This window comes from Neolamprologus multifasciatus, chromosome 3 (assembly GCF_963576455.1).
Source record: "Neolamprologus multifasciatus chromosome 3, fNeoMul1.2, whole genome shotgun sequence".
Lineage (NCBI taxonomy): Eukaryota > Metazoa > Chordata > Actinopteri > Cichliformes > Cichlidae > Neolamprologus > Neolamprologus multifasciatus.
Genome location: NC_140441.1, coordinates 32,046,233 through 32,107,180, shown reverse-complemented (window position 1 = coordinate 32,107,180; position 60,948 = coordinate 32,046,233). Strand labels below are relative to the sequence as shown.

Sequence of the window (60,948 nt, the reverse complement as noted above, 5' to 3'; positions counted from 1 at the left end):
GTTCTGTAAATAAAGTCAGCATAAATCAGATCCACGCTGTTTACATCAGTTCTGTTTGACACTAAAACACTCGAGAGCTCGGTGATTCAAGTTTTGACATGCGCAACAGAAAGAAAAGAAGCTCGCTCCAGACAGCCTGTGCGTAAAGACGCGTCTCAGAGTAAACACGCAGCTGAGAATCACGTTTTCAAACAAACGCGACAGGATCTGTTAACAGTTTGGACTCTATCGCTTCTGTAGAAACACAAAGAGGTCTCATCAGTCCTGATGCAGGTGACTCGTACTATAGTGCGCACGTCCTGCACGGAGACACAAGTCAGAACTGCGAGCCTTGTTCCCCCCTCTCTCACTGTTCCTCCCGTTGGCACCCCGCCAGGTCCAGCACGCTCCGAGCCTCTTCTCCTCTTGCGCCGCTTGCTGCTCACTTTACACCACCCCTTCTCCTGAGAGGGGAGAGAGAGAGAGTGGGAGGGAGGATGGAGAAGGGGGTGCCCCCGAAAGAGGTGGAGCCGAGCGGAGGGAGGGAGCAGGGGAGTCTCTCTGCCGACGCTGGAGTGAGGTAGAGTTGGGTTGGAGGGGGGCGACGGGAGCCCTTGGCCGCCTATTCGCCTTCCAGTTGCCTCCACGCTATATAAACACTCATTGGTGCCTCTGGCTTGACGCACACACACTCCTTGCGCACGCATGCACAATACACACACTGAGGGTGACTTGTATAGGCAGCCAGAGAGCGAGAGAGAGAGGAGAGAGAGCGCTCTAAGAAACAGAAAGGTACACAGAGAGGAGAGTGGACGTCAGAAAGTAAGAGAAGGAGAAGGAGGACGGCAGCTCCTGAGCATCTCCTGCGCACCCACGCATCCCTGTACGCTCACGGATCTTAAACATTTCTACTCCTCGTGTTTGCGCCACAGAGACGTGACTTTTTAATGCAAAGACGCTTTTTGATTTTCTCTTTAAAAATTATTTGAAGGAGACGCGATTCCTGGAAGAGTTTTCGTTTATTTTTTTTCCTCTCTCACCTTAAACCAACTCTTTCCATCCCTCGAGAAGTTTTAAAAAGTAAAAAGCCCTCGTCAGTTCCAGGGCTCGGCTTCACTTTTTCCACGTGTCCCTGGGAGTCCCGGCGTTTGAAATAAACGTGTCACCTTAGAGATCATTTTTTTCTTTTTCTTTCTTCAGCAATTTTTTCCATGTCCCTTTTTTCTTTTTAGTCAGTAATTCACAAACGAGACTAAAAATGATATTTCAAATATCAGGACAGACCCCAGCCAAGAGAATTCCGTGTCCTCAATGTTTCAATCATTAAAACAAAACGAGTTTTAATAGTTTCACTTTCCCCCCCCCACACTTCATAAGCTGAGGCGTGATCCTGAAGACTCGAGGAGCTCACCTGTAGCGTCTCTGCCCAGTTCAGCCGAGCCTGATTCGCACCTCTGAGGCACAGAGACGCCACTTTGTGACTGTTTTAAAACACAGACCCACGAAATCAGAAAGGAACTTTACACACTTCATTCATTCTCACAGCAGAGCAGCCGCTGCCTCCTGATACCTCCAGTGCGCGTAAAAAGAGCGCTGCGCTATTTTACGCAAAAAAGAACTTTGAAAGTTTGACGAAGATTTACTTTGCCCCCTTTTTGGAGCACAAAAACAAAGTTTCAGCGCATCTTTGTCCAAAGTTTCTGAAAGTCGACCCCAGTTCCGCAGAGATAACCGGGCTCTCCATCACCATGCTGTTCGACACTTTCGACATCGTCTCCGCTCTGGCCACTCTGGCCGCTTGCCTGGTGTCCATGGCCCTGCTCCTCGCCGTGTCCCAGCAACTGTGGCAGCTCCGGTGGACGGCCACGCGGGATAAAAACTGCAAGCTGCCCATGCCGAAAGGATCCATGGGCTTCCCCTTCATCGGCGAGACCTGCCACTGGCTCCTGCAGGTAAGAGCGCACTCTGGGCAGGGAGCGAGGGAGGGAGAGGGGATGAGTTTGGTGGAGGGAGACAGAATCTGGGTCAGCGCCGGTCTCCGTGTCTGTGAGGTGATATCAGTCTCATCTAATTATTTATTCCTCCCCAAAGATCGTTTTGCGCTTTTTTTATTGACATCTTTAGTAATTTGTGCAAACATCTGCGCCTTTTTTTTTTACCAACCACATTTTTGTTGTTTGCAAAGGGAGAAAACTCATTTAAAAAACACCAGAGCGCAACTTTTTTTTTAAGCCTCACACTCGTTCTTTTATAGCCTTTGTTAATTGGACTCCATATCCCATAATGCACAATGTTACATTAACTCAGAAACTCATAAATATCGAGATTCTAAAACAAAAACCCCCAAAACTGATCTGCTGCTTCATCTCCATCCTGCGCGAATGGGATGCACAGTGAACACGCACACACAGAGGAGAATCAAAGAGTTTCGCTTCATCTTTTATTAGTTTACAGCCCTGAAATATCTCTCCCCGCACTCCAGCAGTGGCTCCGCACAGACTCTTCTTTCCCCTCATTATCTCACACAGGAGCGCATCAGCCAGTCGCGGCGCGACGTCACAGTCTATTGATCACATCTGATACGGTGGCGAGTCCAGGCTGAGTCGTGGGGACTCATGTCTCTGACAGAGAAGGAGGACACTCGTGTCCACAAAGAGATTCTGTTTTGTGCTGATTGTTCTGAGAAGGAATGAAAAAAGGGAAGTTCTGTGTAAAAGGGTTAAATCGAGGGTAAAGTGCAGTCTCTGGACACGCTCTCCTCCTCCTCCTCCTTTTCTTCTTCTTTTTTAAAATCTTGGTTGCATTCCGAAAGGTTCCCGAGATTGGTTCAGTAGATTGGTCAGAGATTCCTGCAGAAAAAAGAAAAAAGGAAAGCCCTGCACCATGCGTAGTATTGATCCAGCTTACCAAAACTCAATCGGTAAGATGCGTCACTGTCTAACCCCCCCCCCCCCCCCCCCCAGCATCCACCCATATCAATAAAATTTGCAGATAATTGTAATGTTTGAGGCTAAAAATGAGACACTTGGACCAGTGAGTGATAGGAGATCAGGGTGCACGTGAGTGCCGCTACTGAGGACTCCCGGGAGCGCGCCAGCTGAGGGGACAGCTAATAAAACAGACAGAAGAAAAAGAGAGACAGGAGGGAAAGGGAAGCCAGGCTCGACGAGCGGAGGCACGTTGGCCGCGTGCGGGGCTTGAACTCGCGGTGCTCCTCTGCGTTACATCTGACACCGAGCGAGACGCGTTCCCGGAATGCAAGCGGGAACCACGGCCAAGTTTATGGTGAGGGGAGGGGGGAGGCATGTCAGTTAGAAGGAGGAATAAGAGGCTGTCTGTACTTATGAGGACCCCGCGTCCCCACAAGCAGGGCTCAGACCTGATTTATAACCTTAAAGTGAAGTTTTAGAACAGCGCATCAGGAGAGGTGGGCGGGTCGATCCTAATATCAATCGTATGCTGGTATTGGTTTAGGATCATTCTTGTGTTGCCTGTCATGCCCGTTTCATTTATAGCTTATAGCACATTTAAAGAACAGAAGTTGAGCCAGAGCGCTTCATAGGCAGGCACATCTACATTCAAGAAACACCAAATGCTGAAAGTTGTGTTTTGTTGTGTTAACTAATTATTGTGGAGAGTAAGAATCAGGGTGATTTTTTGGTTGGTAACAACTGTTCGGAATTTGCAAATTTTTTACTATTCATCTCATAAATCATGACTCGCTGCTCTCCTCTACGTGAGCTGCCTTCATCAAGTAGTAGTTTCGGCACTGGTATCAGTAATACTTGTCCTGTGTTTACAGTAGCAGCCAGTGTACCAGGAGCCATTACAGACATCTTTTTGATTATAAGAAAAAGAAAGAAGGTGCATGCACTACACTCTGTGTGTGTCCGGTGTCCAGTCCAAAGACTGTAGATAGAAGATGGATGTCTGTGACATCACTCACTGGCTGGTGAAATCCTGTCTGGAAGCCTCAGGTTGAGTACTTTGCCCGTCTCCAAGCCACAGGAGACTACACCACACCCATGCGCTAAGGAAGCCACGGCCCCAGGCATATTTTTCTCTAAATGGGAGCATAACCGACACAACAAAGGCTGCACTGATGATGATTTGAAGCGAACAATGAGGTCATAAACTGCCCAGGAAAGCGCTTAGCGAGGTCCCGGCCTGAAGAAGCACTAGCACTGTTTTCCTATAGGTTTTATTAAAACTGACTTTTCCCCCTGCTGGGCATCAGACATAAAGCTGGCTTGCGGAGGTTGACTTGGTGCTACCCAGAACATTTTTGGGGGACTGCGTTACTGCGATGTAGGTTTTTTTTTTGCTCTTCTTCTTCCTAGAGATCAACCATACTTGTTGTGGTCATCTTCTTTCTACCAATCAAAGTCTGAGCTATGTGCGGCGTCATCACCCAGAACTTCCTTCCTGTTTGAATGTTTGGTTTCTTCTTAAAGACTCAATTTTCTTTCTTTTTTGATCACTTGGGATCGTAAAAACCAACTCACGCAGAGCAGAAGCAGCATTTGGAGGTTCTGAGCATTCTGTGTTAGCTCTGTCGTCGGTCGCTGCCCACTCCTCACACTTTAGCTACACACACAGTCACCATTTGGTAAATCTGCCTGTCTGCTGCTGAATTTTTTTTCTCACTATGAGAGCGTAAAAACAGTGAAGTTATGCGCATACGCACATATACACATGGTATATTTTTACCCTGCACACACGCAGCAGCACATTTCTGTGACGGATCCATTTTAAAGCAATCTGCAGTTAGAAATAGTTCTGTGGTCACTCTGCCAGAGCCCTGTCTGCTCTCATTAGGAGCCTGAGCTTTCTGGAGCTATGGTGCCAAGCAGGAGCGCTACTGAGGCTTCACACACACACACACACACACACACACACACACACACACACACACACACACACACACACACACAGAAATAATGTACTAATCTTTTTGCACATAGACATAAATGTTTTCCTGTGCACACACATATATGAAGAGAAAATATGGTACAAAAACCACAAGTGCATGTTGATTCTGAGTTACCTTTAAACATATAATTTATAACAAACTTTTATTTTTGAGTGAAGCTGTACGGCCGTAGACTTGTAGCGTTTTTTAAAGTCATTTTTGTCTCACGTTAGATGATCTGGACACTTTGTTTTAATCACTCCACTCCTCACAATTTTAGCTGGATGCAAATGATCCCATTTCATCTTTAAACTTCTTTTAAAGTTTTTTCTGAAATATTGTACGCATGTTGCTGGGTTTCTACTTCGTTGAAGTTCGTTAACAGTTACCTTCCACAACCACTAGGGGTCACCACACCCCAAGGATCCCAGGAATATGTTTTGGTAGCTAAGACGTGAATTCAAAAACATCGGAAACACTGATAAGTCGAACCAATGAAGTTTTTAAATACATTTTTATCCTCCTTTGACAAAACAAATCTACTGTTGCTAGGTAACCAGGTAAACCTTTCTTCTGTTTTTCATGCAGTTTCTTTGGGTCGGAGCCTCATAACTTTCTTACACACACACAAACAAACCACACAAACATGTATGTGGAGCAGCCTCGCTGGACTGAATCTGGGTCAGATGAGAAGAAATGAACATGAGGCTCACACACACAGAGTAGAAGGTCCAAATGTTTTGTGTCGTCATTTTTGGCTTGCATAATTGGTCAAAAATAGCGACCAGCAGCTCAGATGGAGCTACATCAACTCACACGCACGCACGCACACACACACACACACACACACACACACACACACACACACACACACACACACACTAATGAGGTACCCTCTGCTTGCCTTCTTCTGTCTGTTCGGCTGTAATGAAGTGTCAATGACGGTGGCCAGAGTAATAACAATCCTGCAGCCCAAACACTCTCTCGCGGCTCACAGTGACGACAGCCTCCCTCCGTTTACAGCTTGCTCCTTCTTCTTCTTCTGCACCTGCACCGTTGTCTTCTTCTATGGTGGTACGGCTACAGATCCTCTGCAGGTGATGGCTGTTTCTGTTGATGGTATTTGGTGTCATCAGGTGTTTGTGTTCTTTGATGACTTGAACCCAACCTTTTCATATAGTCAACTTTTACAACATCCCAAGCAGCCTTTAAAGGCAACTTTTAATTCTTGTTTGCAGATAAATGCAGGCAAAAGCCACCAAAAGTGAGAAGTGTTCATCAGCCGTGCAGAGTTGGCAGGTTTGACTAACAAGGCTACTTCAGTTTCTTCCTCACAGCCCAAACACGTGCACGTTTGGGTTTACCGGTCATTCCTAAATGTCGTCTGGCAATCCTCACCTGGATAAGCGCTTAAGAAGCTACATGGATGACACCGATGCTCGGTGAGGACAAATAAGTAAATACAGAAGTCTGAAGTAGGAGGTGGATGTGGAGGAAAACCTTCAACATGACGAAGCATCACTGGGCAAGATACTGAGTTTCCACTGATGCATTCATCAGAATGTGAGTGTGAAAGGATGAATGAAGGCTGTAGTAAGAAAGCGCTTTGGTAAATGGACTGATTCATATGCAGTGCTTCTCTGTTCTACCTGAGCACTCAAAGCCCTTTGTACAACATGCCTCATTCACCAATTCGTACAAGCAATTTTTTCATTTTTTTCTAGAGCAACCTGTTACCTTACTCAAGGGTGTTTCAGCATATCTAGACAGGGATCAAACCGCCAACCTTCCAATTAGCAGATGACCTGGTTTTACCTCCTGAGCTGCAGCCAATCCCAAACAGAGCAGAAAAGGACTATATAAATACGGCTCCTTTTGTTGCTTTGTCGCTGGCGTTAGGGAAAAGGGCAGTGTTTGGGTTTAGACGCCTCTTTTCTCAGCGTTGAACAAAACTTACGTATCTCCTCTTCAATAAGCTTATTCTTCATTTGCCTAATCAGCATGGTGGTCATTTCACGGTGTCCTGTACCAGCAACCATGCTATCTATTCACGGCTGTGCCAGGCATGTGGGGGGACGTGTCATGTTGTCTGCTGGAGCAATATGTGAAGCTTCTGGCTCCTGACCGAACGTCAGCATGTGAGGAGCTGGAAGTGAGGACGGACAACATGCAAAAAAAACCACTGGATTTAAAAAGAATCAAATGCAATGAAACTTAAAAAAAGATTGTTGTTAAAAAACAATGTTTCCTACACTTTTTTAAAATTGGGAACAATTGTACAAATTTTAACAGAGATTCACAGATTCGTTCTGCAAAATCAGGAGCTTGCAATTCACGATCTCGACAAATTGTCATCATAAAACTCAAAATTCAGTCGTATACGACGCAAGATTCTCTCATGCTGACGGCAGACGACCACCTCGAAGCTCCTCTGCCTCGTAGCGCATGTGAGGCCTTTTGTTTTTTAGCCGAATTGCTCCTTTAAGCAGCTCAGACAGAGGGGGGATTGTGAGGACTGGTGGCTTCATCTATAGTAGGTTCCATTACTGCGGTCCAGCCCGCTGTGTGCTGCATAGCTGTGGTTACACAGTCCTGAGGCGCACACACACACACACACACACACACACACACACACACACTCAGAGTCTTTCCATTTGCTGTGTTGGTCTGTGTGTGCATAAAGTCATATAACATGCAGCAGGCGCACATATAGAGTACGATGATGTAGAGCACATGCAAAGACACAATTAATTGGCCACACATGCACAGCAGTGTGTGAGCACACACAGATCATAAACCCACTTTTTCTCTCTGTCTTTCTTGTGTGGCGTGGCAGGGAGCTGGCAAGTGCATGTTCACTGGGTAAGAGATACATAGTTCACTGAGCGGACACAGGGGGTAAAAGTGTTAACATTCAAGGCAGGACCCTTGAACCGCCGAGGACGCTTCTTCTTCTCACACCCCGCTAAACTGTGTTCAAGCTCCTCTCTGTTTTTCGTTTTTTCGTTGTATTTTTTCCCCGTTTTTTCAATTTTCTTAAATTTAACAATGAAAAAAAAACACCCTCCTGTCACCGTCTTGTGTAAATATAGTCGACTTTACATTTTGAGTGCATTTAATGATCGTCTGCGTGATTCGTGATATAATTCCCCCCCCAACTTTTCAGTCCCGTAGTGCTGCTTCCCTGCAGCCTTCTGTTTTTTATCTTCTTCAAATATCTGAGGCATTTCTAACTGTCTGGATTTCAGTTTTTCAAAAATAGCCTCACCTAATTTTTTCCCCCACTCTTTCTCTGCTGCCTCCTCGAGCCTTTGCTTCTCTACGTCTTGCCATTTTCTTGTTTTCCCCCAATCAATAATGACATTTTTCATCACTATTTTTCTTCTTCCTTTTCCCCCCTCACTCTTACATCCATCCTTCCATCCATGCCTCCCTCCTCCCTCCTCTTGTACAGATTAGCAGGAGGTACTGGCAGCAGGTCCCTTGCCCCTTCTTTCACCCCGAGAACACACTGCTCCCTCCTTCAACACTCTTGTCCTGGGCCGAGTATAGAGGCCAGTGTTAATCTCCCTTTCTCAATGAGTGTGCGTGTGTGTGTCACTATTTTCAGCAGCGGCTTGATCTACAGTTGGTGCTATAATGAGTATTTGGTGCTTGTAAATGGGACCAAGTCAAGCAGATCTTTCCAGAAGAAGATAGAGAAGCAGTGCAAACGAGATCCTGTTTGGGTTCCAGTCGCGAAGTCAAGTTCAGGCTCAGAGGTCGCAGGAGAAAAGTGGCGTGATGCCTCTTGTAAAAAGCTTCCATCACTCAGCGAAATGAGAGTTAACTCTCTGGACAACAATGGAGGAACAGGACGTGTCAGATGGCAGCTGCTAGGAGGATCAAGTCCTTGTTGGTTTTGGTCATTTAGAAGGAAAAAGAGGGAATATCAGCTGAAGGATATTGGTGGACTTTCACACGGTGTCTGTGTTGGCTTGTAGTTGGGGTGCGTCTGTGTGTCAGGGTATTAGCTCGGGTCCCCGGGGTTAGCGCTCAGAGAGTTTTAAACAACCATAATCTCCCTTTCTATAATGTCCCCGGGTCAGGGGCCAAGCCTCTCCCTCTCTCTCCCACCCGCTCCCTCTCTCTCCTGCTCGCTCGCTCTATTCTCCTCGTTTTTTGGCTGAACTATCCGTAGCCCTTTTTCCCTTAATCCGTCCTTTCTGAAACGAGCACCCATCCCGATCTCCCCACCTCCTCCGCCACGCTCAGTCCCCTTTCACACTTTCTCCCCCCTTCTTTAACCCCCCACCTTCATTCTTTATCTTTCCTCCTCTCCTCTTACCTTAGTTTCCTTCCTTCTCTTCTTTCTTCCACCCCACTCCCCTCATTCCTAACCCTTCTTCTTCTCCTCCTCCTCTCGGTGTCTCTCTCTGATGTGGTGGCGTGACTGCAAAGGGACGGGGGTTCATTGTCAAGTTGAGGACCTATCGCACCATTCAAACGCACAAACCCCCCCTCGCACACACACACACTGGCTCCTTGGTATCTCTGGCACCAGCTGAATGATTGACAGTTGAAAAGAGAGAAGGAATTCCCTTGCAGCCTTTGACCTCGTTTCCTCTGCCTCGCACTTCCACAGTTATTCTCGCAGCATTTTCACTTTTCATTTTTTAACCTTTGATTTAGATAAAAGTGGGTTTTTTGTATGTGTCTGTGCGTTTCCAGACTATATATTCTCCCCTTCCTATCAGTCAAGCATCATACGGACAGAGATCTTGTGAATGTTTTTGCTTCTTCGCCTGTGACATTTGTGGGTTTTAAATTCTCTTTTTCTCACTTCTAGTAACGTTAGCGCATCAAGCTAACCGTGAGCTACCTCACATCGCTTCACGTCGCCGTTTGCGTCTTAAAGTTTGCCTTTTAACAAACTGCAAAGACTTGAAGAGGAGGGTCAAGGCCGGCACTCAGTACCTGTCATTTCTTCAGTTAGAGAGAATTAACAGTCAGTAAACTCGTTGTTTCCTCGTACATTTGTTTCGCTTGCTTCCCCTTTAGCACCGATGTCCAACCGTACTGCAGTTTCACGGTACCTGTGTACAAATATGTCTGTGCAAAGACAATAAAGAGTTAAAGTCTGATGGATATCCATTCCTCTCAGAAATTCCCGGTGTATCAGATACAGCACAGATAAATGCAAGTGCAACGCTTAAGACAATCACACATTTACATTTTAACAAGAAACGCCACCGACAGAGTCCAACACAATGACAGCAGCACGCACGCACCTCAGAAAGCGTGACCCGACCGTCCCCAGCCCTACACCACCGAGGCAATGTCCTACATTTTGATTGGCTCCATTTTAGCAAAGTGAACACACATGCACGTTTCACAGGGATTTTGGGGTTACAAAAAAAAGCTACAAGGACAGAAAACGGTAATTCGTGAATGCACGAAGACAATGAGAACAATCGTAGCTCTGTCCATCACACGATCGATACTGTGACAAACCTAACATGTACAGTTTGCTTTCATTTTTAAAAAATATCGATACTGAAATTTCTGACTATATTATTACTGACGTGTCTCACGTCCCATACAAACATACTCTTTGTTGGAAACCAGCCGCCTCAAATGTGTTGAAAGGAGCCGTGATTAAAAGCGTCAATAAAACAAAACAACCGAGCAACCGCAAACCCCGAATACGGTAAAAAGGAGGCGAGGCTGAAGCCGGATGTGGTCAACAAGTTCAATCTGAGCTTTCTTAAGTTTGTTAGATGTAAGGTTAATATTCAAGTTATTATATTTAACTTACATTTTTAAATTAAAAACAAAAGGCAAACAGCTTCTTTTGATAAGTATTTAAAATAACGACTCGCGTTGGTAAATGTACTGCTTTACTACAAATTGTTTTTTCCAAAGTAAAACGTTTACTGTCAATGTCACTGTGTAAAATATATTTTGGGGCTCATACTCGGCTTTCTTGTAAAATGTTAGTGCACGCAGCTCGATTAAAGAAAACGTTTAAAGCATTTTAAAGTGTGAGCCTGCTAACAAAGCTGTAAAGTGACTGGAGTTTGATGTGAAAAAACGACTTTTTAACCATTAATTTAGAAACTATAAAGATTTTTTTTAAAACACGGATGCGTTTAAATCACAGAAAATAAATGCAAAGCAAGAATTTAGACCAAAGTCTTCAGGATGCACTCTTTCTTCCTGGTAATTTAGCAGAAAATGTCACAAAACAACACTCTTATGAGAACGTCTAAATCGGAGTATAGCGTCTGTGTATGTCGACTGCATCGTGTGCACTTTACACCGAGTTAATAAGTCAAACATTTTCATTCAAGGAAACCTTCAACTGCTCTGGCAATGCCTTGAAAAAGATAGATGTAATTTATATATTTAATAGATCCCCCAAAACATCAAGTTTGGGTTCACTCCCTGAAGTTAATTTGAAATATTTGCTCTTGCTATATCAGCTGCTTTATCTCTTTACACAGTAAAGCTTTCATCTCCCTCATTTTTCTCTGCAGCTGGTAAAAAATCTTCCCCCGGTTTGTTGGTGAATTTCCTACAACTGTCTGTTTCTCTACTCCGTCTAACCATCACCCCAATATTTGTATTTCATAGACTCTCTAAATATACACACTTATACACAGACACACTTACTCTCACTGTCTCTGGTCAGCGAGCCAGTGTGTGTGTGTGTGCGTGGATTGATCTGAGTAAACATAATTAGCTGTGTTTTTTTGTCTTGCCCTAATAAAAGACTCATTTGTTGGACATTTCCACTGCACTACAAAGAGGACATTTATAAGCCCGGGCCCAGGTTCGCCCCCAGGCCAACCCCAACAGAACAGACGGGGGTATTTTTAGCACGGCCGGCGAGCTAGCAGGGTTTGCCGGGACAGTGTGTGTGAGTGTGTGTGTGTAAGAGAGAGAGAAAAGAAGAGAAACTGAGATTTTATGACATCTTTTGTGATTGCGCTGGTTTTTGTGAGAAATTCTGTTGAAATGTGAGTGTGTAGCTCTCCTTTATTGAGAAAAAAATCTGATAAAAGCACTCTAGAGAAGCGGACACTGGCGGCTACGAGAACGCTGTCCAGACTGTAGTCACGCACAGACAATCTTTCAAGGCCATTCCTTTAGTCTGTCCCCTACCCATTGTGTGTATAAAACCTTTAACCCTCCTATTCTAACCCTCCTTTAACCACACCTCAGGGTCCAGCTTGAAGCTGTGTTCGCTTGTCTAAACCCAATGACAGCGTTTTTGTTCTTATCTTAAAGTGAATGGGGAGTTTATGGGTGAGACCGATGGAAAAAAGTGTGTGGAAAAAAGCATCAATTTTTAAATGTATTTAAGTCGAGAAAAGTTTTGTTTTTGAAGGAAACCCGCTTCTTCCTTTCAAATCCAGAACAGGGAGAATGGCTGAAAATGTTGGTGTACAGGTTGTTACAACGAGAAGATTGACGGGAATTTCACTGACCACACACACAGACTAGTGTGCATAAAATTTTGTTGATTATTATGATAAAAACACCTCCGCCAGATTCCCTTCTTTTTAGAAAAGATGTTCCACTTAAATAATCGATCCACATGATAAATGTCTGTAACAAAATGCAATCAGCCTGCTGCCACCAAACCGCAAAAGTCACGAAACCTTCATATCGAGAGTTTTGGATTCAAACAGCTTGTCAAGGTCTAGAAATATTTTAAACTGCTTGCATCGCCACGGCAACAGTAATAAATTGGAATTATTAATGACACTGTGAACCAGTTTGGGTTCAGGCCTCACCGCTGCAGTTTATTCCACGTAACATGCAAACAACGAACAACAGCAAAAGCGCCGTTATTTTGTTCTTAAGGGTCAGAGTAGAATGCACTTCAGACATTTTGCAGAATTAAGTGAAGCCACACACACACACGCACCTTTATTTGTTGTCCATTTGCTAAATGCATGGAGCTAATATGCAGTAAAGTTCAAACAGGAATTAATTTAAACCAAGAGAAACAAATTTAACCCACTTAAAATGATATAAAATAAAGGACCTGAATTTATTTTAAACACCTAAAAAAAAGAAAAAATATATATACTTTATACTTGTTAAAATCAACTGTGAATGTTTTCGAGGCCATGCTCGCTGGTATTAGCTATGTTATCTAATCACAGCAGGCTACTTATAGCAGATCCAAAATAAAATCTACATGTCGTCAGTTTTGTTGCTTTTCATAAAGCATTCAACTGGCGTACTGCGCTGCAGGTAATTGCAGGAATTTCTTTCAGCTTGTGCTGGAAAACCTTCACAAAGTCGGCCGCGGTTCAACAGTGAAGCGGCGGCAGGGGTGTGATTGCACCCTGAGCTCTCTGGCTTGATTCCAGTGTTATTCACAGCTTCTGACTGCACGGTGCTGGAAAATAAAAATAAAATTAAATAAAACCCGAGGTGCGTTCCTCGTGATGTTTTCGGCTCCCATAGCCAGCTTGTACTTCCCCCAGTTGCTATGTAACAAGAAAAAAAAACTTTATCCCCACCGTCATTAAGAGAAACCTCTTTATGGTTTTCAGCTCACATCAGAGTTTGTTGCCTGTGACCTCGATGGTAAAATCAGCCGTTATGTTGTGGGACCAATTTTGGTTTGGGGTTTTTTGTGTGTGTGAGTGTTTACAGTGACGGCTGCTTCGCCTCGCCAGAATTTGGAGGGAAAGTGTGTTTGAACCAACCAGGGTGATTGCAGACGCGACGGCTACGTTTACAAATCTGTGTGTGCGTGTGCACAGTTATGTACGTGTTCTCCTGCAGAAGAACTGTGGCGTCATTACATCACAACTTTCCATGCTTGCTCCCTGTGTGTGTGTGTTGGGCCAGTTTTGAGAGCGGCGGGGAGGTTGTGGGGTTAGGGAGGGATGGGGTGGGGGTATGGGGGCTGTACACTTCTCACCTTTTAAGCTAAATGTCACCCAGACCACACCCCTGGCGCATGCCCACACTCAAACACACACTTTTTTTCTTGCAGAGAATCTGACAGAAGAAAACCTTCAGCATTTGCCAAAATGTGTGTGAGTTTCTAAAAAGAAAACACAGAGAAATGGAAAGAGAAGTCGTAACGCACAGAACTCACAAAAAAAGTACACAATTGTCCCAATCTGATGCTGTATCTCGGAGGGTGAAAGGGAGCCTTGTCTGGCTGCCTGAGGAACTCCCTTTGAATTGGACTGTGTGTGTGTGTGTGTGTGTCAGCAGGCCTGCCAGGCAGACATACTAAACCACTCTACATCCATGTGGCAGCAAAATGTAGCTTGGAAAACAACCCTGCTCTAACACACACATTTACGCACTCAAACACACACACACACCCTGAGGGCTCTAGAGGCCAGCCGGTCGACCTGGTGTGTGTGTTTGTTAATGTGTGTGTGCTGCAGTGAAAACAGGAAGTGTACAGGAGCTGTGAAAACAGCTCGGGCCAACAGTTTGTACCCAGACACATCGACAGAGAGAAAAAGAAACCCCCAAAATTTGCAAAGGTGCATGAATGAATGAATGGATGTGGCTTCAAAAATAGACTCTTTAAAGACAACTCAGTCCCAGCTACACTGAAACTGGACGGTTTCTACAGTTTTAAGCTGACTATCAGGTGGACGACATCGACCAGGAATCAGGCAGCTGTCGGAGAGCTTTGCAGGAAAAAACCCAGTGTGAATAAAATAACGCCAGCACCTCAAATTCGAGTGAACACTCTGAAACACGGCAGGGCGGGACAGTAGGGCGTGAGGAGCTTTAATGCTAATTAACAGCATTTTTCATCTATAAAAGCAGTCTGGCAATCAGAGTTTTCAAAGCAGCACGAAAACAGCAGCCAGACGTACAGAGAGGGCAAAAGCATCTGTGCTCAATTTAGGTCAACTTCACACAGAGAAACCTTAGCATGTCAGCTATGTTGCGATGAAGAGAGAAAGAAATGAATGACTGATATTAATAAGCAGTCATGAAGGAAGAAGGAAGCTTCAATCACCTCTTGATTGTCATTGGTTGCTGTTCAGCAGGTGCTTTGCGTCGCATCTTTATCCTCTGCCACAGAAACTGTTTGAGTCTTGTTTGTCTTTCTGATGTCAAAAAACGATTTAATTACAACTCTTATTTCCAGCTTATATTTGGTGATATGGTAATGGAAAGCAGCAGCAGGAACCAATTACACAACAGAGATGTAAGAGGTGGTATGAAAAGGAGGTGCTGGGGGTGGAGGTGGGTTGAAATGTGGCTTGCAGAAGGAGCATTGATACATAGCACGCCTTACATGAGTTTTGCTGCCTGGATGTGTACAAGGACATCATGTAAAAGGCTCAGCTTAGCTTCTTGGCCTGCCTGAACTAACGCTGTGCTGAGTTGTAGGAATCAAAATGACATGGCTGTTAGTTTTTGCAAAAATGACTCAGTTTTACTACAGCAACTTCATCGTGGGTGGAAACTTGGATTGAAACTGGTCTGTTACCAGTCTTTAGGAGTAGGAGCTTCACCTGTGTGTCTGCTGTGTTCGTTTAGGGTCGTGGGTTTTCCTGCACAGTACAGTACAACATAGATGTAAATCCAAGGAGTACTGGTAAAGGCATGCTGAATACAGCATACTATGGAATAGAGCAGCATAACAGAGCAGCTGACAGTAGCTGCTTTTTTCAAAGGGGCACCATACACAAAGTGCATCACTTTGGTGCTGATGGTTGGTAGCCAGGAGACATTCTACCTTCTGGTTGCCTAGGTAACTCTCTAATATTTTTACAAACCCTGCCACATGGCTATCGACGGCATACTTCACTTGAATTCTATTCCATCAATTGACCCACTTCATGTCACCAGTGGTTATTTTACCCACCTTCGTTTCAAGCTGTTTAATATGATTTGGTGTCTCCGCCTTCAAGATATATTTCATTTGTGCTTGAAGGTGGAGTCCACCAGTTTTTTGCTAGTTGTGAGAGGTAATACAAAAGAACTTAGATATTGTTATCCTCAAGATGATAGCACCAGGTAATTAAAAACCGATATCCCTCTTATTAGTTGATGGTAATTTTGGAGGGGTTCAGTTTTATCCAGCTCATTCTTCTAAATACGTGAAAGACCATATAAAGTTTTGAGATTGCATTTATTCCATTGCTTCTTTTAGCCCCCTTCAAAGTCTTTATCTATTCCCATGGTTGTCCCCCGCACGCTGCTCAAACACAAGTGAGCAATATGTCTCTAATAATTAGACATGTCTTTAACATTTACCAGTGTGTTTGGAGCTGAACCTTTCATAGGGACTAAAAGCAGGAATACCTCAGCCTCTGGTAATTTATTCTCTTAAAATGTGTGACTATATAAACATGCACTACTAATTCCTCTGAGTTCCCCTTTACAAACATCTATGCACCAAATGTAAAACACTTATTCACACCCAACCAGAGACACACACACTTTTTTTATACTATACAAAGTCACTCCTAATTTAGACCATAAGCACCTCCTCAGCTTTAAAACCTCTTGGCCAAGCGGGGTGTTTTTGATTGGGAGTTTAGTAAATCTATTGAGGCTTCACTGTAGGACTGTGAGCCAGTAATCACACCGCTGACCGGAATCAGTGAGCGGACACATTTTGAGCCCTCGCACACAAACAAAAAGCACCGCCGCCACTGCCAGAGGTGTGCCCTCGACCAGGAAACAAACTACTTGCTAAAATTAGTTTCTGAGCTCTGCATTCAAACACAAACATGCTGCCTATAACTGCACTCATACACATGCCGACTGTTTTGTAGTGTCGGGGGTTACAGCTTATCTTAATGTTGGCTCGTGTCAGGAAGGTTTGAAGTTATTCTGATTATTTTTAAACAAAAATCACAATAAAAATGCTCTCCTTGTCTGTTTTGTGTTGATGTGTGAATAAAATGCCTTACAAGCTGTCCTTTTGCCTTCATGTTTACACACACACAAATATATATGTGTACATATATATTTGTGTGTGTGTGTGTGTCTGTGTGCCTCACAGTCATAAATATCTCTTTTCCCTTGAGTAAACTGGGGTCAAACCAGTTAGTGTTGTCACGGCAATTTGCAGTTGGGCCTCTGCGTGTTTGTTTGCTTTCCATGTTTCTGAGTTTTTAAAGATTGTTTTATTTTAATCTTGGGTGAGTGTGTGTTTTTAAGTCTATATGCACATGTGTGTTAATACTTGCATTTGAATAATGCCTTGTTAGACTCAGTGTGTATGTCCCATGTACGTGTGTGTGTGTGTCTGTGTGTGTGTAACACAGTAAGCAGCCTCTCAGGCGGCTATATATTCTTTTCACTCAAACAGCCCATTTACAGTTCTGGGGTCGGCTCCCTCTCACTCTGCTGTGACCCAGACCGTTTAGAGGTCAACGTCAAAGCTGAACTCAGGTCAGCTCGCTAACTGACTCCAGCTTCGGTCCTCTGGGGGTTGTGCTTGCAACCTGGGTTGTCCAAACTGTGGGACAGGAGCCCTGAAATGTGGTGATGTGGCTCCTTGTGATGGGTCAAAACATAAAACAGGGACAAATGTTTATTTTTTTATTCTCCAGCAAGAAATTTGATTTTTTCTCTGTGGCTCGTAGTATTGCTCATGCATCTACATTGTTTTGGTGTGAACTGCCCAGTTTTGCAGGTATGGGGTGTAACAACGCTTATCTAGATGCTTTTAGGAAACATGCACTTAATCTCTCTTAGCTTTAAAGAAATCACACACCTGTCACTAAAAAAAATATTTTGCACTTTTTCTAAGAACTATTTTCGAGTTCAACCAGAAGCTCTACATGTAATTCTAGCAAGCACTATGCTTCTTATAGAAAAAGGGAAAATTCACTTTCTCTGATTGCCTTCAAATAAAAAAATCTGAGAAGGAGGAATCGCCTCTCTGATTTAAATAGTGACAACCCTGTGAAGAAAGATGTAGTTTAATGTGATACATGTTAAACTACATCTTGTGGACGTTTGGACCTCCTCAATAATTCAGGTAAACTGATCCCGTTCATCTGGACGTTTTCAACTGGCGAAACATTTCGTCAGTTTTCCAAGTGACTGGTTTTCCTAACCCTATAAATATGACTGACACTAGCAACATTGCCTAACAATGAGCCATGAGCTCAGTTGCATGATTGTTAATATGTAGATTGTCATGAGCATTCATCAGAAGTTGCCGGCATAGTCCATTCATCTTAGGGCTAGGGTTCCCCAGGCCTGACAACTTGGAGCTCCACCTCAGTTGATGAACTAGGAGAAAAAGATTTGAAGTGGCAATGGACAAAAATGAGCAGTCTGAGGCTGAAACTTCTTATATCCTCGAGCAGTCTCCTGTCAGTCTTCTTCATCAGGATGAGAAATTTCATTTACTGTATTTTAAGCCTGAACTGCAAATGTTTTGAGAACCTTTAACCTCACCGCTCGTGGGCCGATGTTAAAACTGATCTCTGCCTGTGCCCTGAAGGCAACTTGAATCAGTTTTCATTGCATTAACCTGATGTATACAGGCTTCTTAAACATCTGCAGTCTTCTGCTTTCAGTTGGTTTAAGTTTACTTTTTTCTCTGAGAGCTGAGATGATGGAAACCTCAGTAACTTTTAGCATGTGGAGAACTCACCAGTCTGTTTGGGCCCCGAGCCACAGAGAGAGTAGAAAGTACTTACTGAAACCTTTTAGAGATGAAGATCAAAAGCTGGGGTGAAGGTTGGATCCTAAAGACTGTTTTAAATTATTAGAAAGTGCAAAAAGCATGAAGAACTAGCATCTTTTGTTAACAGTGGTCGAGGGCAAGGAGAGTGTTTTTCAGAGTAGGCCCCATCAGTTTGGTGAGGTATCACTGTTTTGAGGAGCCTTTTTGGATCTGACCATCTTCTGTTTGAGGACAGCAACTGCTGGCTGTCTACTGTAATATTTCATCAATTTTTAAAATGATTTCTGCATGATTAAAACCTTGTCTCACAATGTTTCCATAACAGTGATGATGATGGCTAGAATTACTACATTTGAAGAAATTTCATGTTAAGGATACACTAACCCTTAAACTGCTGACAATATAAAATATTTCTTTGAGTGCAGATATTAAGAAAGATATAGATTTAGAAGTGGAGATGGGGGCAATCTCCATTAGCAGGATTTGAAAAGGTTCCTCTGATTTCCGTGAAACAGGGTGAGGAGTGTTTGGGGAATTCCTTCTGTTACCGTCTCCTCACACCTGCTTCTCTCAAAGGGGAACTCCAGCATTCAGTCCCAACAGTGTAAAACTACCCATCTTTCTCTTCTTCCTTTCTTAATAGAATTTCGACTTTCTTATAAATGTTGAAGGAAGAAGATTGGAAAAGCACCAGGTTTATTTTTCTATGAGCAAAACTAGTTTCTTTAATATGGATTTTTGACATACTGCCTCATATAATTAATCCTCCAGTCGCTCATTCTACCGTAGAAAATATCTTAAAACGACTCTCATGAGTTGTGTCTTCAGCATTACAAGTTAGATCTGTGATTGATCTCTGTGCTTACTCTCTTTTCCTTTGTCCAGGGCTCGAGCTTCCATGCATCACGGAGACAGAAGTACGGCAACGTGTTCAAGACCCACCTGCTAGGCCGTCCTGTGATTCGGGTTACGGGCGCAGAGAACGTGCGCAAGGTGCTGATGGGTGAGCACACTCTGGTGGCGGTGGACTGGCCTCAGAGCACGTCCACGCTGCTGGGACCAAACTCACTGGCCAACAGCATCGGAGACATCCACCGCAAGAGGAGGAAGGTCAGGACACGTGTTAATTTAAGTTCGCAAACACACACAACTATACAGAGATACCGAACGCATGTATTTGTGTGTTCATCTTTACTTTTAATGCTTCACTTTGTGCTAACTGCAAAGACTCAACTTGACCAAGGAAAATTTACATCCTAAACCAATCAAAAGTTAAATATTTTCAGGATGTAGATATTTTGATTTTAAGCCATTTGACTATACAAAGTGTTTAGTAAGACATCTCAGTCTCTCTCTTATATTTTTAGCAGCACAAAAAAAATGCAGCACTATAATTTCAATACTTTAGGCAGAGGAAAGATACGGACTTAAATATAACAATACAACTACTGATTTAATTTAAATGCAATCATTATTGATGACTCTGCCCTTGGATACAACTAACTACTCCCTTCAATGTGAGAAGGTTAACACCAGCTACCAACTTTATTTTGATATTCTAACATGATAGTAGAAGGAGCTAAAAAGACTGTTTTAAACTGAAGCATAATATTTGAACTTTCTAGAGACCAGAGTACTCACCTGACACAATAAAAAAAAAGTAAAATGAAAGTATACCTTCAAGTGTTTCCTGAATCTGCACAACTGTTTTTTTTGTAAGTACGGCTTATATTTGGCTTCTGACCTCTAGCTGCCTGCAACACATCGTCAACAGTTCCTCCAAATAATTAGCAACAAATGATAAAACTGCACTCTGACGATAAACTCCAGCCCTGACTCAATATCGACAGAAGCGCTGAGTTAGGTCCTTTATTCCCTTTTACGTTATGTTAGGTAGAAACTGATCATCTCGTCACATGACGCTTTAGGGGGACAACCTTGAGAGCACTGAAAAGAATGAAGTAGGAAGCATATATGCTTGCTATTGTATCAGGGCGTTGTTTAAGAGGTCCCTGGCCCCCAAAATGTATAATACCAGCTTTCTTACAAAGCTTCAGTATGAACTAAAAGCAGCACTCTGAAAGAAAGACTCACTGCTGGACGGTTCAAACAGCCCTGAAAAGATGCTGCAAAGGATCTGTCTCCCTCGAAATGTCTGCGGCTAAACCCACCTGGATTCACAAATACAAACCCAGAACACAAAATACAACACAAAAGAGACATAAGATTAATTACACAAGTTATAAAGATAATTCAACTCTTGTCTTGTTTGGCCTGATGAGGTTTAATGGTCCCAACTTTTACCGGCTTTTCTCTTGTACCTTGTTTTTGTAACACACGGGGCTGTAGTGTGGAATTGAATGTAATCATATGAACTGCATCTTCATGCAGCAGCATGCACGGGGATATCAAATGCTCACCCTGAGACAATGCTTGAATACATTTCTCGGAGGCAAAAGAAACGTGAGGCAATAAAAACATATAAAATCACCAGGTCATCTTAAATAGTCGGCTTTTACTTTTACCAAAGATGAAGATCTGTCTCCACATGCAAACAAAAACGAACTCTGAATTTCATGTCTAAAAATTACTTAATTATCAAGACCTATAGGATTTCTATATTAATCTGTTAGTCATTTCATTTATAAGCTGCCAGAGAACAGTGAAAAATCCACCCGTCATCAAGCACAACGTCTTAAAACAGGGAGTCTGGAGCGAGGGTGGAACCACTGCGCTTTAATCAAATATAAAAAATAAAAAGCAGACCTAATTTAAATGCAAACAATTAATAGATGGAAAATCAACTTTTTAATTCCTAATGATTGAGTGAAAAAAAAATTGGGTATTGGGATGTGTACATTATTTTTGTTTGCAAAGGCAACCATCGGACTCGCATCTTTGATTGAGTCCCAAACTAGTTTTCAGCCTATTTTCTGTTGATTTCTTCATCTCTTTACACACTATGTGCACATCATCCTGCAGCAGCTGCAACTGCATGCAAAAACGCTCATCAATATTCATGCTGTGGAATAAGTGGCAGACAGTGAAGTGCACACATTCGGAGTCCTCTGCACAAAGGGTGAGGCAGGACGCGCAAACAGACACAGTATCGGTGTAAAGCTGATCCTGTCCGCTCGCTCTTATCAGCAGCATCCTGGCTGCTGAAGCGTGAGAACGACCCCTCCATCATTCCATCTTCTCCTGCTCCTCCTCTCATCTGCCTTCGGACAGAGTGACTGAGAGAGCGAGAGACAGCCCTCATTTTTCAGTTTTTTTTTGTTTAGTTTTTTAAATTTTCTGTCATTTCTCCCCCAGACTATTATTATTATTATCTCTCTCTCTCCCGTGCCCTTTCTCTCTTCTTTTCTGTCTCTTGCTTCCTCTCTGGCTCTCTCGTTTCTGTGCCAAGACCATTTCAGGTAATCAGCCACTTACCTCTCCCTCCTATTATCCCCTTATCCCCAGGGCACAAACCTTCTTTTCTCTCTCTCTTACACACACACACACACACACACACACACTTAATGCACACGCAACATCATGCACAAAGAATCGGAACGAGAAAAACAAGAAGTAGAGCTCCCTGTGTTTTCCTGTAAATCAGTCTCTCATTTTCTCTCTGCAGACACAGTTAAGGTTTTTTTTGGAGGCGGGGTCGGGTTTCCTTGCTGCCGTGCCCCGGGACAGGCGAGGGGTTGGTCGGGTCTAATCTGAGCTCTGATCCCCTCTCCTCTCCCTGGAGACCCCCGCACTAACCTCATGTAATGACCCCTGATTAGGAAGGCTGCCTCCGACACGGCACAAAGACGGGCTTTCTGTGGGGGCCCAACACACACACACCTGAACGCTGCCTTGGATGGATACACACACAGTAAAGTTGCTTAGCCTCATAGGTTTAAGCTGAAGTGCCTCTGAGCAAGACTCAAACTCGTGACCTCTGGCCTCCATAATAGGCAAAAAAAAGAGATCCTTCCTAAATAGATCAGCCAATGTGGTGTCAAACTGTCGAGTTCAGAGAGAATTTTGACCTGAATGCAAAGAGGAAAATCCTTGTCTTTGAAGCCTTTTCTCTGATAGAAGCAAATCATGAAGAAAAAACGATTAAAACAACAAAATTCCACAATTTCTTTAACTTATTTAGGGAACGAACGGAGAATTATCATGGCCTCGACTCCAGCCAAGCTGTCCCCGAATGTTTGACTGTTGTATCTAACTCTGCTGTCCTGTTTATGATCGGGAAACCCGCAGTTCTGGATCATTTTTAGCACGACTGATATGTTTAGATCTCTTAATGGTCCTTCCCCTTTGCCTTTTTGAGTCTCCTCAAGTTGATGAAGTCATGTGGAACATAGTGATGAGGGAAAAAAATGGCACACAAGCATCTCAGTCCAGGCTGTTTTTTCTGGGGTGAGACTATTTTTTTCTCTGCAGTGTCAGTCTCATTCTGAGGGATGAGCTAAAAACTTCAGTCGTGGCCGCAGACCCGGTTCTGGTCACCGGTTATGCTCTTCTACATGAAACAGCAGAGGATGTTTGCTCTCTCTGCACAAGTTTCGAGCCTGTGGTAAGATCACAGAGCGCAAGTGGTCAAAACTTTCAGGACTTTCAGGGAGAGATCTAAAAGCAGCCTGGAAGCTGTCATGACATGCCCTAGAAAATCAGCCACGTTCAGGTAAGACTTTTGATTTTTGTGGGCCTCCACGCCACCTCGTACATCATCTTAACTTCAGTGCCGACCAATCCCATCATGGATCAGTACCCACCACTGCTCCTAAGTTAGTCACTTTCTAGCTAGATAAATATATATGGATATTTAAGCACTTAAGTCATCATTTAGCAGCTACCCCTGAAAAAAACAACAACATTTTATGTGATTGTTTAAACCTTGTTGCAGATACAGAACTAAAAAGACTCCGAGAGAGCTATTAGTGAACGTGTAGGTTTAAAGAGCCATCAGAAAACCAATAGACTGAGCTTGTGGCAGGTGCAGAGAGGCGGGTGGCTTACAGGGTCCTTCAAATGTACGCATGTTTACACTTTGACTTTCAGCTTGCTGTGGGATTTACAGACACATCACTTCAATATAAGGAGGGCCGACAGAATGAATGATATTATAAGGAGAGCCAGAGGTCAGCTGGCCATTTTTCAGCAGCTTAAACAAGTGTGTGTGTGTGTGTTTGTGTGTGTGTGTGTGTGTGTGTGCGGGCTCCCTCCTGTTTTTCTGGATAATAAAGCTAAGTCAACAGAAAGAAGCGAAACACCATCAGCTGAGAGAAAAATAAGAAACTGGTTTACTGTCTGACCAGCTGGACCAGAGTGTCTCCTCTGTGTGTGTGTCTGTGGTTTTCATATGGAAAAACAATCTGCACACAGCACATTAGCCTTTTTGGTGGATCAACAGAGCCAGCCAGTTTCCATATAACCCCGTGTTAAGCTAGGAAACTAACTCCATCAAAGAACCACAGTAGACTGGTTTTCCACTACGGGCCAATCAGAGCCTAACAAGGGCAGCCAGGACTTACACATCATCCTTGACTGAAAACAACATCGAACATACCGTTTGCATTTCTGCTGCGAACTGAAGGACTTTTTTATTTTGGTGGGTTTTAGTCGTGTATGCTAAGATCTTTGCTCCTGCTGGATGAACAACTAGATGGGTTTGAGCGTAGTGTTTGTTCTCATGCAGACATCAGACTTTCCAATGAAATATGTCTTTTTCAGATATGTGCAAACACTAGAGGCACGGCAAGACTGCTTAAACTCCACGAAGGTATTCGATTAGGTTAATGACTCTTGGGCCAGAATCAAAAATCAGAGTTTAGAGATATATCTCTTTTATTTCCAGCTTTAAAAAAATTGAAGTTCAATAATTAGAGGTTGTAACTCTGTTTTTGGTCTCCACTGTCACATCGGGAAAGTTGCTACACAATTTGCTAGCTTTGACCACTCTCCCACCCACCCCCCCCCCCCTTTTTTTTTTTTTTGGACACATTGCATTCATCAGTGTTTTAAATTCAATTAATTTTGGTTCTATTTATATTGACCAAATCATAACAACAGTTTCCTCAAGGTGCTTCATATTGTAAGGTAAAGACCGCACAGTAATACAGACAAAACCCCAACAATCAGGTAACGCCCCTATAAGCAAGAACTTGGTGACAGTGGGAAGGAGGCAGCTGGTTGGGGCTAAATTAAAGAAGCAGGCTACGGTTATAAACATGCTTCTTTAGAGAGTCCTACTTGGCTCTCAGTGGAAATGTTTCCCTCTGTGATGGAACAACACTGTGCAAACACTCTGTTGACTGTGGCAGCCACTACTTTTATTTTCAGCTTCACGAGATACTTCTCACTTCTTCAATTTAAGCCCACAGCCGCCCGCACATTCCCTCATACCATCCCTTTCTTTTCCCGTTTTTCTCCACATTTTCCTTCCCCCCTTGTTATTCTTTCTTTTGGAAACGTTGCCCGATCCTTACATTTAGGAAAAACACAACTTGGACAAAGAAAAGATAGAGATGTAGAGAGAAGAATGGACAAGAATCTGACTCGATCTGACACCTTTTCTCGGTTGCTGCCGGGGTTTTCCCGAGGAACTCCATAAACGCTTGCTTTAAATAAGCGTGCGGTGAAATCAGAGAGATGTGATGTCTGTGAAAGTGCTGCGATGGTGATGATTCTTTGCATGGAGCCCTTGTATGTTTGTCTCAGCCTCCTGTGCTTCTGCTCATCACCAGTAGAGGGCACTGCAAAGTGGGACTGAGGTGAAGCCCACTCTGTGCGTCCCTTTTTTTAAATCCAGGTTTTATCATTGCTAAGATCAAATTTACACTTTATCCTCTTGTTGCACTATAAACTGCTGTTTATAGTGCAGATGTGGTACAACATAGCCCTCTTAAAAATTTCAAAAGTGTATATACATATTTTTTAAAGATCCAGTGGAAGTTTAAAATCAGTACAATACTACACTGTCTTAGAAATACTGCACGCGAGGAAGATTATTTAGTTTTGAGAAAAGTAATACTCAACAATACCCAGAAAGTAAAAATCCAGCAGTCCAGCATTAAAGCTTGTTATTACTTGACATGAATACACAGTATCACAGCAAGAAGGTCCTGGGTTTGAGTCTAGGAGCTTCTTCTGTGTGGAGTTTGCATTTTCTCCTTGTGCCTGCGTGGTTTCCTGCAGGATAGCTTCCACCCACAGTCCAAGACATGTATGTTGGGTTCATCTGTGATTCTAAATCGGCTGAAGGTGTGAATCTCTTTATGTAAGCAGCGTGTACCCTGACTTCCACCCAGTGACAGCTGGGAGGGGCTCCAGCCACACCATTACCCTGAATTAGATAGAGATGTGTTCCTGAATACAGTGTTGTAGCTGCACGTTAAACATGTGCACTGCTGTTAGTTTTTCCGCTCTATATTTCCATATTCTGTTAAAAAAATGAAAGTTAAATTTATTGCGTGCCTTCCTCCTAAAAGTAAATGACGGGGTGAAATATTAAGCTTAATATTGACCTTAACCCTCATCAGCAAAGCAATCACTTTGTGATTCAACGTGACAATAGAAGCAGGGAAAAACACAGGGACTGCTTTTGTAAGTAGGAGAAATGAGTAAAAAGGAATAAAAAGTATGGTTTAGAAAAAAAGGATGGATGAAGGGGCAGGGAGAGCCAGGAAGAGGTGGGAGCAGAGAGAGAGAGAAAGAGGGAGGGAAAGGAGGGCAGAGAAAAGAATAAAGGAGTCTTTACATGTCTGTGGAACCAGCAGCTCGCAGCACTTTCACATAATTTAAGACATATGGACATTATTAGGACAACTGTGTCTGTGTGCGAGTGTGTGTCTGACTATATCTGTGTATGTGTGTGTGAGAGAGAGAACAGGAGTGAGTGTGTCTTTAAGCATGTGTCTTTGCGCTGCAGGCTACAGAAGACAGTCACGTTTTTGTGGTGCAGCAAAATGACTGTTGTATTGAACAATCCCCCACTAAAACACACACACACACAAACTCCCGTCTTGTGTGGAACTTGGAACGTCCCAGAGTGACACTACATAAAAAACTGTGTTTGATTGGCAGCCAGAGAAACTGTGTGCGTGTGTGTTTCTCAACATGTGTGTGTTTGTCTGACCTGTAGTTACCTTTCAGAGTCTCCCGTCTGCCTGCTCACACACTGACTGCCTGACTCACGGGTCCTACAGTAGCTCAACCTTTCTGCTCTGTCTGTACTTAAAAGTGCGTGTGTCTGTGTGTGTGTGTGTGTGTGTGTGTGTGTGTGTTGGAAGAGACAAAGTGCTCAACCAGATTGACCAATTATGCATAATCCAGTGCAGACGGGTTAAATGGCTAAATTCACAATGTTACACAGCCTTATTTGGCCTAACTAGTGTTTCTGGCGTTCAGTCTCTGCTTGGTGTGTGTGTGTGTGTTTGCATGGTTGTTATTGCTGATTTTTCATGATGATTCACAAACATATTTGCGTTGCATGTACTGGATATTGTATATAAAAGATAAATGGAGCGTCTTGATTTAAAAAGTGCCTTAAACCTGAATTCTTTTGAACGGCCAGCGGAGGGAGATTCCACTGGTTGCAAAGAGATTTCATGTAGCGTTGAAGGTTATTGGAAAATTATTTGATCTCCGACTCTCAGTCAACACTTTTCATATTCTTTAAGGTCTCAGACTTTAGCTTTCAGACTGACTGAGCGCAATTCTGATGTTTAAATTGTAAACTGTGGTCGTATCCATCCATACTTCTCTACATTAAGATATTTCCAGGACAGCTCAGAGATGTAATCTCTCTAGTTTGTCCTGGTCCTACCTGGGGCCTCATCCTGGTAGGACATACTTGGAACACCTCGTCTTACCAGGAGGTGTCCGGGAGGTATCTTAATCAGATGCTGGAACCACCTGAAACACATTCTTATCTGAAGGTATGCTGAAAACTAACAACCCAGTTTTTATAAGCAAAACCTCAGCATGAGGAGACATGATGAGGGCTGGTGGAAGTTTAAGGCACAAAGCTGCCAGCCAGGAGACTGTTGCATCCCCTTGGGGAGCTTTGTGTTTTGTGATTTGTTTTGCTCTGTTTTCATTCACTGATTGGTTAGGTTTAGGCACAAAAAGGACTTTGTTAGATGTAAGACAAAATGGCTCTGTTATAATAGGCCCCATTCACAACAGCAGCCCTGCACATAAGCAGGGTACATGGCACTCAATGTGACACCGAGTTGTCTTGAACAAGCATTGATACGTGCGTAACACTTGTCTCATTATCGCCATGATTGGTGCGTCACACTGCCAGAGCCAAGTGTCTCTCAGACACTGACAGCTTTGACAAATTTGACTTTGGCAGTGCTCGACACCATGGGAATGGGAACAGGTTGAGGTAGAGGTGGGGGCAATCTGCAACCCTGTTTTACCACGCAACTTCAGCAACCCTCACGGGACAATCGATGTCATTATGACAAGAGTGGAAAGCAGTTTAAAGATCCTTTAAACGCAATCCTTCGAATTTCATCCAAATCCAATCAGCGGTGTCCACTGTTTCCTGGGCAACAGACAAACAAATGACTGATTAATCCAACATTGACAGCCCTCAAAGTAGCATACTGTCTTCCAGACGAACAAAAGACGTCACTGCAGTCAGTGTTTCAGTATCTCAGGCTCTTTTGAGCTCAGATGTTGTGTGTAATCTCCTGTGGTTGGGGTTGGGCAGCAGGTCGTGTAAGCTGATCTGTGACCAGCAGCCCCAGGGTGCGGCAGCAGAGGAAATGTAGTGCTACTAAGGTCTTAGAGGGCTCTGTGATCTGCACTAACCACTCCCTAACGCACAGCACATACGTATGTACCCGTACAGTGCGCACATGTAACGCATGCACGCACTCGTGCACTCGGCACCAGCTCAGTGGACTATTGTTCATTCATTTTCAGGAGGGCGTAGGGAGGGAAGCAGACTTTGGAGGAATGAGAAGAGTGGGAGAAAATAAGAGGGAAATGAAGTAGAGAGCAAAATAAGAGTATGAGCGCCCAACTGATGTTTTGGTGGCTGAAACAACAACCTCAAGAACCACATGTACCCTCTCTGGCCTTGGTTCAGATCCCACTAGAAGCTGCTTTCTTCCCTCTCAATAAGTCAATGAAGAGAAGCAGAAACACTCCACTGGCTCCTCTGGTGTGTTAACATATGGGAAATATATCCCAAAATAAACAATAAAGGCACTTTGTTTGTGCATATTTCAGTAAAGCAAAGAATCTGGACACAATACAGTTTTTATGAGCATATAGTGTTATACTTAAAAAACCCCAAAAGTCTTTCCCCCATACAGACAACATTTGACAGCCTCCCCTGTACCCTTAATGATGAGTTTTGACACTTCCCAATATCAATAAAGACGTGGTTTGACCACCATTAGAATAGTTTCCGGGTTTCTCCAAGGATAGCTGCATAAGCAGAGACCAACCTCACCAACTTTTGATGAACAACCAGTCATTTTGTTATGCAAGCAGCCCTGAAATATGACAGAAACCACTCAGTTAAGAAAAGGGCTTCAAGGGTTACTCCTCATCAGCTTTCAGATGGTAACGAATTAAGGATGATTGCAGACAAAACCCATTATCAAAGAGATTAAGCATATATTCTTTTTTTTTTTTTTTTTACAACATGCTGCTATTAGAAACAATACCTATACAGGATTTTTTTTTTTTTTTTTTAGCATAGATTAGTTTCTCTGCAGGGTCTAATAAAGGAGAAAGTCATAAAAAGAAACCACAGTGATTAAATAAAGCAGAGAAAAACCACAGACAAGTAGCAGTTGGAAGTTTGTATGTGTATTTTAGATAATAAAAACGAAAGCCATTAAAAAATAATAAAAAGCCACTTTACGTCTGCTGGATTGGAGACATTTCCAAAACAACTGTAAGGCTCAATGACCACTCTTTATTAGAAGTTTTCCACTTTTAATGGAAACTCAGCTCATTCAGCTTTGATTTCTGATTCAGTAAAACCTATAAGATGTATTGATTAGAGGGCGGTCCAAATGAAATAGATGACAGTCTTTTTTTGAAGTCTCAGTGTGACCATTCTAATATCATTGTCTTGTTTTGGAGCCAGGTGTGATTGTTGAGTGCATAGACACAGTTAGTTACTACTAGGCAGAACACTGTTTCATTATTATTTTTATTATTAGTAGCATTTTTTATTAGTATTTTTATATAGTATAAAAATACTAGAGCACAGACATGTTGGACAAACAAACAATATTTGCTTTAAAATACTCCAAATATGTTTGAAGTGTCCACTTTAGTTACCTGCATCAGTGGATGTAAAGGATAAAAAGCCCCAACAAGTCAGCCATGCCTTGGTTAGATTAGGGAACAATATTAAAAATAGTAACTGTGTACAGCTATTAAGAAGAGATAAATTTTTGTAGCAGCCTGTGAACATGTTTGTTTTTGTTGTAAAGTAGGAGCATTTTAATATGGGGCTCTATGGGCATTTACCAACTTTTGGAATCAGCCTCAAATGGCCACTGAAGGAACTGCACCTCACTTCTGGCATATTCTTTTTAGGTGAAATCCTAAACACAGCTACAAAATTTGATTTCACTCAGTGTTTTGAGAAAATAATGAAGGCTGTTAACAGCTACAGTTCATCTGGTTCTAACTTTGTTTTTTCTTCTTCACTCATCTACATAATTAGGAAAATGTCTGACCGTTAAAGGAACAAGAAACTTATTAGTTCAAATAAAACTAAGCATGGGTAGCTGACTCATTTTAATATAAAAGCTCTATTCTAGTCCATTTCCCTCTCTTTTTTCTCCTCTCTGGTGTTCTCCACTTCTAAATCATTCCCAAGACTCTTTCATGGGCAGTTTTGCACTTTAAATCTGATGGCATGTTATTTGTCCAAACAACACTGACGACTGGTGATTGATTCATACTAAGAAATACTCTGCGCAGCCAGGAAAGAACTTAGCTCTTCCCCCTCTTTCTGTTTGTGCTCTTTCTGTCTGTCATTCTAGTTCTGCTGACTACAGGGGAAAAACCTCCACAATGTATAAGTCTCTGTAAAGACCAAGCAAGAGCAATAAGGGGGGAGAAGAGACAGAGAGAGGGAGAACTTGGGGATAAATAAGGAACGGGAATCATAGAAAATGAAAAAAAGAATGAACACGTGATGGAAAGTCCAGTCTAGGTAGAATTTAGAAGAGAGAAGGAGATCAATGATTAGACAATTTAGAGAAATATGAGAGGCCAAGACAATGGCTACAAAAATACAGCCAGATGTTTTATCCTTTACCAAAAACAGTTGTCTCTTTCATGGTCAACTGTAGAACTTTGTACCAAATTTCACTTGTAAAGTGCACATTTTTTAGATGCCCTGCAAACCAAGAGAGAGACACAAAACACCCCAATAAATTCCCAGTGAATACCAGCATTACTGCAGAATAAACTTGTGCTTCCTGTTGTCTTTTCACATACCTGTCAGTCAGGATTTACCGAGAGGATTACAACATATAATCTGTGGACATTTGTCCTCTGTTTTGACTTGCACTTCTCCAACAGCTGGGCGCTGTTGCATTCTGCATTTGAGACTGATGTTATTTGCTCATTTCTCTGTCTCTCCAGGTGTTTGCCAAAGTGTTCAGCCATGAGGCCTTGGAGTCGTACCTCCCTAAAATCCAGCAGGTCATCCAGGAGAGTCTCAGAGTGTGGAGCTCTACGCCTGAGCCCATCAACGTCTACAGGTACGGCCAGGGAAGGACAGTGGAGACAGTTGTTAATGTAGCTAAAATCTGGGAGCAAGACTAAAACAGCGCTCCTATCCTAGGTGAATGCAGGTAGAAAGGTATTTATGATGAGTATCGCTGACAACACAGAGTCGTTATCAGCAGTGGTAGAAACTCAGAATATACAAGAGTTCAAAAACACAGGCTGCTTCAATGGGCTACTAAATTAATATTATTCATCCGTCATTTTTCTGCAGGGAGAGCCAGAGGCTGTCTTTCACCATGGCTGTCAGGGTGCTGCTGGGCTTCAGGGTGACAGAGGAGGAAATGAAGCATTTGTTCTCAACCTTCCAGGACTTTGTTAACAACCTCTTCAGTCTGCCCATAGACCTGCCATTTAGTGGCTACAGAAGGGTAAGTGTACCATATGACCACTTCCTTCTCATTGGTATTTTTGGATCTTAGTATATCTTTTTACATCTTAATGTCCCCAAAAATAAAGTGTTTTCCCAACTGGTCACTGCAGATGGCTGCACCTCCCTGAGCCTGGTTTTGTTCGACGGCACTTCCTGTTAAGAGGGAGTTTTTCTTTCCTACTGTCATCAAGTGTTTTCTCATAGGCCGTTGTGCAACTGTTTAGGTTTCTTTCTAATATTGTAGGATCTTTACCTTACAATACAAAGCATTTTGGGGTGCTTGTTGCTCAGCTAAACTGAATTTGCATCAAAGAGGACATTTTAAGAGTAAAAGGACTTAATTTGTGCATTGTTGCAGGGTATCCGTGCACGAGACACCCTTCAGAAGAGCATAGAGAAAGCCATCAAGGAGAAGCCCATGTGCACCCAAGGCAAAGATTACAGTGATGCGTTGGATGTCCTAATGGAGAGTGCCAAAGAGAATGGCAGCGAGCTCACCATGCAAGAACTCAAGGTAACATACCTAAGCACAAAAAAACAGCCACCTGGGAAAGAGGGTAGAGTAGTGCAAGCATGCGTTGAAAAGAAGCCAGAACCACAAGAAGTCACTCAATCACATGTAGAAGCATGTGGATACACACTAATTCGTATGGGTGCAAACAAACATAGAAATCTCTATTTACCTAGCAGAGAGCTGCCAAAAGGAACCGGTCTGGGCTGACTGAAAACACAAACAGTCATCATAATTCTCTGACAAATCAGCCAGTGATCATAAGTACCAAACGGGGATAATGATACACACCCTAATGTGAAATATGAAAGCGAGCTGCGTTAATACCTATCGGCTGACAGGAACAGCATAACACACACATACACACACACTCATGGTCAGGCACACCCTCTGTTTACCTATTAAAGTAATTCAGAGGAATTCTGTGGAAACTCGACTCTCTGCTTCTCTCTCGAACTTTGTGGTTTCTGGGTTAAGTCCAGGGCCAAAAATAAGTCAACACTCCCCCCCTGCTAGGGGTCTGAAAGAGGCCTCCTGTACGCACACACTCACACACAAATAATTAAATACACACACAAAGTGAACTGGGGAGGCCCTGTCGCAGAGGCCCAGGCTGAAGCTCTCTCCTGCAGCTTTCTGATGCATGCATTTATAGCACACACACACACACACCTATATATATATATATATATATATATATGTATATATATATATATATATATATATATATATGTGTATATATGGATATATATAGAAAAAAAAACACCCAGCACGCCCCTGCGGGCGGTTTATCCTTCAAGCTCGGGTCTTCTACCAGAGGCCTGGGAGCTTGAGGGTCCTGCGCAGTATCTTAGCTGTTCCCAGGACTGCGCTCTTCTGGACAGAGATCTCCGATGTTATTCCCGGGATCTGCTGGAGCCACTCGCCTAGCTTGTGAGTCACCGCATCTAGTGCTCCGATTACCACGGGGACCACCGATACCTTCACCCTCCACATCCTCTCGAGCTCTTCTCTGAGCCCTTGGTATTTCTCCAGCTTCTCGTGTTCCTTCTTCCTGATGTTGCTGTCATTCGGAACCGCTACATCGATCACTACGGCCGTCTTCTTCTGTTTGTCTACCACCATTATGTCCGGTTGGTTAGCCACCACCATTTTGTCCGTCTGTATCTGGAAGTCCCACAGGATCTTAGCTCGGTCATTCTCCACCACCCTTGGGGGCATTTCCCATTTTGACCTCGGGACTTCCAGGTTATACTCGGCACAGATGTTCCTGTACACTATGCCGGCCACTTGGTTATGGCGTTCCATGTATGCCTTGCCTGCTAGCATCTTGCACCCTGCTGTTATGTGCTGGATTGTCTCTGGGGCATCTTTACACAGCCTGCACCTGGGGTCTTGCCTGGTGTGATAGACCCCAGCCTCTATGGATCTTGTACTCAGAGCTTGTTCTTGTGCTGCCATGATTAGTGCCTCTGTGCTGTCTTTCAGTCCAGCTTTGTCCAGCCACTGGTAGGATTTCTGGATATCAGCCACCTCCTCTATCTGCCGGTGGTACATACCGTGCAGGGGCTTGTCCTTCCATGATGGTTCCTCGTCTCCCTCCTCTTTCTTGGGTTTCTGCTGCCTGAGGTATTCACTGAGCACGTTGTCAGTTGGGGCCATCTTCGTGATGTATTCTTGGATGTTCGTTGTCTCATCCTGGACTGTGGTGCTGACACTCACCAGTCCCCGACCCCCTTCCTTCCGCTTAGCGTACAGCCTCAGGGTGCTGGACTTGGGGTGAAACCCTCCATGCATGGTAAGGAGCTTTCTTGTCTTTATGTCAGTGGCTTCTATCTCCTCCTTTGGCCAGCCTATTACCCCAGCAGGGAACCTGATCACGGGCAGGGCGTAGGTGTTGATGGCCCGGATCTTGTTCAAGATAAAGATCAAGAACAAGATATATATATATATATATATATATATATATATATATATATATATATATATATATATATATATATATATATATATACACATATATATATGTATATATGTATATATACATATAGATATATCTCTATATATATATGTATATATAGATATATATGTATATATATATATCTATATATATATATATACATATATATGCTGGTAGATGCAAGGAGGACCTCACTATTATTTATTCCACTGACTTAAGGCCTTAAGGGGCCCAGCATAGTGCACACTGAGTTTGTTATTGGATGTTACCTTCATATTTCCAAACACACTACTTTTCAGGAATTAAAAACAACATACTTTTATTATGTATTGACTTTTGACTCCTCTCTCTCTCTTTTGGTCCAACATTGTTCCAAAACAAATGGCAAGCTTGAGGTGTGGGGTAATGGATTTGTGCCCAAATTATGGTTGAGTTTGCACATAGCTCTGTTTTTACTCAGTGGAAAGAACAATTTTACATTTTTAGAATAATATTCCTACATGCCGCTGTTAAACAAGCAGTTTCTGGGTTTACTTCTAGCTCAAAAAGACTATGAAAGACTACTGGTTGAGCATTTGGCTGATGCTCACCTTCAGCCTTCTTTATTTCCACTCTGCAAACTGTTTATTAAAGCAACAAGTAATTAACCAATCAGAGATGAAATGAGGCTATAGTTGGCTTGCTCTCAAAGTAAAGACAAGTCAACTGATACCCCCTCAGTACTGCCAAGTACTCAATGAATGCTTGTGATCATTCAAGAATGAGTCTTTACTTTCCTAGTTATTGTTGTAAATAGTGATAGGAACTCTTTTTCAAAGCTGTTTGCTATTCTATAAACCTATAAAACTTTTTCCCCCATGGGAGAAGATGAAAAATGTATAGGGTCGACTGATACCCTGGGAGCTCGGGACCTCCAAGGGGTTGCAAGATAAATGTGTTTTTCTGCAAAACTGTTAACCAAGCAAGACCCAAGTAGCACACTAATACGCCATCGTATCTGTTTGCTGACCCACAGGAATCAACCATTGAGCTGATCTTTGCTGCCTTTGCCACCACTGCCAGCGCAAGCACCTCCCTTATCATGCAGCTCCTCCGCCACCCTCAAGTCCTTGAGCGCCTGAGGGAGGAACTGAGATCCAGGGGTCTCCTTCACAATGGCTGCCTCTGCCCAGAAGCAGAACTGAGGCTCGACACCATTATCAGCCTGAAGTACCTGGACTGTGTCATCAAGGAGGTGCTGAGACTCTTTACTCCTGTTTCTGGGGCCTACCGAACCGCCATGCAGACCTTCGAACTGGACGTAAGTGTCCCTAGAATAGTACATCCTTCACATCTTCATGTACCTCTTGTTGTGCAGCATACTTGTCTTAACATGAATAGTATCAAGTATCAAGAGTCTGATCACACAAAAGGAGGGAAGGGGAGATTTAGAGGAAAATTACCAAGGATGGAGCTCTTTAAATAGCTATCTGTATTTAAAGAAGAGAGAACCACTGGGAAAGGAAACTAATTTTGGTACAAAAAGTGTTCCAATGTCCTGATCACCATCACAGATGTATTCAGCAGTAAAACTATTTATGATGATTTTGACTTTATTTGCTTCTTTAATGTATTTGCATTCATTAACAATGACCACTGGATAGAAAAAGAAGGTCCTAGCCCACATATCTTCTGGATACTCTGCACGCCTGAAAAAAATGGGTGTTGCAGCCAGATGTTAAATCAACAGACTCTTTCCATTGTACACGTACAATGACAGTAATGGGCTATTCTATTCTATTCTATTCTATTCTATTCTATTCTATTCTATTCTATTCCAATGGGTTCCTGGATTGATCAAGGACCCCAAATGCTTCTCATATTGCTGTATTCTGGTATGAACAGAGAAAAGATGGTTTGAATATGGAAGAACACATATTAGCAGAAAAGTTCACAATTACTTCTTGGGGATACAACAACAGAAATCAGATTGTTATCCAAATTAATTGGTCATATGTGCTTATGGTGGCTAAGTGAACAATTATTTTTATGTGTGTTCATTGTTATGAATTCCGGTCTTTTGTCTCCAGGGAGTCCAGATTCCCAAAGGCTGGAGTGTGATGTACAGCATTCGCGACACCCACGACACTGCTGCCGTCTTCAAAGATGTGGATGCCTTTGACCCTGACCGCTTCAGTCAGGAGCGGAGTGAAGACAAAGAAGGACGCTTCCACTATCTACCTTTTGGTGGCGGCGTCAGGTCCTGCCTGGGAAAGCAGCTCGCCACCCTCTTCCTTCGCATCCTGGCGATCGAGCTGGCCTGCACCAGCCGCTTCGAGCTGGCTACGCGGAACTTCCCCCGCGTGATCACGGTGCCCGTTGTCCACCCGGTCGATGGGCTGAAGGTTAAGTTCTACGGATTGGACTCCAACCAAAATGAGATCATGGCCAAGTCCGAAGAGCTCCTGGGAGCAACAGTTTAAAAGGGTGGAGGGGTTGATGAGTGGGGGTAGGGGAGGAGAGCAGATTTGTAAGGGAGAAGATTTGAGAAAGGAAGGAATATATTTTAGAGTTATCTTTTCCTTTCCGCCTTTTTTTTCAGCCAAGAAGGAGAAGTCATAATGTTATGCTACAGCTGATGATTTGGACTTTCCTTTAAGAAAGAAAGAAGCTGCCAAAAAAGTTCTAGAGTTCTATACTATACAAAGAACTATACACACAAAAAGTATGTACAAAAAAAAGAAAACAAAAAACAAAAAAAGCTATGTAATATAATTTGAAAAAGAATGTGGGTAGTGCAAGGGAGAAAGAGAGTTGTGGTGGTACTTTTGGTGAAATGAAGTGTAGAAAAGTTAAAGATGGTTGTCAGTGGGAGGCGAGATGGATGAAACAGGGTAAAGGACGAACAAATATGATATTCTAGCATTTATGCTTGTGCTTAATCAAAAAATGAGTGAACCATTTCAGTTGCACAGCAGGGTAAGAGAGACGGATATATAGACTTAAACATTTCAGGTTTCATGATCCTTTAGTCTTTTTCGTTTCCTTCTTAGTGGTGCCCTCCAAATTTAATCCATGTCTTTTTAGTGTATGGTAGTGGTAGTTTTTTTTTGGGTTCTTTCCAATTCAAGTTCTTTATTAGCACTCGGATGCACCCTAAAGGATCGTTGCACACTGGGTAGCAGGTTGTGCATCACTTTAGCTCTATACCATTAACTGTATGATGATGCAGTATATACTTTTGGGTGGTTTAAACTTGTACTGCTAATTAGTGTCAAGTATCAATGAAGAATGTATTTTAATGGGGAAGATACGCTGGACGGCTAAGTTGAGGGGCAGTACTCAAACCACACTGAAGTGATGTAAATGGGCAATTTGTTTCTTATGACAACATTGCCTTTCCTATCTGCCTCTAACAGTTTCCATATTACCTCCACTCGTGCACCATAAAGTAAAATAAGCTTCTCAAAGTACTAGCATCGCAAAGAAACACATACATAAAGGCTAAGAGCTGCAGAGCTTTTATCCAGGAGGGAGGGGGGATTTTAATGCAAAGTGCAGCTGCAATCACAGTAAAGAGAGGAACTAGGGAGCCTCAAAGTCTTTGAGATATATCTTGAAAGAATAAAATCATGCTGGAAGGACAACGTGCTTTCTGGCTCTAACATTCCACTTAAAAAGCCCTAAAAATGGGAACTGAGTTCAAGCAAAGCTCAAAGAAAGCCTTACTTCCTTAATTCCACTTTGAACCTTGAGATTGTTTTTCAGGTTGCCCGTCTGCATTAAGTCAGAATCTTGCCCATATATACAAATCCTCAATTATCTAAAAAGTGAATAAACTCAGGTGCAGATTAGGCACTATGGTGTAGAACCGATAAGCCTTCTTTAATATTTAATGATGACTGCACATAACAGGACTATCCCTTACTCGCCGCCGTAACTTCAGAGCTGGATCGATGTTTTCTGCCCAAATCAAAAAGAAGAAAAAAAGAAGAAGATGAATCATGGGGTGAGGGTGAGCAACTTCAAACAGCAATTCTTTTTCTACTTGACATGTTACCCTTCTGCAACCATTTTGCATCCCCCAAAGCAAAAATTTTGTTGGTGGAAGCACAAACAACCGACAGGAATTCCCATTCGGCATCACACAAGATAAAAGCAATGGAATCCAGGTCAAAAGTAACGTGGTCCAGGTCTGCTTTGTAAATTCTCTGAACCTGTGCTTTGATTTGATTTTTTATATACCACACTACCAAGTTGCATTGAGATTGTACTCTCTCGGGTGGACACTTTGTCCCGCTAACAAGGAAACAAGTAACTTTAAGGACTTGCTCTGAGAGAGAGAGCAGTGAAAAAAAGAAAAAGGGTAAGGCGGAGGTGGAGAGAAGTCCTACATACATGCTGCTTGAATGTTGCTTTGTCATTCTGCGTTTGTTTATTTGTGTGCTGTTTTTATTTGCGTGGCTCCCTGGGGCGGCCATTTTGAGCTCTGCGGAAAAATTGACGCTCTGTCTTGCTGCTCCTCCAATCAACACTAAGAATGCAAAAACAAAAGTAATTCCACGGTTTAAGCAACTTTATGAGCTGAAAGAGATTTATTGCTCGAGGTGATTGCACAATCAGAACTCTTGGAGATTTTTGTGTTCCATAATTGGAAAGGAACATCCAGTTCTTTTTCCCCATATATGGAAAGCTTCTAACAGCGGAAATCTGGGACTTGTTTGGGACATTCTGAGCTCCTTGGACAGAGTTCTATGTTTTGAGCTTGGGAAAGAAGGACCAATGAGGTTTTAGGGGAGGACAAGGTGGCACTCAGAGTTTTTTTGTTTATTTTTAAATAAAATTTGATATCTAATTGGACCATCCTGTTGTCCACTAACATTCCAGATGGATCCTGCCTGTGCCAGATGTTGTTCACTCCTTCTGCCAACCACACCACTGATCTCGTCATTATGAAAAAATATGAACGTAGATATTTTTGTTTTTGGTTTTGCTGCTTTTCTTGTGTACATTTTCTAATTGAGAGTTCTAGATTGCAATAGTTTGTATCGAGTGAGATTTGCTATTTCTTTCCTTCACACACACACACACACACACACACACACACACACACACACACACATATATATATATATATGATTTAGCTGATTAAAATATTTTGTGAAAGCAGAAAGAGCATTAATAGGTTATAGTGTATATTAATTTGTACAATATTCCTTTCATTAGCAAGCCATGGAGGAAGATCAGCTATTTACATCAACTAATAACCTAATATTAATGTTATTGTACAATTAATATTGTTGTTATAAGATATTTGAAATGCTATTTTTTATTCTATTACAGATTTAGAGTTTTTAGGCTAAATGAGAAGGTCTTTGGTAAATATTGGATGTATTTAGAATGTTATGTATTTCAATTATATTGTAAACAGTGTTTAAAATGTTAATATTGATGATTTGATTACTGTAATAATTATTATTTGTTTTGTTATTCAGACTTATTATCACTGCATTTTATTTGATATTAATTATGGGAAACAAAAAGCACTTGTGAGGTATGTTTTATTTTTTAAGTGCCATGCGACTACACTTCCTTTTTCTCTCACCTGTTGGTTTCTGAACCTGTCTTACGTCATTCTGTACATATTTGCCTTTCTTTATACGAAAAAAAAAAAATCATTTAGGTTAAATATGAATGTCGTGTGCTACTTTCCTTGTTTTCTTTTTGTTACTATGATTGTTAAATATACTCCTGTAATAAAATATAAAGTGAAAAAGATATCTGAAAAGTGAATTTTTTTGACCACTCTTTCTTTTGACTAGCAATCTAAAGAGAAACTGCAGTTTTTATTGGACAGCACTGTGTTACCTTCACAACAAGACGGTCCTGGTTTTTACAGTTTTTTCTGATTGCTTAAGCACATTTTTTGTAACTATTGGCTATTTTTGCAAAACTCTACACACAAATAAGAAAACCTGTCACCCAATTATCAAAACATTGTAGTTCTCTTGCAAAAGCGAACACAGCTAGATTAACTCTTCACACCTTTGTAAAAATGGTGTTTTCGTATCAAACAGTACACACAAGCCATCATCTACTAAGCACACAATGCGCCAACTGCACACTGATGGTATGAATACAAAACACATCTGGCTTTTGCTTTCTCTGTGCACAAGCTAGGCCATGTCAGTTTGAGCTCATACTTTTGTCATAGGTCTGTAAACATGGAGGGATCCAAACTTCAAGTACTGGTGTTTATTTACACACATCAAAACAAACACAAGTGTTTATTTCCAAGTATAGGATTATTTGCAATCGCCATATTGACTATATGGGTTTCTTGGTCTGCAGTGAACAGGCTTCCTCTGCCCCAGCATCTGGTCATCTAGCAATTCTGTAAAGTAACAATTTCAGTATTTTTACATCTATGGTATTGTTGTGTTTCTCATTAGCATATGGCAGTGCTACAAATCTTAGTGCAAAGTGACTGTACTAACCGATTCTCATTTCAAAATGTCCTTATGATTCTTGCTACAGTGTAGCGGCTCGAGTTAGGCTGAACCCGTCGACCAGCTTCCCTCAGGGTCATTCCACGGTTGATTACATGGTCCACTATTGTAGCTCTGATGTCATCAGCAATTCTATTTCTTACTCTTCTTACCCTTCCTCTGCCCCCTCCTCGTCCTCTTCCCCCCTCCTCGTCCTCCTCTCCCCCCTCCTCGTCCTCCTCTTGTTCCTCCTTGTCCTTGTCGTCCTCTTCATCCTACTTCTTCACCTCCACGTCCTCTTCCTCGGCCTCCTCTACTTCTCACTCTTCCTGCTCCCTCCATTGTACTCCACACACAGAGCTTACCTGTATTATAGTGCTTGGGCTGATTGCAAAGTGAACTAATTATCTAAAAAAGTTTTTACATGTGACAGTGTGCCAGACAGTTGGCAAAATAGTGTAAATAATAGCCATAAATGTGTATAGTTTTGCTAGGAGTGTGTTGATCATTTGGAAATTGAGTGTAAAGCAGTGAGTTGTGTTTACAGTTCTGCAAAAAGAGTGCTGTGCAGTGGATTGTAGCTACAGGTTTTCAAAGTGTGTGTTACAAAATGGCAAACTGAGTGCAAAGCAGTGTTTGTGCTTTTAGTTTTGCAAACTCAGTGAGTGGTTTTGCTATAAGTATTAATAGTTTTAGAAAATGTGCTATAAGAATCACAGTTAGGGTTTAAGCATTCAGAAGAAACTGTAAGCATTCAGAAAAAACTGTAATCCTGGCTGGGGTCTCCTTCACTGGTCCTTGCACGTGCTCTTTCTGGATACTCGATATTCCCTCATAGTCCAGACATGCATGGTAGGTTAATTGGTGTGACTGTGCAAGTAAATGGTTGGCTGGGTCTTTGTGTTAGGCCCATGCTAACTTGACAACCTCATCAAGGTGTAGGGTTGGGCAGTAATTTAATTGAATGAGAACTGACATTTTTCTTTTAAATTCTCTCAATACAACCTACAGTATGTACTCTCCCAGTAAATTTTGATATTTTAAAGCTAAAATACAATCATTGTCCCTATCAGAGATGGGCAGTAACGCATTAATCTGATTCCTTTTTTCAAGTAATGAGTAATGTAAGGGATTACTAATGCAAAAAAGCAATTCGATTACTGCTACTTTCCCGTAAGCATGCTGCGTTACTGTGTTACTAAACCGTGATTTTGTTTGTGAGAGTGTCTCACGACAATGATGTAAGCGCGTGCAACGTCTGTGGCAGCAACAGACGTGTAGATCAACAATGGATAATGGAGTGCGGGAGAGAGTGCAACCATGTAGCGTTAAAAGCGTGGAAGTGCTTACTCTACTTCAAGTTTTATTCCGTAAAAAGTGACAGAAACATTAGCGTCCGCTGTACACTCTACGTGGGAAGAAAAGTTAAACTTCAAATCTGAGCAAGCACCGAGCAAGCCGCCACGGGAATGTGAAATTGACAGAGAAACCCCCGAATCCCTCCACTGACCTGACCGCTGCGGCACCGGGCAAACCTCCACCTGCCCCACTCCTGCTAAACAGGTGAAAATAGATTTAAGAGAGTCAGGACTTAGTATTGCTAAATCTTAGATTTTGTTTATTTTTTGCTGTTTTACTTGCATCTATTTGAAAGAGTGAGTGAAACACACATAAAAAAAAAATCATTTTACATGCTGGAATATGCAGAAAATGGGTTTAAATGTTAAAAAAGTGTATTCAAATGAAAGACTGTTGCTTATAATTTAATTTTTTGCTTGATGTGCATAAATTTAAAAGATTAAAACTAATAAAACAATTTTACAAAGAGACTTTTCCATTTGATTCAGTTTTATATAATAGATTATGCATAAAAATAGAATTGGGCTGAAAGGTCTATTGCTTTATTAAGTATTCAGGTTGTGTATCATGTTTTTAAAAAGTAACTAAGTAATAAGTAATTAATTACTTTTGAAAATAAGTACTCAGTCATGTAACAGGGTTACTTTTTTGGAGAAGTAATCAGTAATAAGTAACTAATTACTTTTTTCAAATAACTCAAACAACACTGGTCCCTATCCATTAATTTTCAGATTTATAAGTAAATAATTACAGTTATTTATTTGCATTCCTGAAGAGAAAAAAAACATTTAATGGTTGAACATTGTGCTTTATTACTTTCTGAGTTTTCAGTCCACTGTACTGGCTCAAATTTAGGTATAAAAACTTTACAAATTTTAGAATTTTTAGTCTTAAACATGTTTTGGCAGATTTCTAAAATATAATAGGTGGTGGTCTTATAAATTTCTTATGCGTGTGTGTGGTAGCGCTTGCATAGCAAACAAGGTAAAATCTTCAGTTATTTGCTATTGTGATTAGAGGTCATATCGCCCAACCCTCCATGACAGCTGGGATAACCCTAACCTCTTAGCCAGAATACTAAAGTAAATAAATCCAAACTAAAGCAGCTGTGTGGAAAAGAAAAAACCTAGACTTGGTTACATCTGTGAACCAGCTTTTTGACCGATTCAAAGATCGCCAACCATTAACAACTTCTACCCTCCACTCAGCTTTGCCATGCAGCATTGCTGTGTATTGTACTCAGAAGAAGCTAAATCTTTATATAAGGTGTTAATGCAGTGACAATCTAGATAACCAAATTACATCCAGACTCTGAAGAGCATGCATGAGAACTTTGTTAGTTTTTTGAAAGCCACATGAAACCGGCACACAAACAAAAACAAATGTATGTGCAAAAGTGCAGCCAGCAAGCACGTCAGACAGATGGTAGGCAGCCTGTATTGTGCATGCTAACAAGCTTGAAGTACTGAAAGCACGAACATGTAAATCAGAAATGTTGGAAATCTTGCGGAAGGGTAACAAGCAGGACCAGGTGCTCTCTGTCAGTTTAAGTTAACTATTTATAGTAGTAGATATTGTGATGAATCCCAGCTCCATGAATGACATATTCACCCATCTGCTCCAGTGGCTTCTGTCCCCTAAAAAAGAAACCCGTGAGTGTTTCCACTTTGAAAGCACAAAAGAAGTCTATGTAAAAAGGTTGTAGGGGTGGCAGTGTCACACGTCAGTACAGCAATTTCACCCATGACACTGGAGTCCAACCCTCATGTAATCATAGTTTCATATTATATTTTGAGTTAAGTTTTGTTTTTACGGTCACAATCCCATCAGTGACACTTTTTTGAAAATACGCCCACCTGCTGGGATGGCTTCTGTCATTTAAATAAAACCAGTCATTGTTTCCCCTTTGAAAGAACAACAAAAGTTCACATCAGGACGTTATGGGACTGGCAGTGTCATACATCAATACAACAGTTTCACTCAGCAGAGTTAAACTCCCATGTTATCTTAGTTTCATATTATGTTTTGACCTTTGTTTTAACATGCATTTACTTTCATTTTAATAGACCATTTCATTTTCACTTCGTCAATACACCCTTATTACAATGTTAAACACGTTTTAGAAAGCTCAGTTTTTTAGGTTAGAAGGTTTAAGATTTCAAAAGCAATTATTTACAAGGCCTCAAGAAGTCACCCGATCCCTCTGGGTTTTCCCTAGTAATTTCTTAGTGAGCGTAACAGCTAACCCGATCTAATTCTATTGGTTCCAACAACCCCCAAAGAACCAGATGTACATGGATGTTGTCTTGTTGGCTAAATCTTGTAGAAATTTCTCAAAATTTGGCCTATTGACTTGAAATTTTGACTTATTAGCTTGAAATTTTGCAAAAAGTAACTCATAATTTCGAGTTAGCTCTGCCAATCAGTAATCTACACGAATGATGTCATTTTCCTGTTACTGTGATTCATGTGATTCAGTTAATAACACAAGGATTTCATCATTTGTGAAGCCACGCTGAAAATACTCAGCAATTTGTGCATTCATGACTGGCTGTAATACTGGTAGCTTAGCTTTAGCATTTATAACAAGGAAATGACATAATTCACGCAGATTACTGATTGGCAGCGCTAACTTGAAAGTTACTTTTCTCAAAATTTTGAGTTACAAATCAAAATTTTGTGTAAATAAGTTTAAATTTTGAGAAAATAACTTGAAATTTCGAGAAAGGTAACTCAAAATTTCAAGTTATAGATCCTTTTATGTTTGGAGGAAACGGGCTTCCATAAAAAAATGTTATTGTCCCACGTGGGAAAATTATTTTTGGCAAGCAGTGCTAAACCCTGCACCATTCGCACAAGAAACTCAATCCCCCAAATCAATCAACAATTAAGTTCATTTTAGTTGATTAATTAATACACATTTGTTTCCCATAATACAACTCCAGCTAACATTCAAGTGTGTAAAAATGAAAGGTAATCTTTTCAAGGCATTAGAGACACCTGAATGTATGCCTCTGAGGTCTAAAGCATCACCATTCCTTAGACATCACCACGTCAACCTAATTTTAACCATTCAGCATATTTCTGTTAATTTTAGGATGTCTAATACGTCCACTTCTCAATGTTTATACAGAGCTGGGAAACAATATTTGCCCTCTCCCTTCCTTTTTAGCATATTTGTTACACTTTGTTACTTATTTGAGTTCATCAAACAGATTTGAAAACTGATTTAAAGTGAGAAAGAATGAAGTGGAGGGAGGTGGAAAGGTATAGGTACAAGGAGTAGCAGTATGAGTTTAAATACCTAGGGCCAACCATTCAAAGTAATGAAGAGAGACAGGAGGCTGAGCTGAAGGTAGCAGGTTTGAAGATTTTCATTGGGAGTGACCACGATGGACAGGAATACATCAGAGGTTGAGCAGCTCGAAGACAAAGAGGGACGGCTGGGATGGTTTGGACATATCTAGAGCATGGATGTAGTGAAGGAAGTCATGCAAAAGGGCTGCTGTGACAAAGTTAGATCCTAGAGCCGGAGAAAGACAGAAGGAGATGATCTGCTGTGGCAAACAGAAAGAAGAAGGCAGCATAAGTGATAGTGATTAAAGAGGGGATTAGCCTTTCCACCAGGAACCTTTTTGGTGTTCACATCTGTCAGATCTAAATAAAAATCAAATTTGGATGTAGTGTGGGACCGCAGTGTTATTTAGAGGAAAGATTCATTTTATTTTAGCTAAGTAAGCATTGTGAAAGCAGCAATGAGCAGCTTAATGGGTGAAATGCGATACTGTTGGTAACAAATCGTCAACAAGCTGGATGCTTTCATAAATAAATGACGCCCAACATTAAGAAGACCGCAGACTTGATTAAACCCTACTCGAACGTTCCCTTAAGCAGCCTCGCTTTCTTGATGCAGAGACGAATGGTGGCTCTTTCCTTGAACATTGTTCTTGGAACTGTTACTGGAACTAGAAAACAGAGTCAGATCTCCCTCGTACGTGTAAACATGCTCCATGAAAAGCTGACTCTCATTTGAAAAGCCACAGGGAAGCAATGCTTAGCTGCACACTAGATTAAATAGTAAAGGTTTTTGTAATCTCTTGTTTGTCTTCTGTTGTGAATATTCAACTTCAGTATTGGACTCTTCAAAGAGAGCCTAACAGTGGGACTGAGAACTGTTATGTTGGGGACTCTCAGAAAACGGTGATCTGGTTCAGGGTCTCAGCACTGTGATTGTGTGATTGAGTGATGTCTCACTGCTTCCATATCTGTTTTTATTCCCCTGCCAGCAGATCACGGTGGTTTGTGAACGTCAAGAAGAAACCAGAGTTTTTCTCTGGCTTGATGGAAGACAGAAAAGAGAGAGAGAGAGAGAGGAAGACAAGGAGAAAGCTACTACAATAAGTCCACATGTAAAAACCTACACCCACATTAGGGTTGGAGAGATGCAAGCTACACACACTTACATGGTCACCAAAGAAGAACACACAAGTTTACGAGGAAGTTTTGGAAATAAATGATAATGTTCACAAACAACATGAAATATGACTGAAAGTAACACCGGCTTTACAGTTGGGATACACGCACCAAATCACACACAGCTTGTGGGAAGAACAAGGAGTTTGGTTCTGTTTGTTTGTAATTTTGCTGCCAGGAGAGTCTGTTTGCCACAGTAAGTACTCCAAGATGAACCACTTCAAGGGAACAGTGTGTGTGTGTGTGTGTGTGTGTGTGTGTTTGTGTTTCCCTGCGTCCTGTTGGTCAGACTGTGTGGACATAATTTGATGGCTTTCATGAATGGAGGAAAGTTCTGTGATCCGTATTTGTTTTTCATGTTATTGTCTTTATACCATTACACAGTGTTGTGAATGCGGTGCTTAAAAGGTAAAGTGTTTTTGAAAAATGCTTCCAACAGAAAGAAAAGAAAAAAAATCAGCTTGCGAACATTAAAACCTTTTTCTCCAGCCTTCTGCACCACCTGGAAGCCATTCTCCTTCAGTTTCCAAAACTGCACAGTTTCCCAGGGCGTCAGATCCTGTTGTTGTGTCAAAACCCCTCGCGTCTCGCACAAGGTGTCCTTTGGCATCAGCGCTGTAATACACAAGGTGACTAGACTTGTGTAATACACAAGGTACTAGTGACGTCCCATTAAAATGTACTGGGCAGCGTCATTTTTCGAATGTGCAAACCATAATACTGTTTTTGAACCTAACCACATGGGTTTTGTGTGTCGTATCAGTTCAACTAAGTTTTATTCATATAACACCAAATCAGAACAGCAGTCACCTCAAGCCTTTTTATATTGTAAGGTAGAGACCAAGAAAAAGCCCCAACAATCAGGCGACCCCCTATGAGTAAGCATTTGGCGAAAGTGGGAAGGAAAAACTCCCTTTTTACACAAAGAAACCTCCAGCATAAAAAGGCTCATGGAAGGGCCATGTGCTCGCCGTGTGCTGCGACCTGTAGGTAATATTTTTTTTAAGATTTATTTCTGGGGACATTAAGATTTAAAAAGATGTGCAAAGAGGCAAAAACATGGATCAAAAGGAAGCATTACACTTTGTGGATCTGCGAGGATTCAGGTGTGTGTGTGTGTGTGTGTGTGTGTGTGGGTGTGTGTGTGTGTGTTGGTCCCCATAGGGAAATAACTCCTCTGCATTTAACCCATTCACCCAGTGAAGCAGTGGGCAGCCACCGATGCAGCGACCGGGGAGCTGTAGGAACGGTATTGCTCAGGGGAACCTCAGGGTACCCATTAAGTGGAGTCGAACCCCCGACCTTCCGATCATGGGGCGACCACTCCCCATGTCTCATTGGTTCTGAGAGACTGAGGAGTAGCGTACGGTGTTTCGAGCACACCTGCTCTTCAACATGACTACGACCAATGACAATGATATCCATTCAGAACGTCTTGTACACATATGATAAATAAATCATGTACGAGTGATATGTGCTGTCTCGGACGTTTAGGAGCCAGTGTCAAGAGTACAGATGCAAAAAAAGTTAATGCTGAGAGCTTTAATGTCACCTCTCCTTGGGAGTTGTACCGGCTCAGTACAAGCATCTGACAAATACTTTGAGATACATATTTTTAAACTGGACTTTTCTGATCTTGATTTCAAATAGAAGAAAACACAGTACAATGTACCGTTTTTAAAAAGAAACAATTTTCCCTATCAGTTATTTACGGATGTTTTTCCGTATTTTTACCATTCATTGAATTTTACCATTTATAGACACCTATGGTGTTATATCTTGGGTCAAGCGGCCTGAAGTCCTGCTTGTCCATTATGCACCTGCATCATTTATTTGTATCCACCATTTGCTCTTCCTGTGTTGCAGAGTCTAACTACCAGATTCTGTCACGGTTGACGATGGCCAACCGTGGGGAAGTGAGGAAGGAGGACCCAGGTGCGGAGCTCTGAATATCAGCAGTGCGTTTATTCACAGTGAATGGAAAAACAACAATAAATCCCCGTGCTCTAACCTGACTCCCGTGTCGTTTCCTCCCTGAAAAGTCCGTGTCTTTGTGCTCCCCGTGCTGGCCGCTGGACACCGTACAACCGCGGGCATACACACACTAACTAAACTAAACTGGAAGACTAACGTGGAGTCTCACGCAATGATTCCGCGTTGGTGGAGGCTTCACCACACCATTAAGCAGCTCCCTCCGCCGACGCTGATCCGCTGCAGGTGTGTGGCATCCTCCTTGGGCGTGGCCAGTCATCCACAGGCCTGACGGTGTGTGTGGCACAACCACACACACACACACACACATACACCAAATAATAATAATAAGAAGAAGAATAAGAAGAAGAACAACAACAACGATAATAGTTCACGCTGTTCATGGACCTCAAGTCCCGGGTCCGTAACAGATGCTCCAGTGATGCCTGGTTAAACCACTTGTTTATTCGTGGGCCGCACATCAGGAGCTCCTCTATGTGCCTACATAGCCTGATTGTACTGCATGGTGCGTTTTTGCCAACTAAATCTTCATCAGAGGTTGAAACTCGGCTCTGGAGGCAGAGGTGTACAAACCCATGGCATTACTATAGCAACACTATGACACTTTCCTATTGTGCAAACATTATTATGGGTGTCTTCATGGATGATACGATTGTGCCACAGCCTTATTTTGGACATTTGTGCCACTTTATGGTACAATCCGAGTATAATGCTAATGGTCCATATACAACAATAATCCTGGGTTATCCTGGATAAAGACAAAGTTTGTGACTGAATATTTTTGTGCTTAAACCCACCGAGCCTGTAAAAACCAAAAGTAAAAAGTGAGCAAAACCTAATGAGCAAGTAAAAAAAAACCAACAACTTCCAAATGGCACACAAACTGCAATCCCCTGGTTGGGAATTTTTCTGAGTATTACCATGACTGGTGTGTAAAGAAATTTATTTAAATAAAAAATAATAATTTAAAACGGGGCTAAACCAGGATGGAAATTTTATATTTTCTTTATATTTATAGCTATTATTACATTTAAAAATCATCAAAACGTATGATATGAGCAATTTTTTGATATTACTCACCTCAATGGAAAAGATTTGGTTTGGCTGGATTTGCAATAACACAGCTGCACCTCCCCTGTGTCTGGTTTCCTGAATAAAACGTATGTCTGTTCTGTCTCTTGCTGGGTAAAAGAAACAGCAAACTAAAAGGCAAGTTGGAGAGAAAGCAACAGAGGGAACAGCAGAATACGGAAAATTCAGGGTGAAAGGGAGACTTCTCTTAGCTGTGACTGTCATCTTTTCTTGAGGATTAAACCTCAGCTATTATCCAGTGGACAGGATGTGGCAGCACACAGCTGAATCCTTAGCCGCAGGTATGACGGATCATCACAAATACTAACAACGGGCAACAACCAGCTAGTGCATAGCCTGAGTAAACAGAGTGGGAGTGCTGTGAAAGTGAAAGAGTGACCGCCCATGTCAAGACTGGATCATGCGCTAAAACAACTGAATAACAGCAATGATGAACTTCATGCAGGACTTTAAGACAAATCCTGATTCTGTAGGTTGGATGATGAAATTTTTAAGACAATCCACAAACAAAGTTGAAGATAAAGACAAAGTTTGTGACTGAATGACTTTTCGTGCCGGGCTGTCATATACTCATTTCAATGTTTACTTTTGTTTCTGATCAAAAATAATGCATATTGACCTCCCCATCATTTATGGTTTGTGGTAGTAATTTGCAAATTTTCTATTTTGCCTTTAGATGTGAGCATCAGTTAACATACATACAGCAGCATAAAGTTTGCTTAGAAATGATGCAGGGGTGGATGGAAAGATTGACAAAGCAAAGTAACTTAACAGATCATAACTTACTGTATGGTTGGAACTGGACTTGTAGTTGAATCCTTTGCTTCATCGTATTTTCCATTGTGATGGAGCAGCCATTTCTCTGAATCAGAATACTTTATTAATCCCTGTTCAAAGAGGCATGGCTATGCACAATTAAAATTATTTAATTGTAAAAAGCTGAATATAACTTGCTGAGTTTACACACAGATTTAGGCAGTTTGGTATTCATTCATGACACCACTTCTGATTTTCCTTCCCTAACCTTAACCCCCCTTTTTCATAACCTTAACCCCATAGCAGCTTGGTATTATTTGCCTTGGGTTTCTCCATAGCTAATCTACCACTATTGCTGCATGCAAAATATATGAAAACATTTTTTTACATACTACATTTGAACATATTTTAATAATATCAGTACTTCACAATAAGTCTGGAATAAAAAGTGAATATTAAATAGTAAATATTTTGGGAAATTTTGCAATTGTCCTCAGACGCTCTGACGGTGTTCATCATATGAGTGTAGGCTGTCAGATCAAATGCAACCCAGTATCATGGCAAAATGTGTAGTAGGCATGCTGGTCCACTGTGTACATTTCCAGCAGGGGGAGATAATATATTTAATGCCACAAAGTTAGTAGTGAACTAAGAACGTATGAAGTACATTCCAGAGTCTTTATTCGTCAGAATCGATTAAGCCAGTGGTTCCCAAAGTGGGTGACGCAGAGCCATTGCAGGGAGGGTGCGGTATGAATAAAAAAAAAAGAATGCTTGAACACTGCTAGCATAATGAACGGGGCTGCCACACAAATGCAAAGCAGAAGATGAATTATCGCCAAATATGCTTCCAAACCAACTTCATCCAAACCAAAGACTAGAAAATATGACGAAGCATATCTTGCATTTGGCTCCACCTGCACAACGGCGGTGCCAAGGTAGGTCTCCCCCCGACAGAATTTGTTCCCCCTGTTTAAATCACGGGAAAACAGTATCCCACATTCTTGATTTTTAGTTCACAAACACTTCCTATAATGAAAGCTTGGCGATGTTAGCTCTTTATACAGCAAAGCTACAGTGGGATACAAATAATATCAGGCTGATCCTGCCACAATTTGTCCCCCCTGTTCAAGTCACGGACAAACAGTATCCCACAGTTGTTTATGTTTTTAAACCCATTTAAACCCATTTTGCACAGAGAGGCATTTTTTGAAAAATGTATTGATAGCAATGTTAAATATTCTTACACAGTCAAAACAACAACAACAATTACAACAACAAAGGTACGAAGATTTTCTTGTAAAACAAAGAGGGGCCTAGCAAAAGAAGTTTGGGAACCACTGGATTAAGCAAAATGGCTAATATGTATATAGATGTAAATGTGCTAATAAACACTTTCCTGTGATCATTTTCATGTTGGCTTCACCTTGGTTGTTACTGCAACTTCTGCATGCGTGTACTTTTCACCTTTGAAGACACAAAGCATTAAAAGGACAAGGTGGACCGGCATGTCTGTTACACACTTTGTTGTGAGATGCATAATGATAGGTGTGGAGCGCGCACAGCTATTTACTCTGGAGGAGGCTGTAAGTCAGCGATACTGAGGGCCATTATTGAGGATTTACTTAATTGCAGCTGAAGCTGCAGTTAATATGTTTATTTCAGCAAGGAGAGATCACATGGAAGATTTAAACACTATTTATTTCTCATGATATTGATATTGATTTATTTGAGGATTGGACTTCAATGATCCTTCATGGCAGAATGGAATCCCAGTGTTGACAGGATTTAGGACAGGGCCACTTGGAGTCTAAGCGCTGGTGGTGGTGGTGAAGATAAAGACTGAGTATTGGATGGAGCACTGACTTAGGTGTCTGTGAGGTTGAGATGGATAGAAGGTGGGTTACACAATGACAGTCTGAAAGGGAGGATGACGAAGAGCACAGAGTTAAACTACGCAAAGTGGAGGCTGATTTTAATAGATAATGGGTTCATTTTTAATGTTTTAATGTTGCTCAGCAATGGTTATAAACTAGTTGATGTGGCCCAGCAAAGAGATTGTAGCCTATGAGTATTACTTTAGTATCACTATGTTAATGTGCAGGAAACACACATAAGCTTAAGCAGGTATCAGCAGCTTCAAGTGAGAAGGTACAGCCCAGGGCAAAACTGCTTGTCAAAGTTTATAAAGTGACACATCCTGTAGGGGGTTAAGAAAAATCACATTTAGCTTATCCAGTTTCTTGCAAGCAATGTTTCCAGTAAACGTCAGGGGTTTTTCACTAGAAACTAAATGAGTCTGCAGCTGGAAGCTGCAGGACTTGTTTGTACGGGACTGCTGGCTGGTAGGAGGAAATGTAAGAGCTAATCAAATACTGACATCTGTAGTGACTGAGATTTAATTAAATTGGTGGTTGGTGACAAAAAGTGAATAATGACATTTTGGTGGAAAATAAGGTGAACAAGAAATTATGGGTGTAATTACACTTTAGGCCTCTCTTTAATTCTAGGCATGTGATTCTGCTTGTGTGGGCACGTGCGTTTGAACAAGTGTCAATATTTCCTGGCAGGCTGAACTGTCAGTTGGCATGTGTTCTGGTATGTATGAGGTGTGTGAGTTTTTCCTCCTTGCTTGAATGTGGGGTTTCCCTGCGTGATGGCCTGTCAAACATGTGTGAACTGTTCCTGCTTTGTCACTTCTTTTTTAAACTGTCCACAGCGAGCCAAGAGTTTGGGCTGGCAAAGCAAGTCCTGCACATTCAGCTGGAGTGGGAAGAGCTTCCAGAGAAACTTGCTTCTTGCAACTGAACACTGGTACCTCATCAGACTATTTATAGATTTGATATGTTGCGGTTTTCCTTTTGTTTTTGTCATAAAGGTGAAGCTCTTTCTGTAAATGGAGTAGAAGGAAATGAGGAGGTTTCAGAAAATGTGGTAGAATTCCTCACTTTCCTCTTAATGTTTTAACCCTTTGATGTCCAAGTCATCATAAGTTTTGTTCCCAAAATACCCAGAATTGGGAGAGCAAGTTAATAACAATAAAAAAGTTCATATTCTCAATGCCTATGGTTAGAGTTAGGGTTAGCCTTAAGAATGAATAGGGTTGTCACTTTGACCTCAGATGGTTAGTCATTTCCATGGATATGTTGGAATATTGACTCAGTCCTGATAGTAATGCACTGTATTCAAATTTAAATGATGCATTTAATGCCAGCTATTTAAAATATAAAGAATTTAAAAAGGTATATGACTGATTATAATAAAGACAGAATTCACTGAGTTTAATGCTTTCCCTTCATTGATGCTAAATGCATTATCAGGCCTGTAATGCCAAGTGTATAATATCTGATACCTGCACATCATCAGTGTAATTATTTGTGTTTTTGAACCTTAATCCAACCTGCTGTATATATTTTTGTTTGTTTAAGATAAACAGAGAAAATTATTTAATGGTTCAGGCTTTATGGGAATAAAACACAACATAGTGCCATGTTACAAACTTTCACTGAAGAAACTCACACAGGTGAAAGAGTCTGCAGGTGGCTGTGACATCTGTCCATGTGCTCAGTGTGAACCTGCTCTCATCTGTGAAGAGAATGGGCACCAATCACAGACAAGGCAGTTCCAGAGTTTGAGCAGAGGTCCTAGTGAAGGATGTTGGGATCTTGCACTGATCTTGCGCAGAGTCTGTTTCTGACAGTTTGGTCAAAAAAGTGGTCTGAATGGGCTGCAGGCTAAGAAGAGAGCAATCTTGACTGGACATTAGTTTTGTCTCGCTGTTGCCACTTGAGTGAACCTGCTGACATGTCAGCTGAAATTGATGTTTTTGTGATTTATGCTTCCTGAAGAGACAGATTTATATCCCTGAAGTTTAATTGACTGCGTTACACTGGGATGATCAAGGGTTCCTTTACTGAGCAGTGAATTTGCACTAAGTCAGGGGAGTTCATCCACTAGTCATTCAAATATTTGTGGTGGGTTGATTAAAAAAAGAAACTGACCAGTGAGAGTCACATTCTGTGTGGTCAACATTAAACTAAACAACAATTTTATTCCTGTCTGCAATACAATAACATTTTTCATAGGCTCCTAAAATGATACTCCTGTGTGCCATTTTGCAGTGGACCACAGGAAGCCCGCTGACTTCTAGAAAGTTCCAGTCTGTCGAAACTGGCCACACATATCATCAAGAAGCTACTTTCACTTTGACATTGGTCACATACTACAGTAGGGTTCTGTTAAATTCCCTTGTTTATTTAATCTGTTTTTTTACTGTCGTGGAAAAAAAGAAAGTGAGAGAAGAGGTATGACTCATTGAGAAACAAAACAATGACAGAAAGAAGAAATTGTTGCATAATGTGATCGACTGGTACAGTAAGTATAACAAAGCAGAGAGATAGATTTAGAAATAGAAAATAAGGAATGAGAAGGAAGTAAATATTTAATGAATGAAAAGAAACTGTGAAAGAGAATGCGATAAGCAGCGTGGGTGCTGATGGGAAGATCAAACGGGAGATAAACTGTGGGGATTACTGCAGGTGTGTACACATGTGTGGGGTCATGCACTCCAGGTGAACTCGTGATGATGCGTCTAATGCTCAGCAGGTGTCAGAGTCAAACTGAGTTCAAAGAACAAGCTCAGGCACACAGCTATCTTTGGCTTTCTACACTCGTGGGGACCCGTGATTATAGAAAACATCCCCCTAGATAAACATCACGTCTGTCACTGTAAAACTAAGTCTTAATCCTCGAAAACAAAAGCAGGTAAAATGTCCTGAAAGGATTTAAAAAACACAAATTGGACCTCAGAAAGATAGAAACAAAACACAGGCACACACACACACACACACACACACACACACACGCACACACACACACACACACACACACACACACACACACACACACAGTGGCACTCATGTGCAGTACAGTAGCTTGACTGCACATATAGCATATTCACTTTGGCTCAGAAGTCTATTCAAGATTTGATGACTCTTTCATATAAAAAACCCTTTGACCTGACATGAAAGCCAACTGTGATCCGTCATCTCACAGTGGGTAATACACTTCAGACTACTGACATAATGCAGGCTTCCTTTAAAATGTTATGAACAGCGCCATCTAACTCTAAAAATTTATGTAAAACTTGAAAATAAACAGAGGAGTGTGATTGTGTGTACAGTGTCTACTTATGTCTGTCTCCACGTTGTGTGAGTGCTGAGTATTTGCATATATGTGTGCATGGGTGGATGTCCGTATCTGTGTGTGCCCGTTTGTCTGTGTCTATATGTCAGGTCGGGTATTAGACGCCACCTCTCTGGGGACATCTCAGGCCATAGACAAGAATTCTGATGGCAAAAGAACCAAACGGGACAGGCAAAAGAAAGAAACAAAACAAACAAAAAAACCCAAAACAGCTTTTATATAATGATAAAAACTCCTGAACTCCTGAAGAAGTTTATTTTATAAGCATCAGTCTACTGTATATTAATCTTGGACATCTGCAAGACAAAGAGAGACACATGGATGGTTTCACCAAGAAACTCGAGGTGCTGGTCGAAGTGGATGATGAATTATTGATGAAGGTGGTAATGGAGTCAGTATCAAGTTTTATGTCATCACACTATTGATCAGTGGAAAAGAAATCTGCTATATGGATGCATATCTGTTTACAGGTTCATGTGTAGTGAATCCATAGATAAACTATATGGAAGGTAAAAGGTTTTTTATAGGCATCTTAACCAGTGATAGGAATAACGGTGTTAAAAGTAATGAAGTTACTAATGCCTGTACGTTTTACAGTAATTAGTAATCTAATTAATTACTGTTTCGATCTTTACAACGCCATTACCTTTACTAACAAGAAAATGCGGTTAAGGGTGCGTTTTTATTTTTCAACACAAAGACGGTTGAAGCTGTCTTCAGCTTACTGGGACTTTAGGCTGAGGAAGAATAAAGTAGTTATGGTGAACCAATCCCATGACCAAATCTAAAATGACATAGCAACAAGATGTTATGTCAACCCAAGACAACCCTGAGTCTCCATTTTTGTGTTAAAATGGTCGACTTCAAACTATGTTTAACTATGTTTAAATTGTATTGATAGGCTACGTAAAACCAGAGTTTTGATTAAAAATATATGCAGTGTTTTTCCTGAATATTATCGTCATGTTTACTGCAGAAAGAAATGGTAAAAACTGTGTTTTCTAAGAAAACTCTAATAGTGAATGTCGCAGTTGCTGCCAAAAAGTTACTAAGGCCTGCAGGTATCAGGCTTGTGATGTGCTCCTTTATCTTATAGTGGACAGAAATTAGTTTTTGGACTGGAACAGAACATTTTTGTGGCATCTTATTTGATGCAGAATGCCTGATTGTTCTGTACATAGTTTGAAATGTTTATTTAAAAAATGCCTTGGTTGCCTTTTTAGGTAAATAGCTGCATACAAATTTGTTGTTTGCAAAACTTGTGCATAGGTATTTAAAATGTAAATTTTATATTTGCATTTCAACTTATGAAATGAAATGATTTGTTAATGTTTGTGGTTTTCACAGTAAAAAATATAACTTTCTTCTACTCTGATTTTATGTTTTTTTTTGTCTGATTTTAGATCAATTGTGTTAATACAATGTGTCAAAATGAAAAAATAACCATAACTCCAGACATGTGAGCTTGTGCTGAAAAGAATGATACTAAACAAGGTAAGATAAACAGTTTTATTTTTCAGTTCAGGGTGAAATGTAGAGGTAAAATCAAAAGTAGTCAAAGGGTATGATTGGTTAAGGGGTTAAACATTTTTTAAAGTAACAAAATAGTTACTTTTCCTAGTAATTAGTTACTTTTATAATATTGTAACTCAGTTACTAACTCAATTACTTTTTTTGAAGAAGTAACTAGTAACTATAACCAGTGTTGGGGAGTAATGGAATACATGTACCACTGTTACGTATTTAAAATACAAAATATGAGTAACTGTATTCCGTTACAGTTACCTTTTAAAAAGGTGGTATTCAGAATACAGTTACTTTGTTGAAATAAATGGATTACACATTTTTCTATTTCATATGTTAGGCTGTCCCCTCTCTATTTTTAGTAATTCCACACCAGTGGAAACCCAAACAAAACACACATTAAGAGGCTCTAATGCCTGTGTCTCAATCTCGTGGACCATGTCACCTCTACTTGCGGCCCGAATAATGACGTGACAAAATATTTTTAAAAATTATTGTTCAAAAAACGGGATAACGAGGGCATGAGACACAGAAGGAGAGCACAGCTGGGACTAACTAAAGCTGATGAGACAAGGGAAAGCAAAACCAGACACACTACACACGACAGAGACTATCAAAGTAAAACAGGAAAAACAACAACAGGTATGCACAGACACGAGCTTGGCAGAAGACCTCAGACATAGCAACAGGGAGGGGACACACGGACAGACAGAGGAAGCACAGAACCAAAACCCCAAGAACTCGAAGTCTAAACCCAAATACATAACCAGAATAAACCAGAACATAATATCATAATAATGATAAACACAAAAAGCTGGGTCAAATGACCCAGGACCCTGACAAAAAGACTGCTTTGACAAAAAGCTATAACAAGTTACCTGGTCTGGATCAGTGTTGTCAGGTACCAGGAAGGGGTTTGCTGGGAAGCACTTCATATCCAGGCCTTGGCTCATGGGACTTGGCCAAGCTCAGGAAGAGCCACATAGGAGTCTGGAGTGCATCTGCAGTGGATACTGGATAACAGTCAAAGGTGGAGGCCTTGGTGAATCAAGGTGAAACTGGTTGCTGGGATAGGGGTTGTCACCTCTTTAATCATAAAACCTTGACTCCATGAAGATATGTAGGTTAATTTAAAACCTTCCAAATCCTGAGGCCTGCCTGATGATCACCAGCTTCACACGCTATGTAAAGCGCTATACAAATACAGGCTATTTACCATTTACCAAACAAGATATCCATTTGATACTCACGACAGAGCAGGAGGTAGTGTTGATGTTTTGATTTTTAATTCAGTTTAATATGGGTTGACATGGACTGAATATAAAGAAGTTAATCTTTGGATGATCTCAGTTCATAGCTGTATAATGAGTGATGACTGATTGCCACCCATTAAAAGAAACATGATGCCTTTCTAAATATTCTTAACGATTTGTTTTACAGTCTTACTGGAACCCCAAAGGATGAGAGAGAAGTCAAATGTATCCATAATCAATAGAGAAAGTTGGTAATAAAATGCTGAATCTGGTATTGTTTTACCACTAAGATATCACCAGGGAGGCGACTGTAGCACCGATCAATGAAAGCTGCTGGTTAATACTCTATATCATGTAATACATGCTGTAAAACAAATAAGCACTGAAATTTTAAAATGCATCCTAGATTAAAGATAAAATAGATTAAATGTTTAATAAACTATTCTTTTATGGAGGAGTGAGAGAAGAGATGAAGCCGGGGGAACAGTAGTTTGGTTATAAATTACAGAGAGAAAAAGAAAATGTCAAAGAAAATTAAGAAGCAAGAAGAAGCAAACGATACGGCAAAAGATGACAAAAATAAGAGATGAGAGGGGGAAAGGGGAAGAGACAGAAGGATTTGGAGAAGAGGGAAATGAAAGAGAGGGAGAAGAGAAGGTTGATGAGAAGGGGATATGACAAGATAATAAAAAGAACACATGATGACGCATGATATAGAAAACAGGTTGTAAGAAAGTACAAAAAGGAAGGCGGAGAAAACTGCAGAGTGAACACAAACCACGGTTATGAGTGAGATTGATTCTACTGTGGTTAAATATTTAAAGCTTTTAAGCATCCAGTATGTGACTCTATCACTAAGAAGTGTCGATACCCACTGTGAGCATAAACATCAGATATTTAATGACAAAATGATCATAGTTTGGGTTTAAAACAGCAAATTTCATGTATCCTTTATACAGCACATGGAACATTTTATTAAACTGTGGTCTCATTTAGAGTGAAACAAATGAAAAAGTATGGTATGATTTACTATAATGTTTCAGTGCCCCTAGTTTCTCAGTCAGAGCCATCCCTCTCTTGTTTTAAACTTCTATTTTGAAAGTCGTAGTTAACATCCTAATTAATACCACTGCAGATTACAGATACTGTGGCTTCACCTTTCTCCCAAATATCGTATTGCATGCTGGCAATGGCCAAAGTGTCAAACTCAATTTTTGATGCCATGACAGCAACATATATCTTATATAAGTCCATACACACCAGAGAAAACAGATTTAAGAGGGAAGGAAACTAGAGTAGTAAAAAAGAGTCGTGTAAACTGGCAAAAGAAAGGGAATAATGTGGGCAAAGGAAGAAGAGACACGAAGAAAAATAAAACAGGAGTACAATAATAAGAAAAAGAGGGAAAAGATGACCAAAAATACAGGAAACAGGAGGTGTGTATCAAATTTATGTCTTGCCCTGTCAGCAACCTCCACATCAACCCATTAACATCTAAATTGTTGAGGAAAAGTCAGTTTCTTTATCAGTGCCATCATGCACACACATGGACTATTTTGACTACACTTGCCCTCTCGTTCCTGGGTTCTTATCTGCTTTTATGAAGAAACAATGGCCTCTTTCAGCCCTCAGCCCTCTCTCTCTCTCTGTCCAACTCTCTCCTTCTCCTCTCGTCTTCCTCAGCCTCGGAATGCAGATTTCCAACCACAGGGTTTGAAGTCAGGCTGGAGGGGAGCTAATTATTATGGAAAAGAGAACAAGACACAGAGGGAGGAAAAAGAGATAGAAAATGAGGACAAGGAGGAGGGAGAAAGACAAATGCAGAGGGGGAGAAAAGGAGAAGACCAGCACTGTTGTTCATTAGAAGAAAAATGACGAAAAAAAGAAAAAAATGTTTAATTCCCACACTTTGTCTTTTCGAGGGCTGAAGAGCAACTGATGCATAGTCCAGCATACATACAGGGCAGTAAATATGGTTGAGATCCACCTGTACCTGTCTGTGGTGACAAAATAATTAACATCAAGAGTTAGTACTAGCCACTATGCTACCGTAGACCCCAAAGGGAAGGACACGGTTTGGACGACAACCAGGTCAAGGGTATTTTTAAACCAGCATTGTTTAGTCTTGCTGTCTCAGAGTTGGGTGCGGACCTAAACAAGTGCTTCAAGAACCTTTAAAAGAAGTGGTCTCTGTGCAGTCATAAACAAATTTTGGAGCGGTTCATTTGTGGTTCCCACACGGTTTAACCTCAGTCTTACCCAACAAGAAAATACTACAATGATGGATGGAGAATGAATCAAGCTCTGGTCTGGACTCGCAACATTGCCCTCCTGACAGCTGGACAAACTTGGCAACCTTTAGGAGATTTATTCATGTTTTCTTCTTCCTCTCCCATCTAACCACACATAATCAGACAATTTAAAAAAAATAAATTAAGAATCTTATTTTGGTCCTACGAAAAAAGTAAAATTACAAAAGTAATTTCTGAGTAATCCTCTGAGGACAAAGAGGATTACTAAAATGGGCAAACTCCCAATGATTGAATGCACCTTTTGGCAGCCACGTGTCCTGTCATGGCTAAAAAAAAGAATGACAGAAAGTAGCTGAACTGCTTCCATTTCTTTTAATGACTTTACAAAACAAGAACTGGGTGCACAACTTGAATTTTTTAAAAGATTTCTCTA

The 60,948-nt window shown here is 41.4% G+C and overlaps 1 protein-coding gene across 1 annotated transcript; it reads left to right on the top strand.

Moving 5' to 3' along the window:
* The first annotated feature begins 612 nt into the window (after positions 1 to 612).
* On the top strand, positions 613 to 37,729 carry cyp26b1 (cytochrome P450, family 26, subfamily b, polypeptide 1). Its single transcript, XM_085152808.1, has 7 exons — positions 613 to 1,931; positions 19,416 to 19,640; positions 31,155 to 31,273; positions 31,513 to 31,669; positions 32,030 to 32,185; positions 35,158 to 35,442; positions 36,212 to 37,729. The coding sequence occupies exons 1-7, from the start codon at positions 1,728 to 1,730 to the stop codon at positions 36,602 to 36,604; spliced, it is 1,539 nt and encodes a 512-aa protein (XP_085008934.1). The 5' UTR covers positions 613 to 1,727; the 3' UTR covers positions 36,605 to 37,729.
* Positions 37,730 to 60,948: the final 23,219 nt, after the last annotated feature.

Coding starts and splice junctions, on each gene's coding strand:
- cyp26b1 (XM_085152808.1), top strand. CDS start 1,728: ATGCTGTTCGACACTTTCGACATCGTCTCCGCTCTGGCCACTCTGGCC. Junction 19,641..31,154: donor TCCACCGCAAGAGGAGGAAG/GTCAGGACACGT, acceptor CTGTCTCTCCAG/GTGTTTGCCAAAGTGTTCAG. Junction 31,274..31,512: donor GAGCCCATCAACGTCTACAG/GTACGGCCAGGG, acceptor ATTTTTCTGCAG/GGAGAGCCAGAGGCTGTCTT.